Below are 72089 nucleotides of genomic sequence, written 5' to 3' on the forward strand. Positions count from 1 at the left end.
GAAGGAGACCGATTGTGAAGGAGATAATAAAGAATTTGAACTTTATCCTTGGCTATCCTCATGGTGATTACTCTACTGAAACGAAGGCTGGTTTCAAGACCTCCAGAAAGCTAACCAGAACATTACATTTAGGGGTTTTATTGGTTGCTTGTTTGGGTGTTTTTAACTTTTTTTCTAGAGACTTATCATTCTTAGATTGTCTCTGTACTTACTTTCTTTGAGATTAATACATTTTGTTTTCATGGAGAGTACATTTTATTTTTACTGTTATTGAGTTTTTTTGTTTTGTTTTGGTTTTGTTTTTTGCTTTTCTTCTTCCAGATTGTCTTTTACTTCTGTATATATTCTCAATCAGTTGTCTTCTTTTTTTGTTTCTTTGGTGAATAAGCCAATGATTCAGGTTTTTTGTTCTGTCAATTTTTTCTGTACAGACCATCAACTCTGCTCCCATGATTCTCATTTGTTTTTTTAAGTCCCTCAGAAAACTTGATTCCAAGCTTTCCTCAAGATCCACAGTGTCCTCTACCTTATCAAGTATTCAACTTTATAAAGTTGTCATGCTCCCTTCTGCTATTAATATCTTCCCTATTGGTTTATTTGTGCATATTCAAGTTCTTTGTTTTTTCTTTCTCTTGAAGCCTTTGTAGTAATTTCACTCTTTTGTTTTTTTATTTACTTCTATGGCTTACTTTCTGACTCTCTTCCTTCTGATGATGTCCAAGGGGGCTAGATTTCAAGACTCTGGCCTCTTCCCATGCTGAACAATTTATGTTCACCAGCTTAATTGTCTTCTAGAAATGACTTTTGGATGAGTAGAACTGGTCCCAGCTGAATGCTGTGCTCCTTTCCTTAGTGGCACTTCACATAATCACACACAACCATCTCTCTGGTCTAGTAATATAGAACATTGCTAAATTATGCCACTGTTATAACAGCCTGGATACATTTCTGCCAATTGGAGTTTGGACTTCCAAAGCACTGGGGAGGTAGGAGTGAGGATTTAGAGTTAAGTTCTGTTACAAGTCCCTACCCTGTTTCCTCTGTTTGTCCACTCCGGCAAAATCCTGTTGCAATATGGAATGTGTCCAAGGCATATCCTATGAAGGCCTCAGCAAATTTTCTGCAATTTGGAGTTTGGATCTCCACTGCACCAAAAGAGATGGGGTGAGGGTCAAGGTACAATGTTGTGTTTTTTTAAGACCATGGATAAGACCAATTAGTACAAGTTCTCTGCCAGGAATGGATGAACAATGTGTAAGAGATATGGAGGATGAGCATGAGATCACTGTTCATTCATACGATTTTTAATCATTTTTGTGTTCTTGATGACCTAGGCAATAGGAGCAAATGAAATTCATTTTATTTCTAGCACATCATTTCTACTTTGGAGAGAACCAAGAAGTTGTAAAGATCAGAGAAAATATCTCTATCTTATTGCTCATGTGACTAGAAAGTAATTCAAATTTTGTGTGTGTATGTATGTATGTGCATTTATAAATATCTAAATATCTATATCTAGATATGTCAACACTAAATCTGTGTTCTTATTACTTCAATGACTGATCCTAATTCTATAATTACAAGCAAAAGAAGTGTTGTTTTCCCTTTACTTTATGATTTTTTAAATCTCTAACAGTGGAAGTGAAGCCTGGATAGTTGAGTAAAGGCAGGGACTCACCGGAGTTCTCCCCCAAACCTTCCAAATACCTTTAAATAATATCTCTAATTAAATTTTAGAGCATCAAAACCCACAAAAAGATGGAGCAAAATAATTTTCCAAGACAACATAGAAAGTCAGTAGGAAAGAGCTGTTGCACCAGAGGGAGAATGGAGTCCAGTGCATCACAGGCTGTACCAGCACAGTCCTAACTGGCCTGAGCAAATTAGGAATAAGTCTCAGGGTGACTGAATGAGTAACAGTGGTGGTTTCCAGAGCTCTAGCCTATAGAGCCCAAAAACAACTTAAAAAGTCATTAGGAAAGGTTTGTCATAAGAATGGAGTACAATCTAGCACAGGCCATGTCAGCACAGCTTCAGGAAATCAAGAGGGGCTCTTGGGAGCCATTAAATCAGGTAGCAACAGTAACAGCTTCCTGAGTTCTTAGTCCACACATGGTAACGCGGTCAAACAACTGGACATGAGGATATTACAGATGTCTTTTTGTTAGGACTGAGGCAGGACTCTGTTGCTTTTCCCATACTTGGATCAAGGTTGCCGTCCTAGGTGACCATTCTAAGATGAGGAAGAGCACTAACACAGCATATTTTGCAGCCATGGTAGAGCAGGAACCCTCATTGCAGTTCCAGAACAGAAACAAATGCTTGTGATTGCTCATAGACCTGAGCACAGGCCAGGAGAATAGTAAACACACCTCTCCTTAGCTTATCCTTGGAAGAACTGAAAACATACAGGTCTCTGAAACAGCTGCATAAACCTCTAAAACATGGGACAGGAAAATCCTCCATTATGGGCTCCAAAAGGCTACTTTAATAAAGAGTTAAAAGTCTTGTAATAGGCTAGAGAAATAAACAAATAACAAAAAACAAACAAAATAAACTAAATAAACAAACTGGGGAAATTAAGATCAAAATATACACAAAAAAATTGCAAAGTCAAAGTCCCCAAGAAAAATATGAAGTGGTTACAAGCTATGGAAGATCTCAAAAGGGATTTTAAAAATAAAGTAAAGAAGTAGGAGGAAAATTGGGAAGAGAAATGAGTGATGAAGAAAATCATGAAAAATAACTCATCAGCTTGGTAAAGGAAACACAAAAAAGTACTGAGAGATGGCATTAAAAAAAATTAAACCAAATGGTAATGGAAGTTCAAAAAAAACCAATGAGGAGAAAAATGCTTTAAAAATCAGAATTGGCCAAACTAAAGAGGATGTACAAAAGCTCACTGAAGAAAATAATTCCTTAAAAATTAGAATTAAGTAAATGGAAGGAAGCTAATAACGTTATGATAAATCAAGAAACAATAAAACAACTATTAAAGAATGAAAAAAATAGAAGACAATATGAAATATCTCATTGGAAAAGCAACTGGTCTGGAAAATAGATCTAGAAGAGATAATTTTAAAATTATTGGACTCCCTGAAAACTATGATTAAAAAAATAAAAACAGACATCATCTTTCAAGGAATTGTCAAAGAAAACTGCTTTAAAATTCTAGAAGCGGGAATAGAAATCGAAAGAAACTACCAATCACTTCCTGAAAGAGATCCCAAAATGGAAACTCCCTGGCATACTATAGACAAATTCCAGAACTCCTAGGTCAATGAGAAAATATTCCAGAAAGAAATAATTCCAGTGTAGTGGAGCCATAGTCAGGATAACACAATAGCTGCTATATTAAAGGCCTAGAGGACTTGGTGTATGATATTCTAGAAAGCATAAATATAACATTGATGAAAAATGATATTTTTCCCCACAGAAAGGACTAATGATGTCTGAATGCAGATCAAAACTTACACTTTTAACTTTGTTTTGCTTAAAAGTGTTTTAGGTTTGTGGGGTTTTTTTTTAATTGAAGGGTGGTTGGCCTATATTTTCTTTCTGGTTGGCCTATATTTTCTTTCACAATAAGACCACCATGAAAATGTATTGCATGACCATAAATATATAATTGATATTGAAGTGCTTACATTCTCAATAAAGGTTGAGAAGGGTAAGAGGAAGGGAAAGAATCTAGAAAGTTTTAAAAACAAATGTTAAAAGTGATTTTTACATGTAAATGGGTAAAAATAAAATATTAAATTAAATTAAATTAAATTAATTAAATTAAATTAAATACATCCCTAATGGCATCAATAATAGATGACAGCTGAACTGAGAGATTCACAGGAAAGAGTAGAGGAAAGTATAGAAACAAAGTTCAGAATTTAGAAGATAAAAAAAGAAAATAATCAATCAACAAGGTCTCTATGAAGAATTCAAATGAGAGATTATTTTAGTCTGTCTTTGTGCTCTCTGATATATCCTGACTAAAGGGAATTTCCTACTATTAACTGACATTGCTAATTTGAGGATCACTTTTGCCTTCCATACAGAGAAAAAGCTCACTAGTCACCACACCTTTAGTAGATTTTGGGGGTCCAGGGAAGGGACAAGAATTTTATTAAATTCCTACTGTGTGTCAAGTACTGTGCTGAGCACTTAGAAATATTATCTTATTTGATGCTACTATTATTCCCATTTTACAGTTGAGGAAACTGAAGCAAACAGAAGTTAAATGTCTTGCTCAGTGTCACATAGCTAGTAAATGTCTGAGGCTAGATTGGAACTGAGATAGAAAATTGAATGGTACAAGGTTGTGATGATAATTGTATGCTCTGATACTATTGCCCAACTTCTCACTTTGACCAGCACCATAACACCTGCATGGCCCAGTTGCTAAGGACATTAATACCTTCAACTTTGGAACTGGCATCCTGAAGCTCAGCAGTCTTGTTTGATGACAAGATGAACACAGATGTTCTCATTAAATTCTACCTAGCTGGTTCCTAAGATGTACTTCATATGCCATCCACCCATCCCAATGTTCATTTGAGCTATCTTCTTATTTGCTCTGTCACCAATGTGCATCCCCTTTTCTCTTGCCTTAAGCTGAAGATCAAGCCAACACTGCCATTTCTTCCAGAAAAGGAACCTCTAGAAAAGCTTATACTTTTATCTCCAGATTTTTTTCTAATATATATTAAGTACATAACAAATTCTTCATTCATTCATTCATTCACCCAAACCCAGGCACCAATAATTTTTAAATAATATTTTCTTCTCCCCCAATTACATGTTGAAACAATTTCTAATATTCATTGAGGTTTTTTAAAGTTTTGAGTTGCAAATTCTTTCCCTCCATCCCTCCCTTGAGCCCCTCCCTGATACAGTAAGCAATCTGATATAGATTATACAAGCACAATCATGTAAAATAGTTTATATTAGTCATTCTGTACAGAAAGAATAGCCAAAAAAGAAAAGAAAGAAAAAAGTAGAAAATATTATGCTTCAGTCTGCTCTTTCATCAGTTCTTTCTCTGAAAGTAGACAGACATATGGGATTGTCTCATATTATTGCATTGCTGAGAATAACTAAATCATTCACATTGATCATCCTACAACATGCAAAATGTTGTCTTGGTTCCACTCATTTTACTGGGTGTCAGTTCAGAAGAAACATCCTTCCCAGTGGATAGTGGAGATAAATGAAAGACCTGGAACTACAGTATCCCTTGTGAATATATTTATCAGGTATTGAGTAATTTCCAGGTTCAATAAACAACAGAGAGCAGCAAAGATCAATGTTTAGTGGAGAGCTGAAGAAAACAGTCCCTGGTGAGTTTGGGAGACAAGCAAAAGAGCATAAAAAGGCCAAGCCTAAGACAAATGGAGACATTGCTAGGAGGGCTTTCCTCTCCTTCTGTTTAATGGATACAGGACTGAGTGGGAGAGAAGGGAAGGGGAAGAGCTGGGAGGAAGACCTAGAAGTTAGTGAAAGTAAATAAATTAGAAACTTGGGCTCTTTTATCTCTTACCCTTTCACCTAATAATACCCAACCCTGGGTCTCTTTTGGCCCTTTTCTTCAGCCACCGCCCTTACTCAGTCTCCACCCTGGCTCTGCTCCTTCCCTGTGGAGCTCTCTTAGTCTCTCTTATGAAGGTGGAGTCTGTGTGAAGTATAAAAACAGAGCATTCTCTCTGACTGTAGACTACAGTGAAGAACAAGTGGAATCCCAGCACAGCTGAAGTGTGAGCCTGAGCTACCAGAGCTACATTCCTCAGAGACAAAGATAAACAGAGACTCAGAGACACCAGGTATTGCCTAAAAAAAAGATTGAGATCAAAGATTGGGGCTGGAGGGGGAAATCTCTCTAAGCTGTAGGGGGCAAAGTGAAATAAGAGATTGGTGATGGGCATAGGTACAAGAAATTCAAGAGAACTGTTGGAACTTGGAATGTTTTGGGAGGCACTAAAGAAGTGGAAATTAGAGAGAACCAGGGGATGCAAGGAGAATTGAGGTTGGAAAAAATCTGAGCACAGGAAATTTTCCTTATAAAAAGGTTAACTGACCTGGGTGTGAAGTCAATTCAAAAAAGGGAGAGATAAAGACAGGTCAGGCTGAGAATGTTGTGGTTTGCCAGCTAGAAAACAAATTGTCCATCAGAAAGAAGGAGCAGAGTCCTACAGGGGAAGCAAGGATCACAGCCCTGGGAATGGGGTTTTTTCAGGATTATCCAAGGAGGAGGCTTGAAAATTCTTTGAGTTCTGTGAAGAAAAAGAAAGAAACTGAGGCTGGTTGTCTCCAAATCTTACCATGATTGGAATGCTCCCTCTCTTCCATTATTATTCTTTATAAATAATCATCTGTTGATCCCCCAATTCCAATTCTTTATTTTCCTTCTTTTGTACTTTTTGTCTCATCACTCCTAGATAATATTTACCATCATTGTCTATGTCAAAGTTTACCAGGTCACAAAACTTACTCATGGGCATTATTTTTTTTAATTTTAATCAAAAGAAAGTATTATTCTTAAAGTAGTAAAAAATAAATAAATAAATAAATAAAGCTGAAATACATGAATCAGCAACTATTAGTCCCAAAGAAATAGGTAAAGCCCTAAACTTATTTATGATTTTGAGTGCAAGGACCTCTCTAGTCCTAGGTTCTAGTTCTCAAGTTCTATCCTAGACCACTATTCTTCCTTGATTGTTCCTTAAAAATGGATTGGCATACCATTTTTGTCTTTTTATGGTTCCATTCATTCATAAAATTGTCTTAGACAAAAAAAAAAAAGAACAAAGTAAAGATCCCTGAGTACTTCCGTAAAACCATTGGAGTTCTAAAAACTACTCTTTAGATCCAATCATTCAGCTAGTTCTGAAAAATCCTGTTTTCTTCTCAACAATAATGTAATTACACTAAAACTTGGAACTCAAAATTTTATTTTAAAAATGAGTATGAAAAATTGTATTTACATGTATCTGGTAAAAAAAAATGATTGTTGCTTTCCTTCATAAAATTACATCAATCTTCACTTTCAAAATATGTTTGAAAATTTTGCCAGCAATCAAAGTCAAGCTCATTGGTCAATCATTAGAATTCTCCACCCTCCTCTTATTTTGTTTTTTTTGAAAGTCAGCTTTGGGGGCTAGAGCCAAGATGACAGAGTATAATTAGTAATTCAGATGAAGTCTCCCAATACTCCTAATGCAAACAAATTTCAAATAATGCCACAAATCAAATTTTCAGTGGCAGAGCTAACAAAAGGTAGGATGAGATCTTTTTCTTGCCAAAACAACTTAGGATATAAGCAGAAGAGGTCTATGACCTCAGAGTACATATCTCCCTGGATCTTACAGGGGATAGCACTAGTCGCAATCTTTAGAGGAGGCAGTGACTTTGGTAGTTCTCAATGCAGAGACAGTAAGGGGGGTGAGGAAACTTGTCAGAAAGAGATTACAAACTGTCTTTTGCTGGCACTATAATACAATGCAATTGGCACTGATTGGCAATTCAATTGCCCATAAGCAGTTCTGGATGAAATTTCAAAGTGGAGAAAAACACATGAGGGGAGCAAGAGACCTGGTCATAGTGCCAAGACAGAGAAGAGCCCTAGCATTTGTGGCTAAAGGGGAGCAGGGAACCTTCCTAGGTAAAGACAAGAGTACAGACCATGAGATACCCTTTCCCTAGGTTACACCATCTTGGAAGTATCTCAAACTTGCACAACCTCCAGAACTAGATCTAAAAATAGACACAGAAAAAAGCCTAAAGATTGGAACAATGCTCTCTCATCCCAAGTTGAGTAGAGTACAATTTTAACATAAAGTTCAAAATCAAAAACTAAAATGGGAAAATGAGCAAAAAAAGAGCAACAAAAAGAATTTGACTGTGAAAGGTAACTACAGTGGCGGGATGGACCAAGACACAAAATCAGAAGATTACAATGTGAAAACAGCTGCAGTCAAAGTCTCAAAGAAAAAAATGTTAATTTGATACAAACCCAAAATTAATTTCTAGAACTAAATTTTATATTCAAAAGCGAAAGTTATGAAAAGAAAATTGACAGCTTGCTTAAAGAGGCCAAAAAAAAAAAATCAAAGAAAATAACACCTTAAAAAAGCAAATTGGCCTAATGACAAAAGAAAGACAAAAATTAACTAAAAAAGAACTTTAAAAAAAAACAAAATAGGATAGCTGGAAAAGGAAGCATAAAAATTCACTAAAAATTAAAAATTCCTTAAAAAGCATAATTGGCCAAATGGGAAAAGATACAAAAGCTTACTGGAAAAAATTATTCCTTAAAAATAAGAATTGGATAACTGGAAGCTAATGACTCCATAAGACTTCAAGAAATAAAATCAAAAGAATGAAAAATAGAAGAAAATGTGAAATATCTGGTTTAAAATAACTGATCTAGAAAACTAATCAAGAAAAAGATCATTTAAGAATTATCAAATGCACTAAATGTCATGATTCAAAAAAAGAACAAGACATCACATTTCTAGAAGTTACACAAAAAAAGTTCTTTTTTCAAACTTGCGTTGTATTGTAAGAAATTATTAAAGAAATGGTTTCAGAAAAATTTGGGAAAATCTATATTAACTGGTGCAAAGTAAAGTGAGAAAAACCGGAATATTATTATATATAGTAACTACAATATTATAATGATGATCAATTGTAAAAGACAGCTACTCTGATCAATAAAATGATTCAAGACAATTATAAAGGAATCATAATGAAAAAATGCCATACTTCTCCAGAGAGAAAATTGATGAGTTTTCAGTGTAAATTGAAGTATAACCTAGCTTTATTGTTGCTTGAGAAATGGCTAATATGGAAATAAGCTTTGCATTATTTCACATGTGTAATTAATATCATTGTGCTTGCCTTCTCAATAAGTGAAGAAGGAATAAAAGGGAGGAGAGTATTTGGAACTTAAAATTTAAAAAAAAGAGAGAATATTAAAAATAAATAAATAATGATTTTTACAAATTTTTCATCTCCTCCAGCTTTTTACATTTCTCAAAATCCTTCAAATAATCCTTAGTAGTAACTTAATAATAAAACTTCAAGTGTTTTCAGACCTATGTGATATAATTTATCTTAACTTGATGATTTTAACTTATTGAAGGTAATTAGATTTTCTTATCTCATAGATTTCCATTCCCTCTTAACTATTTTTGCTTTATCCTTCCCAGTCCAATTAGTTTCTTTGAAATATAAAACAGAAACAACAACAAAAAAGGCTAAGTAGTTCATCTATCTTACCATTGTCCTCTGTTATCATCCCATAGGCCCTGAATAATGATTTTAGTCCTTCTTTGATCTTCCTATTGCCTCCAATATAACTAAAAATTCCCTTTTGATTATTTTTATCATCCAGCAAAAGTCTCGATTTATTCTGGGATTTATCACTCTTGACAGCATTTTGATAGTTTTCTGTCATACCTTTGTAACCTAACCTTATTTCCCTTTTCTACCTAAAGCTTTTAAAAATATAAATTGGTTGATATGCTCTCTATATGACTTCTCTTATTCTCTCATCAGAGAATTTCTATTTATATCTTCAGTATATAATTATTGAGAGCTTTCTCTTCCATTGCTAGCAAACTCTTAACCAAAAAAATTAGGTAATTGAATCTTACTGATGCTTTCTCTAAATCCTTTGCAATTCACCCTCTCAAAGTCTAGATTAGTGCTTCTTAAACTTTTTCACTGGCAAGCCCTTTTCACCCAAAAAAATTTTTATGTGACACCAGGTACATAGTTACATAAAATAGGCATACAAATCAAACATTTACTGACAATCAATCATAATTTCATAACTCTCAGAAAACTCCACAGTTTAAGAATCTTTGTTCTAGATTATGTAGCAGACTTCTACCTGCCTTACCTCTCCTTCCAGCATTGTGTAGTCACTTGTTCCCAAGGTTCCCATAATTGTTACTTCAACAACTATTTCTTCTTCATTTGCCAAAATCAGGCCCAGATAAGAAATTTACCTTGTCACTACCTCTACTTTTGAAGGTAACATTTATAACTAGAATTTATATATCACTTTAAGGCTTTCCAAAGGATTGTACAAATGCTATCTCATCTGAGTTTCACAACAATCATATGTCATAATTATCTTCATTTTTCTTTTTTTTTTTTTCAAGATTTTTTTTTTGCTGTAGCAATTGGGGTTAAGTGACTTGCCCAGAGTCATACAGCTAGGAAGTATTAAATGTCTGAGAACAGATTTGAACTCAGGTCCTTCTCCTGACTTCAGGGCTGGTGCTCTATCCACTGTGCCACATAGCTACCCCAAATATCTTCATATTTCAAATGAGGAAACAGAGGCATACAGAAATTGAATAACTTGCCCAGAATGACACAGCTGGCAGATAAGTGAAGTGAAACTTGAACTCAGGATTTCCTGACCCAAGCTCAAACACACTTATCCACCTGCCACCCAACTGTCTATTAATGTTGTAAGTAACAATTTATCAGCTACTCTGTTCTTGACAGATGCTAGATGCTTTAATTCCTCCATCATTATAATATCACACTTTCAGGACAGGTTTCTGATTTATTTCCAAATATATTCATAAATTTTTCTTTTTCTCTTGTTGCTCTGCCATGGTCATTGCCAAGATTTTGCTCTTATGGAAAAGTTATTTTGGATTTTTCTACTAATTATTATCCAAATTCTCTCCACTGTGTTTCCTCCCACTTTGGGTTCTTGGATTGACTAAAATGGACATTTTTAAAATAATCAAAACTAATTTTTATCTATTCTTTTTTCTTGAAAATTACACACCCTTTCAAAGCCAAATTCCTGTGACAATTTCTAATCCATGAAGTCTAAATAAAATTTGTTTTCTTGCTTTAGAAGTTCCTTTCTAAGCTGTTTATTGCTTACTTAGTTGTGAATTCACATATATAAATACAAGAAATTTATTGATAGCTTCCTTAGAATTGCTTCCTGTGGATTACTGGTCTCCTGCTCAACTACTATTTTCCCCATGTTGTATCAGATACTCTATGTAGATCCAGCTATGGAACTTTTCTTCCTTGTCTTTTTCACTTTTCACTTTAAAACCTTCTTCAAGTGCCATAAGTCTGAAATATATCCCATTGCTTATTATCAATGATTGTCAATTATCCCATGCCAATGTGATTTATTCCATTTATGATAAACTTCATATGGTCTAGTCTCTCTGTGATCCTTTCCGATGTCAGGATCCCTGCTTCATTTAAATCACAAATAAGTTTTGCCCTTTTTAAAAGAATCACTGGTTCATATATTCAAAGCTATGCTTTTTCCAGTGGCAATGTATGGCTATGAGAATTGAACTATAAGAAAAGAGGATCATTACAGAATTGACACTTTCAATTTGTGGTGCGGGAGAAGACTTTTGAAAGTTCCTTGGACAACAAAAAGATCAAATCGGTCTTTACTTAAAGAATTTAATTCAGACTATTTATTGGAAGGACAAATACCAAAGATGAAGTTTAAATACTTTGACCACATAAAAAGAAGACAGGATTCGCTGAAAAAGATCCTGATATTGGGAATGATTAAAGGCAAAAGAAAAAAGGGATGGTAGAGAATAAGATGGAAATATAATGTCATGGAAACAATGAATGTGAACTTAGATAGGCCTCTAGAGATAGTGGAGGCTAGAAAGACCTGGTAAGCTATAATTCATAAAATCACAAAGAGTCAAATATGAGTGAATAACAATAATAATAATAAAACTACTTCTGTACACAAATCAATATCCATGATATTTCTTTAGGGTCTATGATAGATTTAGAGTTGGTGGGGCTACAATTCCATCTCTTGTATCATTGACTATATAGCAGGCAATTCAGGGCATCCCAAACTCATGGCTCAGCCTATTGATTCATCTTAGTTCATTTTCTCAGGGTTCAATGGTCCACAATGAATTTTCTTAATCCCTAATTTTCCCTCTTTCATGATACTACTCTGGAGGAGATATAAATATTTTGAGATTCAGTAAAATAATAATGCCATTGTCTAGAAACTCCTTCTGGAACTTTTACAGATTAAAGAGAACAATTTTTAAGACCATTCTAGGAATGGTTGGGAGTCCAGGAGTTATGTATTTCTGCATTTCTCTGGGTATATTCCATTCATGCTATGAAAACCCTGACCAAGGGCTCAGTTTCATTCTCAGGTAACCTTTCACTTCTTCACACCCTAGGACATTTCTGGATTCACTAAGGCCATTGATGATTCAGTGAGCCAATCCATGATGTGCTGGATAGTAGAGAACCAATATGGAAATTTCAAGTCCTGCCTTCTATTCCCTTACAAGCTTCTGTGTGAATAGAATAAGTGGCCAGGGTATTCAGGTGCAAATACATTTTATCCTTCAGCTTACTGTTTTATAGTACTTAGTGAATAGGCTCAAGAGACCTGAGTTTATTCCAGTCATAGTAAACAGTTCAGAATTATCAACTGGGTCTAGGTACACTAAAGAAGAAGTACACATTTTTTCCTTCATACAATTCTCCCTTCACTAATTCCTAATGCTTGTCCCTCATCCTGTAGTTTCTAGTGAACCAGGAACTGGTACTCTTTGTTGATACAATGTACCCACACTGAGAAAAAGAGAATAGCAGACCTTCCTCGTGGGTTTTCCTAGTTTTCTAGGAACTTGTCTTCTTCATTCTTGAGTTTAGATTTCTCCCTGTATTCTACTCCATACCAGAGACTTATAATAGTTCTTATAATGAAGATTTTATTTTTAAAAGAGGGAGGGAATAAAAAAAACATTGATACATCAAAAATATTAATTTTAGATTTATGCTTTTACACAATGGATTTTTACCCCCTACCTATGGACTCTGACCTATACAAAGGAACAAAGGGTCCTAGTATCTTCTCTCTTTTAGCTGATTTTAAAATAACTTTACAATGTTTAGTCTTATTTTTTGTGGTGATTATTCTTTGTATTTATTTTGTTGTAGTTGTGTGTATGCTATTTCCTTGGTCATGCCCACATTATTCTGTATCAGTTCATGTTAGTTATCAATTCTTCTCTGTATTCATAATATTCAGTGTATCTCATAGCAGAATATTTCATCGCATTCATGTACCACCCTTTATTTAGCCAGTTCCCAAACAATGGACATCTATCTATTTTGTTTCCAGTTCTCTGCTACCACAGAAAGAAATATTACAAATATTTTAATAGGTATGGAGACTTTCTTTTTATCGAGTTACTTCCTTGGTGGTATATACATAGTAGTAAAATCTGTCAATGTTATGGGAATTTTAGTCATGTTGTTTACATAATTCCTAATTTTTTTCCAAAATGTTGAGACTAATTTTAAGTTCATCAAAATTGCATTTATGTTCTTCATACTCAGCTTCATCATTGAGGCAAAAAGAAAAAATGGAGGAGCAATTAGGCAGGGAGATCAATCAATCAGAAAGCATGTATTAACTATTTTCTATATGCCGGGCATTGTGCCAGATTCTTGGGATATGAAGAAAAGCAAAAACACCAAAAAAAAAAAGTTCTCACCCTCAAGAAATTCACATATTAATAGAGATAAGTAAATAAATACAATACAGAAAAGGTCTGTAATCTTAGATCATAAAAATCAAGACCACTAAGGGGTAGGAGGTACTCCCATCTACCAGGGGTATTGTTTCTTCCCAAGCCTTTGGCTGGTCTGAACCCATAACATCCACCTCGTGATTTATAATGTTCAACAGGGGTGTACTGAAGCCAAGACTCATATCATTTCCCAAGAAACTCCATAAACTCCTGTCTACATGATAGTGTATCAAACAGATTCAACAGGCCAAAAATGTGATATGGTAGTCAAAAAAAGCTAAGGTAGTCTTGGACTTCATGAAAATAGACATAGGGTGCAAGGATAGAAAAGTGATAATAAATATAGTCAGCCTGAGTCAGTCCGTAAGTTAAATATTATATTCCATTCTAGTACCCACTGTTTAGGAAAGTTATGATAAAGACAGGAGATTCTATAAAAGAACAATCAGGTTGCAGAAGGACCTTGAACTTGTGTCATATAAGGACTGATTGAAAGACCTTCAGATGAATAGCAGCCTCCTCCTCCTCCTCCTCCTCCTTCTTCTTCTTCTTCTTCCTAAAAGCAATGAATAGCGGGTACAAAGACTTGATGTCAGAAAAGACACAAAAGTGGATGGGTTCAATAAGGGAATTAGTAGGCTTCCCTAACTCAAGATCTTCAAATCAGGGTTGGATGACCAACTATCAGGTCTGTCAGAAAGGAAATTCAAATTGAGATTTTGTGTGAAGTGGCCTCAAGGTCTCTTTCAAATCCAAAATTCTATGTTTCCCTTATTACCAGAATTGCCTATTGAACCTTTAGTACTTGGCCAACTGACCAGTTTCTCCCCTTGAGTCCAATATTACATGATACCTAGTATTCATCCATCAAATCTCAAGGCTATTCTTGTATATATTACATACCAGGAGTGGCAATACAAAAGAATAGTGATGACTAACAAATGATGGGAATGATATTTGGGTCTTAGCTTCTGTGTGAAGAGCAGATGACTAAATTGTCAGACACTAAATATTTATTAGGTACCTACTAATAAGTATTACTACTAGCCAGGAGCTGTGTTTAATGTCAGGGATACAAAAAGAGGCAAAAGAGAGTTCTTGCCCTCAAAAATCTAGAAATCTAGCAGAAGACAAATAACAATTGTGTGCAAACTAAAGACAGAATAAGTAGGAGATAATTAACAGACAAAAGTAAGTACAATTAAGAGAGACTGGAATTTTACTTGGGACTTGAAGGAAGTCAAGAGAGGAAAAAGAGCATTCCAGCCATAGAGGACAGTCAAAGAAAATGCCCAGAACCAAGAGATGAATTGTTTTGTTTGTGAAATAACAAAGAGGCCAATGTCACTGGATTAAGGAATTTGTGGGGTATTAAAAAGACTAGAAAGGGAAGAGGAGAGGGGTAAATTATGAAGGACTTAGAGTGTTAAGCAAGGGATTTTGTATTTGATCCTGTAGGCAATAGGGAACCAATGGAGTTTATTGAGTAGGGGAGTCATATAGTCAGACTTGTGCTTTAGGAAAATCACAAGTGAGTAAATGGAAGATGAATTAGAGTAGGGAGAGATGTGATACAGGCAGACAATACCCTCACCACCCACAAAAGCTATTGCAATGAGTTAGTTGATAAAAGCCTACAGCAGAGTGAGGGTAGATAGTGTTAGAGAAGAAACCTTTTTTTTCGGGTATGTTTGAGAGCTACCAGAGAACTTGGATATGAATCCTATCCCAAAGTACTGTGTAATTCTTGGCCAGTAGAAAGTAGATTTATTTCTCCAAGGAATTTTCACCCACGTCTCGCAAATGTCATCACCCTTAGCCACCAGCACACCTGGCATATTTCATTTGGTCCGACATGCAGGAAATTAAAAAAAATTAATGGCAAAACATTTATTATCTAATCATAAAAGATATTTTATTCATCATACAAACTAAAGAAACTAAAACTTAATCATACAATTTTAAAATTAGAAATTAAATATTGCCCTAATAGAAAACACCAGAGAGAGAACTATGGAGATTGAATGCAGGTCAAAAGATAGTATTTTCACCCTTTTTTATTTCCTTTATTTCTTGTCAATTTTCCTTTTTGTTCTGATTTTTCTTTCACAGCTTGACTCATATGGAAATATGTTTAAAATGATTGTACATGTATATAACCTTTATCAGATTGCTTGCTATCTTGGCTAGGGGAGAGACAAAGAAGGGAGGGAGAAAAATAATTCTGAATTCAAAATCTTACACAAATGAATGTTGAAAACTATCTTTATGTGTATTTGGAAAATAAATAAAATACTATTGAAATTTTTTTAAAATACATTTTCCAAAAATACAAACTTTACAGATTTTTTAAACTTTCTACTTCCTTTGAAATATTTAACAAGCTTTTCAGTCTTATTTCCTTACTTAAGAAGGCATCGTTCCAACCAAACCCTGTTCCTTTCACTCCCTATTTCTTAATGAAGAGCTAGTAGTGAAGTTTAAGTTTTAGTAATAGAAGATTTTTCCTCATCTTAAATATTAACTTTCTTACTTTCCCTGTATATAGTGATCAAAATCCCAGGGTCAGGAACCACAAAGTGAGCCATCAGAACAAAACGGTTGTAGGAAGGGGTGAGAAGGGACGATTAATTTTTCAGCTGACTAGGATCCCTGGACAACAGCAAAGATTTCCTATATGAAAAGAGTAATGCATGTAGTCCACCTGAATTCAATAAGAACTGGGCTCTGCATAGCAAAATGTACCTTGGGAAAGGCTCAGAAAAGGGACTCAAGGAAGCAGAAGAAGTAAACAAAAGTAGTGATATCAGTGACTTTAGCAAATAGGATCCCAAGGACTGGGAAAGCTGCACCCAACCCACAGAAATTTTAGCATCCTTGGCAGCCTCTCTGAAAGGGTTTTGTTTTTTTTTTTTTTTTTAAACATAAGGACATACCTCGTTATTCAGAACATTCTCTATGCACATTCATCCCTCTCTTGATTCTTCTCTTCTTTCCCTATTCAGACCTTGAGAATTGGGATAAAACCTTCCAAAGCCTAGATGAGACTAGGCCATCACACAATCCCCACGTTTTGCAAAAGGCCTTTCCTGGCCTCATTCTTTAATCATTCAATGATGTTCTGTTCTATATTCTATCATCTATCTCTTCTTCTTCTGCCTCTTCCCCTCCCCATATTTCTTCCCATTTGGCTTCCTTCATGTCTCACTTTATGTCAGTTATATTTAAGGATGTTCTGGGAAATATTTTATAACTGGTTTTCTGGTGGGGAGGGAACCCACAAATGGCAAACTTTTAAGTTTAATCTGCATCGTTAACATTTTTCCATCACTTTCTGAAGTCTAGACAACAAACAAAACAATAAATAATGTCTTTATTTGTTTAGTTTGACAATTTCCAAGATGTTAATGTCCACTCTGAAAATTTAACAATTGATTCAAGAGCTATTTCATCTGGCTTTAGTATAGCTGACCTCCCCTCCTGTTTCTCCCCGACTAAGTCTTCATTTTTTTGTCTCTCTCTCTGCAGGATGTTGCCAGGTTCTGAGTGGCTATCTCACCATCTGGGTTTGGAAGGGTTGAGGCCTGGAATTTCTTCAGGCCTGCTTCTGTTCTTCTTGGCACTTAGCACATGGATCCTGGCTCAGGTCTTGTCCTCTGCTTACAGATACTACAACATCTGCCAATATTTTAGGTGCTTTCCCCAACCAGCCCTTAAGAACTGGTTCGTTGGTCACCTGGGGATGGTAAGTGGAAACACCTGGATAAAGAGCTGGTGAACTCAATGAGTAAATGAGTTAGAAAGTTGAATAGACTAAATATTTGAGGGTATGGGGCAGGGGAGATGAGGTGTCTGAGCAGCTGAGAAATTGCAATGGGAAATGAAAAAGACTAAGCAGATCCTCACAGGAAAAAGGCAATCTGGGCATCCTGTGTTCCAGAATACAGTGAATCTGGGTGATACAAACAGAAAAAGAATCCCTTCAGAATTATTCATATTCTGAAATTAGAGAGATACAAAGAAGTTGGCTGATTTCTCAGCAAGATATGAAGACACAAGGAAGGTAAGAGCTCAGTTCAAATACATACCCAAAATTGAACACAATGCTTGCTATAGGATTCCAATATCCTCCCCCAGAGATAGAGGACAACAGAGCTCTTACTTCCCTTGCTATAGATAGCATGCATCTATTTATGTCCTCTTAGGGCACATTGGCTTTTTTTTGCCACTATGACATAATGTGGGTCCTGGTGAGCATGGATAAAAAATTCTCAGATATTTCTAAAATAAACAAGTTTTAAATGCATCTAACTATACTATAATCTGCTCTACATAGTTCAGAAGAGACATATCAAATATGCAGTTAGCATTCCTGGATACAATTGTCATCAGATTAAAATACAATTGGGAAATATTTAATGAAATTGATAGAAATATAATAGAACATGAATAATGTTAATAAGCAAATTTCTAAGTTAACATGCTACCCTTAGGGAACCTTGTATATCAGTAGGCCAGAGAATTTAGAGTTGGAAAGGACACTAAAAATCATTCATCCAAAAATAAAAGAAAAAGAAGTTAAAGGAATTATAATAGGTAATGAAGAAATAAGAACTGCTCTTTGCAGAAGTTATGATGGTATAAAAAAGTACTTAAAATAATTAACAACTTTAGCAAAATTGTAGGACATAAGATAAATCTACATAAATCATCAATGATATTTTTATGATCTACTAAGTTCAATATCAAGAAATAAAAATAGAAATTCCATTTAAAATAATAGTAAACAATATAAAATACTTGGGAGTCTTCTTACCAAGAGAAACCCAGAAATTATATGAATACAATTATAAAACACTTTTCACACAAATAAAGTCAAATCTAAACAATTGGGGAAATACCATAGATAAATCTAGCCAATATAATAATTACAATTCTGCCTATACCATATACCAAGGAAAGGTAAAAATGGATGCATGATTTAGATATGGAGGGTGACACCATAAGCAAAATAGAAAAGCAAGAAATAATTCACCTGTCAGATCTGTAAGGAAGAGAAGAATTTATGACAAAACAAGAAATAAAGAGTATTATAAAATATAAAACAGATAATTTTATTATATCAAATTAAAAAGCTTTTGTACAAACACAATCAATGCAATCAATATTAGAAGAAAAGCAGCAAACTGGGGAAATTTTTTTATAATCAGTGTTTCTGATAAAGGCCTCATTTCTCAAATATATAAAGAATTGAGTTAAATAGTCAAATGATATGAACAGGAAATTTTCAGGGGAAGAAATCAAATCAATCTATAAGCATATGAAGATGTGCTCTAAATCACTTTTGGTTAAAGAAATGAAAATTAAAACAACTCCCAGGTACCACCTTACACTTATCAGTTTGGCTAATTGACAAAAAAAAAAATTAATAAAATAAATAATGTTGGAGATGATGTGGGAAAATTGGAGCACTAATTCATTGTTGGTAGATTTGTGAACTGATACAACCATTCTGAAGAGTAATTTGAAGAGATGGTATAAAAGGGCTATAAAACTGTGCATATTCTTCAATCCAGTAAGATCACTATTGGGTCTGTATTACAAAGAGATCATAAAAAGGTGGAAAGGACCAACATGTGCAAAAACATTTATAGCAACTTTTTTATGGTAGTAAAATATAAAATCTGAAGGAATATCCAGCAATTGGGGAATGGCTAAACAAGTTGTGGTATATGAATGCAAAAGTATATTATTATGCAGTAAGAAATCATGAACAGGTAGATTTTTTAAAAATCTGAAAAGACTTCTATGAACTGATGCAAAGTAAAATGAGCAAATCCAGAACAACGAATGCAGTAACAACAATGTGTGATGCTTGTGTGATGAATGAGTCCTTCTCAGCAACATAGTGATCCAAGACAAACACAAAGGAAAATACTGTCCATATCCAGATAAAAAAATGATTGATTCAATGCTGTTGAAGCACATTTTTTTCATTTATTTTATTCTTTTGTGTGTGCATGTGTGTCTTTGGTTTTTTCCTTTTAGTCAGTTTCTTCTTTTTAAATTAGCACTTCCTCCCAATTACATGTAAAGACAATTTTTAGCATTTTCACAAGATTTTGAATAATTGTTTTCTCCTTCCTTCTTCCCTTTTTCCTCTTTCCAAAAGTGGCAGGCAATTTAATGTAAGTTATATGCTAATTTAAAAAGTCACCTATCCAAACTTCTCATCATTATGTATATGAGGAAACAAAGTCCTAGAGAAATTAGATTACTTGCTCAGGGTCGTGGAAGAAGCAAAACCATTTGCTCTGTTTTTCCACTAGAGCATACTGTCCCCAAGAATATCACAAGAGTCCTTAACTAATTCCTCATTGAAATCCAGATATATCATAAATCACAGCAATATCTCACAAAGATCATATTATTACCAAGTGGTATTTATAACAGGAATGTAGGGATAGTTCAATATTAGGAAAACTATCAGCATAATTGACTATATTAATAACAAAACCAATATAAACCCATGTGATTATATCAATAAAAGCATAAAAAGATTCTGAGATATAATACATATTTCTATTAAAAACACTAGAAAGCATGGAAGTCAGTAGAATCCTTCTTAAGCTAATAATTTTAAGTAGTATCCATCTAAAATCATGAGCAGACATCTATAATAGGAATAAACTTGAAGTCTTCCAAATTAGATCAGGAGTGAAGCAAATATGTTCATTATCAACATTATTATGCAATATTGTACTAAAAGTGCTAGCCTTAGCAATAAGACATGAAAAGAAATTGAAAGAATAAAAATAGATAATGAGGAAATAAAACTGTCACTCTTTGCAGATGATATGATATATTTACAGCATCCTTAAGAATCAACTAAAAACTTTATTGAAATGATTAATTTCACCAAATTGCAGGATATAAAATATATCCAAGTAAATCTTAAACATTTTATATTCTACCAACAAAACCTTGCAGCATGAGCTAAAAAGAAACATTTCATTTAAAATATATACATACCATATAAAATATGTGAGTCTATCTGCCAGAAGAAGCTAAGAGATTATATGAACACCATTACAAAATGCTTTTAATACACATACACACACCCCTAAACAATTAGAGAACTATTAATTGTTTATGGGTAGGCTAACCCAGAGGGCAGCTAGTTGGTATAGTGGATAGAGAACCAGACTTGGATCAAAAAGATTTGAATTCAAATTTAGCTTCTGACATTAGATGTATGATCTCAACAAGTCACTTAACTCCTATTTGTTTCAGTTTCTCTTCTGAATAGGAAATGGCACACTAGAGAAGGAAATTGAAAACCACTCTAGTATCTTTGACAATAAAACCCCGTGAACAAAGTCCATGGGTTGATGTAGAATTGAACATGACTAAGTAACTGAACAAAAGCCAAGCCAATATAATAAAAATTACAATTCTAATTGAATTAATTTGCTTATTCAGTGTTATGCCAAACTATGAAAGAATTCTTTTATAGAGCTAAAAATAGTAACAAAATTCATCTGGAAGAACACAAGATCAAAAATTTCAAGGGAATCAGTGAAAAAAAATTGTTTAAAAGGGAAACTGAGATTTCCAACTAAGTTACAAAATGGTAATCATCAAAACAATCTGATACTCATTAAGAATTAAAGCAATGGATCAATAGACTAGATTAAGTACACATTATAAAATAGTAAATGACCATAGTATTCTTGTCTTTGATAAACCCAAAGATCTAAGTTTTGGCAGTAGGAACTTAACATTTGGCTAAAAAAATTAATTTCTGGGAAAACTGGAAAGCAGTTTGGTAAAAACTGGGCATAGATCAACATCTCACATTGAATAAGAAGAAAATGTCAAAATGGATAAATGATTGTATCTTAAAGGATGCTATCATAGTAAATTAGGGGAGAATAGAAAAATGCACATGTCAGATCTATGGATAAGAGAGAATTTATGCCCAAAAAAGAGATAAAGAGGATTATGGAAAGTAAAAATGGTAACTTTAATTATATGAAATTAGAAAAATTTTGCACAAACAAAACCAATGCAGCTAAAATTGAAAGTAAAAGAGGAAACTAGAAAAATAATTTTACAGCAAGATTTTCTACTAAAGTTCTAATTTTACAGATATATAGGAAACTGAGCTAAATTTTTATTAAAAAGCAATTCCTCAATTTACAAAGGGTCAAAAGATACTAACATGCAGTTTTCAGAAGAAATCAAATCTCTCAATAATCACATGAAAAATTCTCTAAGTCACTATTGATTAGAGAAATACACATTAAAATAAGTCTTCAATACTATCTATCACATTGGCTAACATGACAGAAAAGGAAAATGATTAATTCTAGAGGGGATATTGAAAATTGGAACCCTAATGCACTGTTTGTGGAATTGTGAACTAGTCCAATGATTTTGAAGAATAATTTTGAATTATGCCAAAAGAGCTATAAAATTTAACATACTTTTTTGCCCAGAAAAACTATTAGTAATTTCCAGAGAAATCAAAGAAAGTGGGAAAGGACTTATTTGTACCAGATATTTAGAGTATCTCATGACAAAGAATTGAAAATTTAGGGGATGTCCCATCAAATGGGCAATAGCTGAAATAGTTGTGGTTAAATGATTCTGATGAAATGACAAGCAGGATAGTTTCAGAAAAACCTAAGAAGATTTATATGAATTCATACAAAATGAAATGAACAGAAATAATAGCAATATTGTAAGGATGATCAACTGTGAAAAATGTAGCTATTCAAGATAATGATCGAAGATAATTGCAAAGGACACATGATGAAAATGCTATCCATCTCCAGAGAAAGAACTGATAAACTCTGATTGCAAATTGAATCATACTTTTCTTAAACTTTCTTTATTTTTACTGCTTCATTTTGTTTGTCTGGTTTTTCTGCAACATGGATAATATGGAAATGCACTTTGCATGACTTCACATGTATAGTGAATATCAAATTGCTTACCTTCCCAAAGAGTAAGAAATAAAAAGGAGAGAGAAAATTTAGAATTAAAAATTTTGAAAATAATTGTTTACACTTTTACATGTGATTAGAAAATTACAAAATAAGTAAAAAGAATTTTTTAAAAAAAGAAATCTAGGTATATCCTTATTATGGCATTCCTTACCTTTACTCACCTTGTAATTCTTTCCACAAAGAAAATCAAATAAGTTTGGCATGGCATATATCTTGTTGGTTTTTAATCATCACTGCTCCCCTTCCTTCATGAAAAATCTTCACTGTAATTATGTCATAGATAATTTTACCAGTACAGATGTCAAGCTCCCTGGCCTTTAGTTTGTAAAATCTACTCCCTTGCCATTTTAGAAGAGTAGGGCACTTGATTAATTCTGGTTATAAGTTATTTATCCCATTCTTCAAAACTTTTCACACCTGTCAGCTCCAAGTTTTTCTAAGTCTGGTAACTAAGTGAGTATTTTGGATTTCAGCTTCCCAAATTGCCATTTTCATTGCATCCTTCCAAGTCTAAATATTTTTCTCCCCATCCATCCCCCCGGAAAAAAAAAAAAAGAAATTAACAAGACCTCAGGAGCTCTGCCTCTCTCCTTTATCTGTATCATTTCAACTATAGTAAGTGGAGGACTTTATCTTTCCAGAAATTTAATCATAGATAATGGGGTATGACAGAAACCATGTTCAATTTGTTATGAGAGGAGTCTAGTTTAAATTTTGGCTTTACTACTGAAGTAAGTCACTTCAATTTTCTCAGAGTTATTTTCCTTTGCAAAATTAGATATTTTACATTTGAATCAATGAATAATTAAATGAAATTGCTTTGATAGAGTATATACTATGTGCCAAGAACTGGACATGCAACTATAAACAAGATTAGCCTTGTCTTCAAAGGCTATGTCTTTTCTCATAGGAAAAGACAACACATAGAAGATAGTAGTGGCCAAAGAAGAGTGTTTCTTTCAGACAGGAAATTAAGAGGATTAGTGTTTGGAGTCATACAAAAAGTAATTGATGGCTGTTTTCTTGGAATTGTAGTGTTAATTTGATTACTGTCATTCTAATAGGTAATTCCTAAGGTACTTATGATTTCAGATCTAAATTTAATATCCTATGATCTCTTCTTTTTTCTCTTCTTCACCATCACACCTATGAACTTTAGCTAAAGTCCTCTGAGCTGCCTTTGTTTCAGCATCTACAGCATCTTCCATTTTGTGGGAGCCTTCTACTGGCCACTAAGTTCTTTGTTTTATCATTTAGCTGGTGCTTCTGGATCTCCCTTTCATCAGTGAAAAAAAAAAACTATCATAAACTTTCCTTCTAACTTTTTTCTTTTTACAGACAAAAGTATACTAGTAAGAAATAAAAAGGGGCTAGATCTTCCAGAAAAATGTCAAGAAGGGAAAATTTTTCAATGAGCCACAAAAGAATGCAGCCGGGTGATATGGTGGGTTGAGTGTTAATTCTGGAATCAGGAACATCAGAGTTCAAATTTAGCCACAAACACTTATTAGTTGAGTGACTCTTAACCTCAGTTAACCTCAAACTGACTTAATTTTCTCATTTGCAATATGTAGATAATAACAATTCCTATGTCCCAAGACTTTTAAAAAGAATGAAATTAAGTATTTGAACATCTTAAAGTTCTATATAAATACTAGCTAGCAGCAGCAGCCCTTTCAAAATGATATTGTTCATTGAATCTAATCAGTATGACAGTCTTTATTGTCATTTTGTTTATATTTGCATATATTATTATCTTTCTTTGTTCTGAATCACTTTGGGAGCTCTGAAATCTTCCTTTTTATCATTTATTTTGGTGAATATTCTATTATATTCCTCAACAATGATTTATTCAATTGGTTTTCACTCAATTACAACCCATTTTGTTTCTAGATTTTGCTGTCAAAAGAGCTGTGTGACTAATAGTGGATCTTTCTTTAAACCATTAACTTCTTTGGGGTCCTTGTCCAGTAGAGAACCATTGGGTCAAATGGCTATGAAAAATTTTGTGAACCCACAATTTAAAAAGCTTTATTCTACACTAATGCACTGATGGAGTTGCTTCTGGAAAGCAATTTGGAGTGATGTCCAAAGAGTTATAAAGCTGTGCATACTCTTTGATCCAGCAATGCTACTACTAGGTCTTTATCCCAAATAAATTATGAAAGGTGGGAAATGACCCAAATGTACAAAAAAATGTTTGTAGGAGCTCTTTTTGTGGTGACAACAGATTGGAAAATGAGTGTATGCCCATCAAGTAGGGAATGGCTGAATAAGTTATAGTATATAAAAACAATGAAATACGATCTTTCTATAAAAAATGCTGAATAGGCTGGTTTTAGAAAGGCCTGGAAAGATTTATATGAACTGATGCTGGGAGAAATAAGCAGAACCAAGAAAACATTGTACAGAGTAACAGCAAGATTGTGTAATGATCGATTATGACAAACTTGGTTCTTCTCAGAGGTGAAGCTATCCAAGGTAATTCAATAAACTTTGGATAGAAAATGCTATCTACATCTAGAGAGAAAACTATGGAGACTGAATGTAAATCAGCACATGCTATGTTCATTTTTTTTTCTGTTTCTTCTAGGATTTTTTTTTTCTTTTGTGTGATTTTTGTTTTCATTTTGTTCTGATTTTTCTCTCACAACACGATTCATAAGGAAATATGAAAAAAAATGGTACATATATAACCAAGGAAAAAGTTGGTTTTTTTACATGAAACTGAGGAATTTTTTTGCAAAAAGGAACCTTTGTTCTAGAGCACTGAGATAATAAGTAACCAGTCCAGGGTCACATAGCCAGGATATATCTGAAGCAGGACTTGAACTCAGGTCCTCCTGATTTCAAAGTCAGCTCTTCTCAAATTTTATACATTTATATTAATTCCCTATAAACCTTGGATAATAGACCATTCCCTAAAGATATTTGATTCAAAGAACTTTCTTTGTTTCAGTCTGGAAAAGAGAAAACTTAGTGGGAAATGATGACTATGTTCAAGCATTTGTAGAGCTGTCAGGAAGATGGGTCCCATCTGCTTCATTTAACCCCAGAGCTAAGATCAGAGTAGAAGTTGGAATGAGGTCAAAATACTCTTGGTTATCAGATAAACTCCAAAACCAGATTGGGCTCTTTCAGAAGTTGATGGGCTCCCTCTGCACAGTAGGTCTTCAACAAGAGGCTAGAGAACCACTTGGGTCTGTTATCAAAAAGAATTTTTGTCTGGGTATGGGTAAAACCAAAAGATTTCCCAGCCATCTCCACCCCAACCAAATCTAAGAATTTTTAATTATTTAGTAACCTAGTGGTCTTTCTATGATGCTACAGTTCATTTCATAATGATTTCATTTTTTAAAAAATGCCTCCAGAAAAAAACACATATCTCTGAACCACTTAAATTTCTCTTCCCCTTTTCCCATGATGGAAGGAGGTGGTATTTATTTGTAGTCTTTAAAGGCTATTTGGAAGTGATGACTCTGATCTCTGTTTTGTTTGTAGGTAGACTTCACAGAGGAAAATTTGACACGTTTTCTCAGTTTTGTGACCACATTTAGGGAGACCTTTCTACTCTGGGTAGGACCTTTCCTCCCAGTAATTACACTCTGCCACCCTGACTACATCCGGCCTCTTACTTCTGCATCAGGTATGAAAATTCTAAAGGTCAAAGTTACTTTGGCAACATCTGTCCAAGGGCCTTCTCACATTATTCAGGCCTTCTTAACCATCTTACACTCTTCTAGTCTTCTATACTGTCATATTAACTCCTCACATGCTCCCATTTTATCAAGATCCTGGGACCTCCAGAATCAGAAGTTCTATTCTCAACATCCTAGCTTCCTTCTCTTTCTTTGGCTCAATAAACCAATTAAATAATTTTTTACTAAGTACCTCATGTAAGCACCTGTATTTCTCTATAAAGTCTTTCTCTCTAACTGTTGATCTGTTTTTTTTAATAGTCCTCTCTTATTTCCTCTTTATTATTCTGTGGCCTCCCTGCCTTCATCAATTATTCTAGGGTTTCTTGTTCTTTCTGCCTTACTTCTTCCTTTCCCCCTTTTCCATTTTCTATTACCATCTCATATTTACTATTTTTCCTAACACTGAATGACCAGTAAGTCACACCTTGGTTTGTGGAGGCTAAGAAAAGTGATGACTAAAGAAAAAGGAAAGAGCATTTTCTTCTGTTGGGGACAAGTTTGGAACTGTTTCCAGTGTGTCTGTCTCCCCCGATGTGAGAGAAGGATATTTAAAGCTACTTTCTGGCCAATAGCAGAGGAGACTGAACTATATGGATTGGGGGCAGCTAAGGATGTTAGAAACTACAATGGCCTTGAAGATTCTTTTTCATCAAAGCATTTTTCATGATGGAAGAGAGAACTTAATGATATATGGAAGGAGAGAGTTCTATGTTATTAGGAGTATTAATAGAGGAGAAGAGGAGAGGTAATAGCAAAGGTCAGGACAGAAGGAGGGGGAAATGGAATGATTATTTCTTTTGGGCAGAGTTCATTGGTTTGTGGGCAGAAAGACCTGCAAACAAGGCCAGACATTGAGGATTTATCCTCAGGATTATGATGTTAGCATCAAAGATCTGAGAGATGTATGTCAGGAACTCTGTTGCAGAGAGGTGGGGCTCAATCTTACTTAGTATCTCCCTGTGTAATACAGTGAAATAGCATTGGGTTTGAGACCATGGATTGGGATAGGATGGCCATTTATTGGCTTTATAGTACTGGATAAGTCATGCTGCCTTCTCTAGATCTGTTTTCCTCTCTTAAAACAAAGAAACTGGACTACAGTTTACAGAATCCATATTGTTTCCAAACTCTAACATTCAGTGGTTTTCTGGCATATTTATTTGTGAGAGCTAGAAGATATCAATCTGCTTTAAATTATTTTAAGAGCTTATTATGTGCCAGGTACTGTGCCAAGTGCTAAAAATACAAAGAAAGGCAAGCATAGACACTGCCTTCAAGGTGCACATATCCTGAGGAGAAGGACACCACCTGGAACTAACTATATGGAGGCAGTAAATGCAGATCTCAGCAGTAAAGAATCCTGCAAGGGTTGCCATAGATGGTAGGATCTTAACTGAAATTTGGAGGAATTCCAGGTATCTAAGAGGTGATGAATGAAAATAGCACATGATCTCAGTCCTCACAACAAACAAGTTAGATACTATTATTACTCCCATTTTATAGAAGAGGAAACTGAAACTGAGACAGTATAAGAGACTTAATTAGGTCACCAAGCTGTCTGAGTATCTGAGATAAAATTTGAATTGAAGTCTTTCTGATTCCAAGTCCAGCATTCTGTCCACAGAGTATGAGGAAGGAGAGCGTTTTAGGCTTCAATGACATGCAATAGAAAGGCATGGAGATGGGCAGGATAGATGGTCCTCGAGAAGATAGCTCAGTAATTACCCTGCAAATTCAATTAAATTCAATATCCATTTTAAATACTCCTACTATGTACAAGTACTGGATATGGAATGCAGATGTTGTAAATTATTTCTTGTAGTTTATTTGAAATTTGCTCCTATTTTAAAGGAGTTTTTAATGCCTTTTTATTTTTACATCCCAGTCATTACATCCCAATCCCTGCACCCTATCCTCTACCCTAAAAGTCTTTGCTTTCCATATTCAGAGACTGTAAGGCACAATTCTCACCCAAAAAGCAGAAAGTATGGATGAAAAGCCCATGACATCACTTTTAGTAGGATTGTATCTATGCACTAGACATGCCATATTGACTCCAATGAGATTTATTAATGAACTCTAGAATTTCTGATTTGTACATTAATATGAGACTAAAATACTCCTGTGCTTCTTGGGGAATAGGGGAACCATGCTATACTTCTGGATGCTACTAAAGTCTCTGCCTTGGACAAAATGCTTGAGGAGAAGCAAGAAGGCTCAGTCTCACTAAATCATAAACCACATGGATGGGAGTAAGAACAGCATCTCTGATGCTGTAATTCTATGATCTATCTGGGACCATCGCTGAGTGCAGCAGTTGTAGACTAGAGACCATGTTGAATGTGATCTTTCCAGCATGCTTCTTTGGGTCATGTCTCTAGGTTTATGGTGCTGTGTCCTGCCAACAAATTAGGGTCTGTTTCAAGAATCATATCTAGAGTTGTATAAGACCAGGCTGATGTGAGTCTAGAATGATCATCTGATTTTTTTATCTAGGTCTACGTATCTAGAACCACATCCTGGAAATAGCTGGTGCCATGGTGCTAAACATGCACAATCTGAGGCCATTGGTGGTATGGTGGATAAAGATTTGGGCCTGGAATCAGGAAGATTTGAGTTCAGATATTACATCAATAGATAACCAGCTGTGTGATCATGAGGAATCATTTAATCTTTATTTGACTCAGTTACTTAATTTATAAAATGAGGACAATCATTGCACATACCTTATAGGGTTGTACTTGGTGGGCAATCATAAGCATTTATAAATGCTTTTCCTCTTTTCTTCCTTTTCCTTCCTTCCTAATATATGAGATATTTCTTGAACCATATAGGACCATACCTGCAGTATATTGGAATCCATTTCTGAAACCATCTAAAGGGTCAAGTCTGGAAAATGCTTAAGCTTTCTGAGCTAGATTGGTTCCATGTTTGGAATCTGCCGAGGTTATATCAGTAGTCATGTCCAAGAAGATGCAGCATGGGCTCTGGCTGGAACTGTCGTTAAAGTTCTGTCTAGAGTGGTTTGGAATTGTGCACAGAATAATGTCTAAGAGTGCTTCAGTTGAAATTAGAAGGAAATGAATAAACTGTTGTGTGAACTCATGTCTGGTGCACATATGGAAGCGTTCAAGCTATGTATGGCCAGGGACTTGTCATCTTCTAGGGTATAAAGCATCTTAGCTGTATCTTAGTGACTTATCTGGGCCTTGACTAAATGGTAGGTGCACTCTCTGAAGGGTATCTGAATGATGTCCAAGTTTGGTATTGCCCATGTCCAAGAATATCTGAGCATGTCTATGAAAGGGAGAGTTCAAAATCATATGTGGTTAGTGTATGGGGCTTGGGAGCAATGTCTCAGGGTTAACTATAGCCCTTTCTTACATTTGTGAAGGTTGAAATCTGAGGTATTATTTTCAACATGTTTAGAGCAATGTTTGGGTGATGTCTGAAGATTTTGCTTGGGTCCATGTCTGGATCACGCCTAAGGAATATAAATCCATGTCTGAGTTGTTTCATGCTGGTTCATGCCTGGGTCATAGTTAGGTGGACCAAGGTGCTTAGGGTCATTTCAAAAGTCTTCTCTGACTCAAATCCATCTAATCTATCTGTATTTATCTGGTTGTTCTACTTTCATTTTCCTGTTCCTGTTCTGCTCACTCTTCCAGCTTTAGGCTGCCCCATTCCTCTATGATACTTTGTTGTCCTCTTGTTCTTTGTCCCATCTGAGCATGAATAATCTGATGAAACTCCAGCCCTTGACCTTTCAGCATGAAGCCTTCAGCTTGACCCCAGTCCAAGGCTCAGTATACCTCTCTTTGACTGTCTTTGGGGGACATATCTTATGGCATATTCCTTACCCCATTTCTTCACTAAATAGGGATATATACATATATATTATACATTATATCTTTGTAGATGTACAAATACATATTTAGTATATACATAAGGTAACTATGCATATATATATTTACAGATAAACATATTTGTATATATACATTTATACACATATATATTCACTCCTTTTAAAAATTTATCACTTAACAGCCCAGATTGCACCCAAAGATCAGTTCATCTATGGATTCTTGGAGCCCTGGTTGGGTAAGTAATAATTGTGGTCACACTAGAAAGTAGGGATAAGGCCTTGGAGAAAAGTACCCAATTACCCTTAGACTAGAGGGCTGGCAATCCTGGCAGAGAAAGGTTTGTAGACAAGGAGATGGAGATTTGGTGGGTTAGTAGATGGAGAACTAAAGAACTTAAGACTCAAGACTAAGTAAATGGGGAAATAATGGACAGGGGATACTATTGGGTCTGGGGCTCTCCATGTCAGCCTAAAATGGGGCAAAGAATTGAAGGGCTGAACCTGGGTTTCTTTCACCTCCTACCCCCCACAGGGGATGGGCTGCTCCTAAGCGGAGGAGAAAAATGGAGCCGGCACCGGCGCCTGCTTACCCCAGCCTTTCACTTTGACATCCTCAAGCCGTATGTGAAGTTATTTAACCAGAGTGCAGACATCATGCATGTGAGCCTGGAGTGGTTACAAGTGGGCTGGGGGAGAAATACCAACCACATCTAGAGCCTACTTTGAGTACCTTCCTTCCCAGACCAACTTGGTGGGATAGTGAACCCAGAAAACCTGTAACTAGGACAAGATGACAAGAGTTTTGCCCAAGGGCAACAAACTTAGAAGGTTCCAAATATAGAAACTGCAGTGAAACAACAACGACTTAGGATCCGCTTAGCAAGAATAATCACTTCCAATTTAAAAAAAAAAAAAAAACTACCAGCTGGCAGCAGAGTCAGCTCTTTCCCTGCTTCAGGTTATCTAATCCCCATCCAGCTGAGCAATGACCTTACACTCCAATCATAGACTCTCTCTTTCCTCCCCTGCTAAAGGGAGAGTCACTGCCATATTTGTCAGGCTTGCTTGGTAGCACTTACCCAGACACTAAAATGTCTAGCAATGTATGGCCCTGAGACATCACACCATCCACTATCTCTTGCCAAATGTAGCCTGGCTTGAGAAGAGAGGCAGAACTCATAAGCAGCAGCATCCTCTGGCACCTCTCACATGGTCCATAAGTTTTGAATCCCCAAGACACCTTTAAGGACATACAGGAAATCAGGAACAGAGCAGGAGAAAGCTCATTTCTAGTTCTGGCTCTTTTTGTTCCCATGACCATTCTCAGGGTGGCCCAAAACCTCACTGCACTCTCCATGACCAAGGTTTGCCTCTTGCCCTCTCTGTGTGTCTGGGATCATCAACTCAGATCCTGGGAGAAGGCCTGTCCCATACTTTCTCTCTCTTGAGCAGAAAAAGTGGAGGCGTCTGTGTGCTGAGGGTAAAAATCACCTGGACATGTTTGAACACATCAGCCTCATGACCTTGGACAGCCTGCAGAAATGCATCTTCAGTCATGATAGCAACTGTCAAGAGTGAGTGCCCTCCTGGGTCTTGGTTGTGGGGGCTCAGGAACTGGAGACAATAGAGCCCCATGTGAACATGGGAAAGTAGAACTCCAGTCTGGGAGTGTGCAGTGCCAAGGATGAGATCTGCAACAGTCAAGAAGGAGGGGCGCTGGGCTTAATCCTGTAACTAGAATTCCCATAGATGAGTAGCTGCTATTCATGACTTTAATGTTGCAATTCCTGCCCCACTTTCTTAAGATTCACACTGCCTTTGACACTTCCCCAGACCAATCTTTTAAAGGGAAGGCACTAGAGAACTTTTCAATACTGACTTTTTGCAAGTCAGGCAATTCGAAGACAAGTTGAGCATAAAAGACATATTTAGTAACTATGGCACTGCTGTGCATTATTGATTGAAGTCCCCAGTGACAAGTCTTGAGCTCATAATTAGGGGTCATTTCTTTTTGCTTCTTCATGAAATTCTGGGTCTCCAGTTTTCATTTTCTTTCAGTATTAAACATCTTCTCCCTTCTAATTCTCATCCTGGTTCTTTTGTTGAGTTCCACTTCTCCTGATGAGGATATCTTCTTGAGAGGCAGGTGACTAGATAACTTAAGAGAAGAGACATATATGTCAAAGAGGATTGTTGACTGGGGAAGGGCAATAAAAGGAAATACAGAAAGGAAGACAGTTGGCCCCATGTGATCTGATATGAAGAAACAGAATAATGTGTTAGCAGATAGGTAGGGAGGGTACATTATCAAAGGTTTAGTGACCACAGATTCCACCAAAGAGATTACCTGATAATAGTAAAGCTCAACAAAATATGCAATATACAAATATACAAAGACACACACACACACACACACACACACACACACACACACACACACACACACAAATAATTAGGTGGCACATCAGATAGAGGGCTGAGAGCCTGGAATCAGGAAACCTCTTCTTCCTGAGTTCAAATCTAACCTCAGACATTTACTTATTGGGTGACCCTAGACAAGTCAATTAACTCTTTTTGCCTCATTTTCCTCATATGTAAAATGAGCAGGAGAAGGAAATGGAAAATCACTTCAGTATTTTTGTCAAGTAAACCTCAATTGGGGTCATGAAGAGTCAGACATAACTGAAATGACTGAACAATAATAATAACATATGTCTATGCATGTATATATAACAAGATAAGATATTTTATAGTAACAATCCATATAGAATGAAAATTTACCCTTCTTTCTATTTGAATCATAACAGGATCATTTTCTGTCTGCTAAAAAGGAAAAAATACTGTCTTCTAAAATTTGTTCTTACTTTCTTGCCATGTTGATATAATGATCAATAGATAATAGATATACATTTGCAATAATGCATGAATCTTTTTTTCTAATTTAGGTTCACACTTTTAATTTCTTTTTCTAGGTCTGCATACCCAGGGCTAATCCTGAATTAAGAACAACACTTTATCTTTGACTGGATTTCAACCACCAAATCCCCAAACTTGTTGATTCATTTTGATCATGTCTGTTGCTTGGTGACCCCATTTAGGATTTCCTTGCCAATTAATTCCTTCTCCAGCTCATTTTACAAAGAAGGAACTAAAGCAAACAGGATTAAGTGATTTGCCCAAGACTAGAAACTAGAGATAGCTAGAGATACAAAGATAGTTGGAGAAAAACTTCTGCCTTCAGAGATTAAATTTTCAAGGTAGAGCTGGGGCACTAAGAACAGCATATATGAAGATAGGTCCATTCAAATACTAAATAATTTCAAAGGGGAATAGAAGTACTAGTAACTCAAGAGAATGAGGAAAATCTCCCATAGGAAATGGCATTGGATTTAAATCTAGAATTCTAATCCTGGGATTCTAAGAAATAGAAGGAAGAGCCTTCTTAGACATAAGGGACAGCCTATGCAAAGACATAGAAATGAAAGATGGCATATCATAACATATGTGAAGAACATAACAAGTGACTGGATTAGAGCATTTTAGGAGAAGAATGTGTAATAGATATAGAAATATAGGTTGAAGTCAGATCCTTCTGACAGAGGGGTTTGTATTTTATCCTAAAGATACCATATATTATTCTGAAGCTCCTTGAGCAGAGAAGTGACCTGATAAGACCCGAATTTTAAAAATATCAGCTTGGCAGCTATGAATAATTATTGGAGGGGGGAAGTGAATGTGGGGGAACCAATTAGAAAGTTATTTAAATGGTTCAGGGAAGAGGTAATCAGGGTATAGACTAAAGTGGTTGTGGTGTAGGAGTGATGGGAACAGATATGAGAAATATTCAGGATATATAATTGACAAGACTTGGCAACTGATTTGGCTATGTGAGTGAAGTGACAGGAATTGAAGATGATACAGGTGGAAAATGTGGGTACCTGGAAGGATGGTGATGTTACCAGTACTATCAGAAAAGTTAGAAGAGTTTAAGATAGAGAATGAGAACCATTTTGAATACATTGAGTTTGAGATGCTTTTGAAACACCCAGTTAGTGACAGAGTAATGAAATTTAGCAGAGATTGTATATGTCAAACAGATATAATTAAACTATTGACTCCCACAATCTGATGAAATCACTAAGATTCAGAAAAAGTCCCAGGAATATTTTAGGAATGCATAAACAGATAATAGAAAGAACAGAAAAGCAGACTGAGAAGTAACTATCAGAGAGATGAAGAGAAAAATAAAGAGAAAGTGGAGTCATGAAAAACTCAAGAGACCAGAATATCCAAGAGAAAGAGATGTTCAATAGTATTTGTAAAATTTGTCAGAAAAGTAAAAGTATAAGTAAGGGTGGGAGAAATGTAGAACAATAGCTTAATGCATTTGGCTAGGTCAGCTGCTGATTTTTTTAAAAATGAGAGAATTTTTCACATTGCACATTTGCAGTTGTTGGATAAGACCAGATGAGAGAGAGACAGAGAAAAAGAGACAGAAACAGAAAAACAGACAGAGAGACAGAAAGAGATGTAGACAAAGACAGAGATAGATTGAGACACAGAGACAGAGACAAGAAAGAAAGAGACAAAGAAGAGATGCAGAGAGACAGAGAGGGAAAAAGAGAGAGACAAAGAGAGAGATAGAGAGACAGACAGAAAGACAGACAGAGAAACAGAGAAGGAGGCAAGAAGGGAAAGAGTCAGGAAGAGAGGGAGGGAAGGAGAGAGAAAAAGAACCTGGATCTCTGAAGTTCAAGGTATTAAAACTTCAAGCTCCTCTATAACATTGCAGAACAAAGTATCAGGAAATTCAGAGACCATAATCTGGTTGCCTATTCTATCCTAATCTGAGTATTGTGGTGCCATATTAGTTACTGCTATTCCTGGTGACTCCTAAGGTCCCTACTGTTTTCCCAACTATCATAGGAAGTTCTCATGAGAACCCTGTGCTCTCACTTTCTCTAGATACAGAATCTTACAGGTTATAGAAATATAAAGACCATCTCTGATGTGCTGAAAGGCTATTAGCTTTTTTATTTGTGCTGATGCTGGCTTGACTTACAAGCCCGCTTTTTAAGATCATTCATAGGATTCTGTCTGAATTTTTGGCAAATCTTGGGTGGAAGAAACCACTTCCTATATTTTTTCATTGAATTCCTTGATCATTATTCACTTGTATATGAATTTCAAGTGTTTGACAGAGTAAGAAGGTGGGAGCTGAATGTTCTGCACCTGTTTAAACTAGAAATCTTTACCTCTTTGTTAGACATGCCTATACCAGAGGTCACAAGACTGGAAGAGTCACAGACCATTGTAAAAATAATTTAGGCCAATAGTTGTATGTTTGGAGAGGAAAGTATGTAATTGCCTTGGTCTACAGCTCTATCCAGACTATTTCTCTATCTAGAGCAGTGTTAAATTTTGGTCTTCACTTTTTTATGAAAAAAAAAAAAAGCTGTTAATTGTAATATGTTCAGAAAAGGGCAGCTAGGTTAATGAAGAAACTACAGATAATTCCATTAGAACATCAACTAAAGAAGTAAATAAAAGAATAAATAGCTCTCTTCAAGTAATGAAAGGGATAACAAGTGAAGAGGAATTAGACTTGTTTTGAGTAGGAGAGCATGAGCAGAAGTGTCAGGAACCTTCCCCAACCTTTCCTAGTCCTTGCTTGGGAAGGAATCCTTGTCTCAACATTTGCTCCGTGACAATAGAATTGGGGCTACACATGATAATGCCCATTTGAGATAAAATATCTCTACCCCAAAGGTTGATGGGGAGGTTAGGAACTATAAAGGGGCGTACTATGCCCTTGTTTCCTTCTGCATCCTCCCATATCAGCATTTGTGTAGATTCCATAGTCTCCTGAGTCTGTCCTATGCCTTGGAGATGTGTGAGAGATGGTTGCAGGGGCCAAGAGTTGGGCCATTGGGAGGCAGAAATGATTGTGGCATCAGCCCCTGAGTCAATTAGTCCCGTAAAGGATTTGCCTTGTAGTTTTAGTTTTAAGGTGGGCCTCTCTTGTGATAAGGACTGTACCCAATATATGTCAGATGACCCAGGGTTAGATATTCCTCTCTTATATTTGAAAGCTGGGAAGCTAGTGTCTAAAGGGAGTGGCAGTGCTTGAGCCAAACGTTGTTTCGGGGGAATTGTAATAGTGCGGTGGGGGGAAGAAGCGATGACCTTAATTTCTCCCTCATAGTCATTGTCAACCAAGGTGGGGTGAATAATTATCCCTTGAAGGGTACATGAGGCACGGCCTATAATGAGGAAAAAAGACCCAGGTGGCGGAGGTCCAAAAGAGCCAGTAGGCAAGGCTTTTGGGCCGTCCTCAGGTTTTAATACTGTGGTGGTGGAGGTACACAAGTCCACCCCTGCGCTCCCTGGGGTTGCCCTGTGGAGCTGGGGAGGAATTGGGGCCCCGTGGCTGTGTGAACAGGTCCTTGAGGGGCCCGGGGGGGGCCCCGTCTGCCGTTTCCCGGAAGGGGAGGCAGAGGAGGCAGAGGTCTTCCTTCAATATCATGTGTGGATTTGCAAGTGTTGCCCCAGTGATAGCCTTTTTTACATCTAGGGCACACAGAGGCTGGCAGCGCTCGTCTATTTTGAGCCGTATTGCCAGGAAATCCCTGAAAGTTAGAGGGGCATTGTCGGGCAAAATGTCCTTCCAAGCCACATTTAAAGCAAGTTTTCTGGTGCCCAACAGTCTGTCCTGTATTAACTGCTGCCCCTATAGTGAGTACTGCCTCTGACATGTTTTTCATGGGATCTTGCAGGGCCAATACTGCTTGAGACATTTTTTCTAGTTTGCTCATAGTAGTGTCCTGAACATCTCTGCAGAGTTTGATCATCTCATTAAGGGATTTATCCTGCCACTGGCCATTAAGGACAGCGCGGCATGAACTATTGGCATTTTCATAAGCTAATCTTTTTATAATAGGGTCATCAGCCGCAGCATTCCCTAAAGTACGTTCGGCAGTCTCTAGAAGTCTGCTTATGAATTCAGAATATTCCTCATCCTTTTTCTGGCTGATTCTGTTTAAGGGCATAAAAGGAGAGCCAGTAACAGGGAGGGCCCGCCATGCCTTATGGGCAGCGTGATCAATTTGTTCTAAGAGTCCTGTAGGAAATTTTTTCTGTTTTTTCTCTAGGGCGTATGGTCCTCTGCCTGTTAATTTCTCATAAGTCCAATCTTTATTTTTGGTTTTAAGGTTTCTTTTCTCTATAATCCTACACTGGTGGTCAAATTCAGATTGCCAGTTTATGAACTGTCCTTTAGTCAATACCGATTGAGCAACTTTCACCCATTCGGTAGGGGTCAGTAGACCACCTCTTTTAGCAGCTTCTAAGGCCGACAAGGTAAAGGGAGCATTAGGGCCATAATTTTTAACAGCTGAAAGAAGATCTTTCAAATTTTTAAATCGGGGTTTGACAAAGTCTGTTTCTTCCTCAGAATCCGTCCCTCCCTCATTTTCTTCTGTTTTTTCCTCATTTTCTTCCTCATCTGTCCCTTCATCAGTATTGTCTGCTTCTTCCTCCTCACTCCCCTCTTGCGCCGCATCGGCGCCATGAGTGGCTTTTTTCTTTCTAGTAATGACGGGAAAATTAAAGGAGCTACGTTGTTTAGCTTTTGTAGGGTTATTCCTAGGATCCTTTTTAGGGCTAGAGTTGTGTTTGGCTAAAGTCTGGGAAGGCGGGGCCAGATTTTCAAGATTGAGCAAGGGGGAGGTTTGAAGGGAGGCTTGTAAAGCCGAAAATTCCTTTGTCATTTCAAGATATTGTTTCTGTAAATCTAAGGTTTTCCGCAAGGCAGACATGCGTTTGGTAATATCCTCCTGGACTAGACTAAGATCTGGAGTAACAAAGGGGTGAGAAAGGGAATTCTTAAGGATAGGAGGGGCCGAAGGATGTTGTGAGACATGCACCCCACAGGGATCGTAAGCAGCGGCTTCCTCTTCTAACTCTGCTACTTCTTCTGTGAGACTCTCACTGTCTTTTCTATTTCTTGGCTGGTTTTGTTTATAGGGAAAAACAGGAAAGGCCAGGAGGGAACCTTCCAAAGGGGGCAGGGGGGATGATGAGATGGGCGGATATATGGATTTAGGTTGGTAGGGGGGCATTTCAATAATCACAGAGGGAGCCTTTTTAGGGACAGATTCTGGTGGAATAGAGCTATGTGACACGGCATGAGACAAAGGACGCAGGCAAGACTCTGCTTCTATAAGTAATTGTCTAATTTTGCCGCTATTGTTTGAATCTTCTACAATGTCATTAATTAATTTCCAAAGGGTTAAAACCTTCTGGGGGACGCTTTCTCCTCCCTGGATTTCTTTTTTAATGAGTTCGTTTAGGTCTTGTCCTACCTTTTGCCATTTTCCTGGATGAATGTCAGGACCGTTTATTATAAACCAGGGGCAAACTTTATCAATATAGATAAAAAAATTTATAAGTTCCTTCTTTTTAACTTTAATACCTCTCTCTTTAAAATTTTCTTTAAGCTCTCTAACAAAATTTTCTTCCTTACTCAACTTAGATCCCATGATATCGACAGACGCGAACACTTACCTCTTTTTACTTTCGTTTCACGGAGCTCCGTAACGCCAGCAGCCTGGGGGAGCGAAATCGTCTCTGGGGGTCCGGACGGGCGGGGGGAGCGTTCTGTCGGGTCAAAGTCCCTATTTTTGAGCCTTCACGTTGGGCGCCAGTTTGACCTGTCCAGCAGGTCTTCAACGTGGGTCAAAAAAAGAAGGACATAGACCGAAATTAAGGCAAAAGCCTGCGGGGGCTAAGACAGCCCGGGAACAGGATCTAGAGAGAGAGAGAGGGGAGACTACTCAAAGCAATGGTCAAGCATGTCTCGTTTATTGGCTTACAGTTACAGAATTTATAGGCAGAAAACCGCAATGCCATGTATGCATAAGGATTGGGTAGCATGATAGATGAGTCAAATATTTTTGTAACATTTACCAGGTGCAGATTATGAGACGGTTAGGGGCCCAAGGACGGGGTGGAACAACGTAGTTTTGTCTATTCCATATCAGTTCTGGGAACTGTGGTCTTGACATTCCTCAGAAATCATCAGCCTCAGGGCCGTGGTGACCTGGGTTTGTTCAAGAGGGGGGAAGAGCAAGGGGAAAGGTTGGGGAAGGTTCCTGACACAGAAGTAATAAGTGGAAATTGCAAAAGGTAGATGTGAATTTTCTGTTAAAAGAAAAGATTTCATAATAGACTGATAAAATGGAGGAAGGATTCACAAATTCAGAAAATGATAAATTTCCCCTCATTTGAGGTAAACAAGAAAAGGGTGATATTGTAGCACTGATTCCTGTCCAACTAAGGGTTATTCTATTCTAATCTTTAAAAAGCCACAAGGGACCTTTCCAACTCTGAGATGCTGTCATTCTGCTAATAGACAGATGAGGGGACTAAGTGGTTTGAGACTGGAGAAAGGTGGTGACAGTGATTGGGACAGGCCAGGTGGGATGGAATTAATTTGGAAGGACATTAAAGAGCTTGATCTGAGCTATGTGGATTCTCTTCCTGCCTCGCCTGACCCTGACCCTTCTACTTTGGACAGGAAACCAAGTCCCTACATCTCTACCATCCTCGAGCTGAGTGCCCTTTCAACAAAACGTCTCAACCATGTTTTTCTACACTGGGATAGACTGTACTTCTTCACCTCAGAGGGGAGACGCTATTCCCAGGCCTGCCGCCAGGTACATGACTTCACAGACGCTGTTATCCAGGCCAGGAAAAAAGTTCTTGCTGAGCAGGGTACAGAAGCCTTTCTCAAGAACAAGGGTAAAGGCAAAACCACAGACTTCATAGATGTGCTGCTGCTAGCCAAGGTGAGTGTATGTGTATGAGTAGCTGAGTGAGAGGATGAAATCTAGCAGACTTGGGGAAGGGAAAGTAGGTGTTCAGGTGTATCCAAAGGGCTTCTCTGGGGAGAGAACATCATTATCCTGTAATATAACACTAGGAGATCAGTATAGGTGGGTGGGTAACTTGGACCTTCAGTAAAACCACACATGACTTTTACTATCTCCTTCAAAAAAATTTTTTTTCTCCTCAGAGGCCCTAGCCTTTACACAATCATATTAAAAAGTGCTTGTGTGAGGAAGGGAAAGGAGAAATCTCTCTTTTTTCCCCTCCTATTGGTATGGAATTGCTCTCCTGGTTATTGTCAAGAAGTTTACTATAATAGCTAAGAATAACAGCTAATGTTTATATACTCTTTACAAGTGCTAAGTGCATTACAAGTCTTATGTCATTTGATCCTCGCAATAATCCCTGGAGGTAGATGCTATTATAATTCCAAATTTACCTGTGAGCAAACTGAAGCAAAAACAGATTAATTAATTTGCCCAGTCACGGAGTTATTAATGTCTAAAACTGGATTTAAATTCAGGTCTTCCTGACTCAAGAACCAGGATCTCTTCATTGATACCTAGCTGCCCGTGACATATCCAGGGATATCTTTAGGACTGGTTAGGACATCTTTGCAGTTCTAAAGATAAGGAAACTCCAGCTCTGAATAGATGGGATTCATGTAATCAGTAAAATCTCTTTTCAAATCCAGGATTCTTTGGTTCTAAGTGCTACACAAACCTTCTGGAAGTCTGATTCTAAATGGACCTGTATGGTTTCTGGAAATCTCCAAGGCATAAAAACCTCAAAGTTTTATAACAGCTGCACAAGTCCAGAGGATAACTTTGGGTATATCCAATGTTTCTGGGCTTGGTGACAAGTTCATAGAATCAATTAAATAAGTTCTAGGGAAATTTACTGACTCTAGGTAGGTGTCAGACTTGAAATGTATGAATATAGCAGAGGTATTGTAAACAGGTCCCAGGAGTAGAGTCATACATAGTAAAATACAAATCCCCAAACCCCAAAATGTGGAACTATTCCAGGATGAAGATGGGAAGTCTTTGTCAGACAAGGACATCCGAGCAGAAGCTGACACCTTCATGTTTGAAGGTAAGAGGACAGATGGAGATGGAAGGACAAGAGTTCCTGTGATTGGAATGGGGTCCTGATTAGCCCTTCTTACCTCTTCTTTGATCAGGATTGGCCTAGCCATATGTGCATGTTTTCTCTCCTGCCTCAGGCTAGCGAGGAATGTTTCTAATTTCCCCACCACCTCTCTGGGTTTGTTTTCTTCTCCCTCTGTTTTAGGGCATGATACAACTGCAAGTGGCATCTCTTGGGCCCTCTACAACCTGGCCCACCATCAAGAACATCAGGACCACTGCCGCCAGGAGATTGAAGAACTCCTGAAAGATCGTCAACTAGAGGAGATTGAATGGTCAATGCACACTGAGGCTGGGGTTGGAACCATGGGGCCAGGGTTAGAGTTTCCTGACGGTGGGTTTAATCAGTGGCTAAACCTCTACCTTCCGGTCCACAGCCAAGGACATTCCCAAATGAACCAAGCCCAAATTATAGCAAAAACTAGCATTTGTATAGCTCTTTAATGTTACCAAAAATTTTACAGATGCTTCCTCCCTTGATTCTCACAGCAATCCTGGAAAGTAGATGCTATTATTAACTCTTGTAATCCCTATTTTATAGATAAAGAAACTGAGGGACACAGAGATTGTTACATACTTAGCAAGAGACTGAGGAAGGATCAAGTTCCCATCTTCTTAACTTTGTAACACTATCACCCAATTGCCTCCAGTCCCCATCCCAACTTGGATAAAACTAATCCTTACAAATTGATGACTTCCATTTACTGAAATAGCTTCCCACATATTAAGAGAGAGAGATAGTTAAGGTCCTCAAACCATGGCTGTTTTCAGTTTAACTTAACATAGCTACTGTCCAGGTTAAAACATAGGGAGATCTTCTATGTTAAATCTCCCTTCCTACATCCTAGCCGCTATTGTTCATCCATACTTTTGTTAATATCTTCCAATTTCTGATGACAAAAGTCCCAACTTCTAATAAGTCCCTTCAAGGTAATAACTTCCTTCCTCTCCCCCTTGCTTCTTACCCAAGAATTGAAGGGGTATGTCCTCCCCTTCCATCTATGGGGGTGAGCTGACAGTTGTTCTGTTCTCAGGGATGACCTATCCCAGATGCCCTTCCTGACCATGTGTATCAAGGAGAGCCTGAGGCTGCACCCACCAGTTCCTGCTGTGTTACGCCGATGCACCAAGGACATCAAACTACCTGATAGCCGAATTATTCCCAAAGGTGCCTTGACCCATTCCACATAGCGATAGGAGGCAGAGTCAAAGAATAGGAGTGGGGAAAAATGGAGAAAAGGAAGACAAAAGATGGCAGTTGGTGGGTTTTACCATAGGAAGGTAACACTACACTAAAGAGGCTAAAGGGTCATGTCCACAATTGTTCATATAGAATTTAGGGACTATCTTATTCCTTCTCTCTCCTTTACCTATTAGGAAATGTATGCTTCATCAGCATCTATGGAACTCACCACAACCCAACTGTGTGGCCCAACCCTGAGGTACAAACACCAACCCTTACACAATGACTAATACAAGCCAGGGATTAGGAATACTGCTATGAGATGGAAATGAGCCCAGAAAGATCAAAAAAAGTAAGAACACCCCAGGCAAACCTTTCATGGAAGGTCTGAGGAGAACAGGAGTAATAGCTATTTATCCTGATGAAGATTCTGTCTAATCTAACTGTGGTCCCACTCTGAGAGAAGCCTGGTACTCCTTGGGTGGGTGTGATCTTGAGATAAACCCTACCAGCCTCTACAACCATGTCTCTGTATCTCCAGGTTTATGATCCATACCGCTTTGATCCTCAAAATACCCAAAAGATGTCACCCCTGGCATTTATGCCCTTCTCAGCTGGACCCAGGTAAGGCGAGAACATCTACCTGCCTATCTAAATCTTTGAGAGATATCCTCATCCCTCTAGATCAATATGGGCAGGCACCCAACTCCAAGAGACCCCACCTCTTTGGGTTATGGAGATCCCATCACCCGTGGGGTGGGGAAGAGGGTGAAACTTCTCAGAAGCAGATTTATTTCAAGGTTCTTCCACTTTGAGCAGGAACTGCATTGGCCAGAACTTCGCCATGTCTGAGATGAAGATTGTGGTGGCCCTCACTTTGCTACGATTTCGAATCCTCCCTCATCAGAGTATCCCCCGAAGAAAGGCAGACCTCATCCTCAGAGCAGAGGATGGGCTGTGGCTGACGGTGGAGCCTCTGCAGCATTCTTCCAGTTCTGAGACACACGTCCAGAAGGACCCTCAGAATTAATGTATGGGCATTGTCTCTGGACTTGGGTAGGCATGAAAACATGATGGCTGCCTTCCTTTCCAATCATCCCTCTCATTATTGTTATTCTTCTAAATAAGAAATACTTCTGTACCTCCTATGTTGACATTCATCATGAGTCCCTATGCCAAGAAGGCAATGGTGGGAGCAAGAGATAGAAGCCACAGATCAGTCTTTTCAAATGGTGGGAGCAAGAGATAGAAGCCACAGATCAGTCTTTTCAAACCTAGTCTCTGGGAAGAGACAAGAAAGAGCTAAAAGATCTATGTACTCTAGGACCTCAGCCTTTGGAACTCTTATTCCCTAACCTAGGCACAATAGTCATAGTGACAAATCTATCTGTATTAATTATGAATAATTGGATTAGTTGGCCTACAAGGTTCTTCCAATTCTACAATTATTAAATTTTCTGAATAATCATAGTAATTAGCTGGAGAGCTAGTTCCATAGTTCTACAATTATTTCTCTCTTCAAATAATCATAGTGATTAACTTGAGAGATAGATTGGAATTAGGCTGGCAGATTCCAGAGTGGGAGATAATATCAAAGGGCATCCCATACCCAAATAAGAAACTGATTCATCAGCCCTGACAAATGTTCCAAGCTTCTTAAACTGTGATTTAAGACATAAATTGTATGTATTCTTGTAACTTAATGTGGAGGTTTCAAATATATGATTTATTATCAGCAAGTGTTTGACTTGTATACTTATTTTATATACCCATATATCCAGATCTTCTTGATTAGGCTATTCTGGTGTCTTCATAAATCATTGATAATTGAGCTTAATTGGAAAAGATTTTAGAGATTATGGACCCTAAGATGTACCTGAAGAATAAATCTCAATAGCATCTTCTTTCTTTTTTAATTTTAATAGTATTTCATATGTCCAAACACGTGCAAAGATAATTTTCTTTTTTTTTTCTTTTTTTTCTGAGGCAATTGGGGTTAAGTGACTTCCTCAGGGTCACACAGATAGGAAGTGTTAAGTATCTGACACCAAATTTGAACTCAGGTCCTCCTGATTTCAGGGCTGGTGCTCTATTCACTGTGCCACCTAGCTGCCCCTAGCCTTTTCTTTCTAAAGAAATCCTTCCTTCCTTTTGTTGGACACTTCTAATAGTTTAGTTTTGGTTGGTTTTTAAATTACATCAACCCCAATCTTTCCCTACCTGACCTTAATTCTGTTCTCCAAATCCGAGCAAAACAAAAATCCTTCTCTTATCTCTTCCTCATCCTACAATTTATGAATTATAATAATAATAAGTGAAAGTTGAATTGAGTCTCAGCAGAGACAGTAAATGACAGTTCAGTTCAATCCTGAGAGGTTCTGAATTCAGCAGTTAATAGAAAGTTTGGAAAAAAGAAAAGTAGTTAATGAAAGAATTCTAAGTGGAATCCAATTGAAATTCTTGTCCTTATCCTAGGCTTCCGTATCTTCTGCTTCAGAGGAGATGAGGAGAGAGCTCCATAACTTAGCTCTGAAGACTAATTGAAAGGATTGAAACAAATTTCATATTTACTATCAAAGAAAGCTGGCTTCTCCCCCTGTTGGGGAGAAGTGTATTCATCCAACACCTCTAGCAGATGAAAGATTGAATTGTAAGCAGCCCTGAAGTTAGAAACTTAGTTCAGATACAAGATGTTGTAAGAAGAAACTTAGTAACAGACTAAAAGAGCTATACTGTAATCTCTATCAAAAACAGTTTTATTAACTGCAACATCTTGGCTCCAGAATGGATGGTGGAGGTAGCTAAAAGATCTGTTGAAAGAGCTGTGACCACAGAATACTATTGAATATGTTTTTGTATATGTGTGTTTGCAAAACAAACACACTGTAAAACAGTGGCCTTCTTTAGTATGGGGTGGGGATAGAGGGAAAGATATAGCTTAGAACTTAAAATGTAACAAAATAAATATAAAAATAAGACATTTTATACTTTCTACTACACCCTTTTTAAAACACAGATATTTGCCATCATAGTCAATAAGTTACATATCCCATTCAAGTTTCTCCAGAAAAATACAGGTGCTTTTCTGAGAAAATTTCTTGCTGGTCCTATGATTTCTCTATAATATAGGAGATATAGAATCAGCATCATGCATGAATGAAATTGTTTTTCCTGATTGAAGCAAGCCTTTGACCTTTACTGACATGTCTTCTCTGCCCTTTAAGGTCTCTACTTGTTAAATCAGCTTCACTTACCTATCACAAGACAGTTGTAAACCACCCCCCATGCAGCTTCAATATTGTGTCATCATTATGATAAGACAAAGAACAGCAGGCTCAGTAACATTGAGCAAGGCCATTCAGTGATTTAGCAATAGCAGTCTATTCCTAACAAATCAAGGCTAATAACTGTCCAATTCTAAAAAATATTTTCTTAAAAGTTCTTTTGGTCATGGCCAAATCAGGAGCACCTTTATGTTCTCTGTGTGAGTGCGTACCTCTCCCTGAGATATGACCTACAGACTTGACAAGAAATTCAACAAAACTGACAATTGCTCATGAAAAACTTTAGGCCATTTTCTTTTAGACACTCCAGAGTCAGTGATGTCTTCAGGATATTCTGATATTTAGTTCATCTATCCAACTATTTTCTCCATTAGTCTCTAGAAACTGGCACATTTCCTGGACATTCTTTGTACATAAAATAAAACCAGTAAACATGCACCCGAGCATATGAAAGCAATTCCCTTGTCTTTTGCTGCCTTAGGACTCTGGTAGTAGCCACTGTGAAAATCTGGTAACTTAGAACCATTGACTATCTGATAGAAAACCCAATATATCTTGAACTTTTATGATGACATACTGGTTGTCTCGGCTCCTTTATTCAAAGTGGTCAATACAAAATCATATTTTTCCATTCTTCAGTAATAACACCACAATTCATATTGACTGTTGGATGATGATGTGGTAATTCTACTAATCATCAATTTCTTGAGATGGCTTCTGAGATTTTCCATCCCAGAAAACAGAATTTCCCTGAATGATAAGAAATCAATGAACTAGATCCTCTTTTAATGTAAGAACACATCTAGCTTCCTAAAGAACTACCTCAATAACTTCTTTTAGTCTTCTGTCATGAGGGAAGCTCCAAAGTCCAATTTCTCTAGAGTCACTTCAGAAAAAAGAAGCTAGTGTTCTTGTATTTTTCTTGTTTCTACTTGATTCAGTCCTCTTGTATGCTTCTGCACAGGCCTCGTAGAGAAAGCCCTGAAGTACTGGGACCTAACTTGCTCTTTGTAGTATTCTCTTCATATCTGGAATACGTGGTGAGTCTGGATGCATCAGCACCAAAGTACCTATTACCTCAATTTCATCAGCAATTCTTTGGGGAAATTTTGAGGGTTTTTTCAATGTATTCCAAGTATAGATGGACAAGTCATTACAGAGGCTATAACTGTATTTTCTTCAAAATGACCAGAACCTTATCATTCCTAAGCCTCCATTGTCAAGAACAATGATATAGTGCACATGTTTCAGCTTTACTGTCACTTCTATATGAGTTCTGTGGGCTCTGGATTCCTAATCCTTCTAGGGAAAGCTTCTAATGTGTTCTAGAAGCACATTTGGGACTAGCATTTCCCTAAGAAAAAGGAAATCATATTCATCTAAATCTATGATGACTTAATGGGTAAATATCCCTTTTCATTTTCATTCCCAATTAAACACATCACTCTCCAGAGAATCACAAAATGTTAGAACTTAAACCCTATAGATATATATGCATGTTCATATATCACACAAATATGAATATACACAGCATATACATGCATTTCTGTGTATGTATAAATAAAATGTCCATTTTTTAAAAAATGTTATATTACTTTCTTTTCCCAATCTTTCTCAACTTACCCCATTTCTGGTAAAACGAATTGATACAAAAGATGGCTTTATCCTGAGATAAGCTTATCCTGAGTTAAGCATGATGTTGGCAAAAAACAGAGGAGCTATTAAGAGATGAAGGACTGCACCACTTGCTATACCTAAGAAGGGAACACTTTCACTAATATAAAAATAGTCGATTAAAACAGAAAAAAGGGATAATTGAATACTAATGATAGATTAAGAAAGGAATCCGTCTTCTGCTTGGAATAAATGAAAAGTTGGTCATAAATAATGCACACAAAACAGCATCACTTATTTCTTATTTTTTTTCTCCAACAAGAATAATGATCATCAGAATATCCTCTATATGACAGTCACTGTGTTAAGCTCTTCATAATTATTGTTTCATTTTATCCTCACAAATATACTGGGAGGTGAGTATTATTATTATTATCCTCATTTTATGGAAGAAAATTGAGGCAAACAGATGTTAAATGTCACACCGCTCTTGTCACACAGCTAGTAAATATGTAAGGCCGTGAACTCAGGACTTTTCTAACTCCAGGCCAAGTACCCTATCTATTGCATCACTTAGCTTCCTCAAAAGAAACCATTAGTAAGCAATGATCTAGCAAGAGAGGACTAAATCACTCTCAAGAAATCCAAGCCATCAAACCTCAAAGTACATAATCCTGAACTGAAAAATTAATAAATATGAGTATGGTCTTCATAAGGCTTTCAGTGATCTTTGGCCTCCTGTGAGAACAGAAGATACACTGTAAAACAGAGATGAACAAGTGTTGTTCCCAATTTCCAAAGAGAAAAAAAGAAAACAAAATTTTTAAACCAGAGGTCAGTGATACTGATTTTGATTTATAAGGAAAATACTGGAAAGATTTATTAAAGGTGTAGTACAACCCAAGGCTTTAAGCCCTCTAAATTCCAGTTTGTACAAATTAAGTTTGATTTTAATAGTAGCCCCAAGATATAATTTTTTGATGTGTTAGAGCTGCACTTAGTGTTTACTTTGGGAAATCTGAGAATATATTTTGTGTTCAGTTTCCTACAAATATGACTAAGCAGGATGCCCAGCTACCAAATAACAATGTAAATATTGCATAAGTAGCAGATTTTATTCTGCCCCATGTAAAATACAGAAAATGAAAATTATTTATAAGATCCCATAAACTGGTAAAGTTAAACTCAAATAGAAACTGTGGCTTACATAAGGATCCCTTTGGGCCATACGTTGACTAGAAAAGCATATATTTTCCCACAGTATTTTCCTACAATAAAATATTTTTTCCTATCACTTGTAAAGATAATTTTCAGCATTCACTTTTATAAGAGTTTTAGTGCCAATTTTTACTCCCTTCTTTCTCCCCCTTCCCCAAAACAGCAAGCATGTTGTACATGTACAATCATATTAAATATATTTCCACATTAGTCATGCTGTGAAAGAAGAATCAGAGCAAAAGGGAAAAGCCACAAGAAAGAAAAAAGTGAACATAATATACTCTGATCTGCGTTCAGATTCCATAGTTCTTTTTGGATAGTATTTTCCATCATGAGTATTTTGAAAGTGTCTTAGATTATCATATTTCTGAGAAAAGATAATTCTATCAATTTTGATCATCTCACAATGTTGCTGTTACTTTGTACAATGTTCTCCTGGTTCTGCTCACTTCACTAAGAATCAGTTTATGTAAGTCTTTCCAAGTTTTTCTGAAATCCAGGTGCTTATCCTTTCCTATAGTACAATAGTATTTTATTATATTTATATACCATAATTATTAAACCATTCTCCAATTAATGGGCATCCTCTCCATTTCAATTTTTTGCCACCACAAAAAGAGTTGTTATAAATATTTTTGTACCTGCGGGTCTTTTTTCCTTTTTTAAGATCATTTTGGAATACAGACCTAGTAATGATGTTGCTGGATCAAAGGCTTAGAGTCCTTTGAATATAGCTCCAAATTGCTCTCCAGAATGATTGGATCAGTTTAAAGCTCAACCAATAATGCATTAGTGTTCCAATATTCCCACATCTTCTCCAAGATTTATAATTTTCCTTTTCTGTTATATTAGTCAAGTTGATAGGTGTGAGTTGTGGTACCTTGGAGTTGTTTTAATTTGCATTTTTCTAATCAATAATGATTTAGAACATTTTTTGATTAAACATAGCTTTAATTTCTTTTTTTTTAACTTTTTTTGTGAATTGCCTATTCATATTCTTGAACCATTTATTGATTAGGAAATTACTTGTAATCTTATAAATTTGACTTAGTTCTCTATGTGTTTTAAAAATGAACCTTTATCAGAAACAATGGAAATAAAAGTTGTTTCCCACTTTTCTGTTTTTCTTCCAATTTTGGTTACATTGTCTTTGTACAAAAACATTTTAATTTAATGTAATCAAAATTATCCACTTTGACAAACAATACTAATGCAAACAAGATTAGAAGGGAAGTAACAAATTGGGAAAATATTTTTAAAAGTAAAGGTTCTGACAAAGGTCTCATTTCCAAAATATATAGAGAACTGACCCTGATTTATAGGAAACCAAACCATTCTCCAATTGATAAATGGTCAAGGGATATGAACAGACAATTCTCAGATGATGAAATTGAAACTATTTCCACTCATATGAAAAAGTGTTCCAAATCACTACTGATCAGAGAAATGCAAATTAAGACAACTCTGAGATACCACTACATACCTGTCAGATTGGCTAAAATGACAGGAACAAATAATGATGAATGTTGGAGGGAATGTGGGAAAACTGGGACACTGATACATTGTTGGTGGAGTTGTGAAAGAATCCAGCCATTCTGGAGAGCAATTTGGAACTATGCCCAAAAAGTTGTCAAACTGTGCATACCCTTTGACCCAGCATTGCTGTTATTGGGATTATATCCCAAAGAAATACTAAAGAGTCGAAAGGGACCTGTATGTGCCAAAATGTTTGTGGCAGCTCTTTTTGTTGTAGCTAGAAACTGGAAGTTGAATGGATGTCCATCAGTTGTAGAATGGTTGGGTAAATTATGGTATATGAAGGTTATAGAATATTATTGCTCTGTAAGAAATGACCAGCAGGAGGAATACAGAGAGGCTTGGAGAGACTTAAATCAACTGTTGCTGAGTGAAATGAGCAGAACCAGAAGATCGCTGTACACTTCAACAACAACACTGTTTGAGGATGTATTCTGATGGATGTGGAAATCTTCAACATAAAGAAGATCCAACTCACTTCCAGTTGATCAATGATGGACAGAAATAGCTATACCCAGAAAAGGAACACTGGGAAGCGAATGTAAATTGTTAGCACTACTGTCTACCTACCCAGGTTACTTATACCTTCGGAAGCTAATACTTAATGTGCAACAAGAAAATGGTATTTACACACATATATTGTATCTAGGTTATATTGTAACACATGTAAAATGTATGGGATTACCTGCCATCCAGGGGGAGGGAGTGGAGGGAGGGAGGGGATAATTTGGAAAAATGAATAAAAAATATATATATATATATATATATATAAAATTATCCACTTTGTATTTCAGAATGTTTTCTATCTTCTATTTGGTGACAAATTCTTCCTTTCTCCATAGATCTGATAGGTAAACTATTTCTTGATCTCCTAATTTATTTATGTTATCTCCTTTATGTCGAAATCATGTACCTGGTATAAGATGCTTATCTATGCCTATTTTCTGCCATATTATTTTCTAGTTTAGAAAACTATATATTAACATTACTGATATTTTGTTGTAATTTTATTTATTTTTAATATTTTTCCATTACAATTTAATCTAGCTCAAGCAGTTCTAACAATGTTGTGCCCTAATGCTGCCCAGAGACCTCCTGTTTGATATGTCTGGAATAAGCAAATTTTTTAAAACACACACACACAGAAGACCAACAATCCATAAACCAAGAATGCAATTCTCTTCTCTCTAGAAAACCCTTCTTCTCAACAGGGAAGTTTTCTGGCCTCAATACCACCCTCTTTCCAAGAAGATTCAATCAGACTCCCATGGTCATAGTGCCACCTTGTGGCTTGATATCATCTCCAGAAGAAAATTAATTTAGTACTGATAGTCCACATTCTAACAATCCACGAAATCCCTCTTTTCCCTCATAAAGACTCAAAAAGGCATCCAGCTTTATGGTACAAGTCTAAAAGACTTGGTTTCCCCTGCAAGAGGTATGTACACACAGCACACTCAACAAGTAATCCTCCTTCTACTCAGAATTATGCCATTTAAATACCTCACTCTTACATTGTATGCCAAGTCTAGATCTTTTAATCTTCTATATCCTGGCTTTTATTCCTTCCAGAAAACACCAGGGAACATAGGCACAATCTCTTATTCTCACCAAAAGGCATAATGATCAGGAAATTCCCTGGTTGCAATGGAAAAATCAAGTTTTCAAATTCTAAAATTTACTTTCAATGAAGCCCCAGAAATGGGCACTGCCCAAGAAATTTCCATTACTGTGTTGAGGCTGTGTATGTAACATATCTAGGCTACCCTTTATCATATTTGTGGGAAATAATTACTCTGCCAAGTTCTTCTTCCCCAAAACAGACATTTATAGCTCTTGGAAAGGAGACATCACCACCTCACCATTGTCTCCCTCATTTCTATTACCATCAACACTATTGCTACCATCTCTACCACCTCTTCTGCTCTTAGAATCTCACAGGAAATAAAGGTGAAAAAAGTTTGTTACTATCCTACTTTAAATAAAAGTAAATGGTTAATTACTTCCACAGCCTTTCACAAGAACACATACTAACATTATTAATAAAATTATTAAATATCCAGAAATTATATCTCGTGAACTTTTTTAAACATCATATTATGTCAATTGTAGGATGGCATACTCTCTGAGAGAATACTGAGATACCTAAGGAAAAAGGGCTCATACCAGCCTGGTTATTAATAGGTTTTACTAGGGTTAATTAGGGGAGCATACTCACAAGAGACCAGTCATCCAGGGTGGCAGCAGGACAAAGTAATAGCAGGAACCTTCACACCAACACTAAGTCAAGTCAGGTATTATATAGAAACAGAACAAAGAAACCAACAATAGCTCAAGATAGCCAAGGATCACATGCAAATTTTCCCGTTGGATAGTGGAACTTCTTTTTCTGATTACAATTTCTCTAGACAGTTTACATTTTCTTGTGGAGTCGTAGGTCACATTCCCACCTGATTTCATACACACAGCATTTCTATACATACACTCTATAAAGAAGATGCAATCAAAGCAAATCAATGCAATCAAAATACTGTGAGATCATCTTGTTTTTCAAGAAACTCTTTTGATCAACCTCCTAGACAAAGGGAAAATGTGAACACTAGAAGCTAACAGAGGTTTTTAACAAATAATATGTCCAATGAAAGTAATCAATGTTAGAGGGATTTCTGTTTCCCAAAACCTTTCTAAGGAAATCATTGTAAGAAATTGGCAAAAAATTTTAAAAAGACTCAGTCAGTATTAGGAGGTATTAGAAACATAGGCAAACTATTGCAGTTATGAATTATTATAATCCATTGTTAACCTAAATAGAAGGTTCTTGTGGGCTGTCAGGTGACCCTGTTCATGATCTAAACCTTGTTTTTGGAAACATATCTATTAGCAACACAGACATAAAGACCTTATTTACCACATTCCCAAAATGCTGGCCATTCAGGTGTTCCCTGTTTGTAAGGAAAAGACAGAGAGCCTAAAATGGCCTGAAAATTCCATGCTTCTACTTCCCAATGTTCCCCCTAACCTAGTTCTCTATGATTCCCTTGACCACTTCCTGAAGAATGCTTTAACATCTTTTCTCTGTCCTCTCTCACACTGCACCCCCAGCATCAACCCCTGCATGCCTTGCCCTTCTCTGTTATACTATTCCTTGTGAAAATCACCTTTATGGATGATATACATATTGGACACTTGACTATCCTTGGTGCCATAAGAAAAACTGAAGGCTCTTCTTGATAAGTCATTGTCAAGAAAGGTAACTGGGTTAAGTTATCCCTGCAGAGAGCAAGCCTCTTGTTCCCAGAGTGAGACCTGCTCAAGCCCAGGACTTAAAGAAGGAAGGAAAATTGACCATAATTGGTAAGACCAAGACATTCTGGTCTGGTATCTCTCATGGTCCAAAGCTGGGAGACATTGACAGAGCATAGGTGAAGAGAAAATGAGAGAGGACTGAATGTAAGGTGTAGTCTTAGGCACAAAAATCTCCTGACCTTTTAACTCTGAATGGTAGCTATAGAAAGTTGAACAAAGAGCCATAAGAAACCTCCTGACTTGGGGCTGTATTCAAATCTGTCTGAGAGAGTTGCTTTGCCAAGCAGAGATAGTCATCTTCAGAGGCAGATCTCCAATCAAGGTAAGGTAGGATTTGGGAGTTGTTCTTTTTAAAATGTCCTCATTTTTGAAGGACAGTCAGTCATCTAAATAGTCAACAAGCATTTAAGTGTTTGCTGTTTCAGATACTGTGCTAATACTAAGGATCCAAGGAAAAACAAAAAACCCACAGGCCATTGGAAACGACATGCAAACAGCTATGTAAAAACAAGGACAAATTGCAGATAATCTTATAGAGAGGGCATTAAGAGGATTGTGAAAGAAAAAGAACAAATATCCATAGCAGCCCTTTTCATGGTAGCAAAATATTGGAATTGAAGGGATGCCCATCAATTGGGGAATGGCTGAACAAGCTATGGTAAATGAATGTAATGGAATAATATTGTGCAATAAGAAATGATGAACTCACAAATTTCAGAAAAAGCTAGAAAAACTCGTACAAGTCTTTCACAAAGTGAAATAAGTGATCATTAACCATGAATGACTCAGCTCTTCTCAGCATCACAACGATCCAAAACAAGTACAAAGGACTCACAAAAAATTTTACTCTACAGTTATATTATACAGTTTAAAAAAAGTGATGATCTCTGAACACAAATCAAAGCCTATTTTTTTCAATTACATTATTCTTTTTCATGGTTCTTATTCTCTTGACTATTTCTTCTTTCACAACTGTGATTAACATGGAAATATGTTTTACACAAAAGTACATGTATAACCTATGTAAAATTGCCTACCATTTTTGAAAGTGGAGAGGGAGGAAGAAAAATTTGGAACTCAAAATTTTGTGAATTCTACAGTGTCTTAAATGGGTTTGTACCCTCAAAGAGATCATAAGAAAAGGGAAAATGACCTATGTGTGTAGAAATGTTTGTAGCATCCTTTTCATAGTGGCAAGAAACTGGAGACTGAGTAGATGCCCATAAATTGGGAAATGGCTTAATAAGTTAAAGTCTATGAATGTAATGGAATATTATTGTTCTATCAGAAACGATCAGCAGGATGATTTCAGAGAGACCTGGAGAGACTTACATGAACTGATGCTGAGAGAAGTGAGTAGAATCAGAAGAACATTTTACACAGCAACAGTGAAATTATTCAATGATCAATTCTGATAAATGTGGGTTCTTTTTAACAATGAGGTGGGTGAACCATGATAATTCCAATAGATTGTGATGGAGAGAGCCATCTGCATCCAAAAAGGGAACTATGGGGACTGAATGTGGATCACAGCATAGTATTTTCACCTTTTTGTTGTTGTTTGCTTGCTTCTTATTTTCTTTCTCTTTATTTATAGCTGTTGAGTTTTTTCTTGTGTTGGGCTTAAATCTACTTCTTTGAAATTTTTACTCACTGACTCAAGTTCTGTCCTCTGAAACCAATCGTAATAAGTCTATTTTTTTCCTTCTACCAGTCCTTCAAAAACCTAAAGACACCTATCATCCCATTCCCTCTCTACCATGTAATAATATCTTCTCAAGAAAGAAGCATCTCCTTTTCCTTCAATACCTCAATCTATAATAGAGTATCCTGAGCCCTCACCACTATCACTGTTACCCTTCTGTGTGCAGAGTCCAGCTTGTCAATATTCCTCCTAAAATGTCCCATTCAGACATGAATATAATATTTCAACAGCTGTCTATCCAGTGTACATATGTGTTGCCTCAGAGCTATTGTTATAATCCATTATAAGGACTTATTGTCTCTGAGGACCCTTGTCCTAGCATAAATGTGCCCAAGAAAATAGAAAATGGCTCAGAAAGCATTTTTATCGGAACCATCCTTTACTATGTGACGCCATTGTTTCTCGTCATCCATTTGTGTTTGTCATGTCATCACTTCTCCATTAACCTGGCATATATATAAGGCTGCCTTAGGCATTCCTCAGTATCATATATGACAAAGGGAAATACTAACCCCAAAATAAAATAAAAACTACTCAGGTAACCTGGTCTCTCTGTATTATTTCATTGAATTTAGAAAAAATCCTTGACTTCTGGATCTGGCTGAGCCATGCCTTTGAAAATTGTTCATCCAACTCACTCACTATCTTATTACTAGACTATGTCAATCACCTCTTAATTAATTTATTTATTTCCTGCCTCCAGCTCAAAGATTTTTGTAAGAACAAAGATCTTGATGACAATTAATTCTCAGAAATAATTCTTTGCTATAGTCCCAACATGGAAATGGCATAACTCTCCCTTGACCAGAGGATTATTATTATAAACATTTTATGTTTCTCTCATTTATTTTACATAACATGTTGTTTACCATAGCCTTTCAATCTTATTTAATATGAAGTAGCTCTCTTCCTTGCCAAATTCCAAACTAAACTCTGCTTCTAATATGTATCTCAGAATGTGTGCCTTCTTCTAAATATGTCCACCTTTTAGACATTTCAGCTTGAAATTTCAGTCATCTTTGGCTTCTCTTTCTCCCCATATTAAATTAGTTGCCAGCCCCTATAAATTCATTCTCTGAGTCTCTCATATCTGTTTTCTCTCTGCTCACAATGTCAACATCCTAGTTAAAGCCTGATCATATGTGAACTAGACTACTACGCTATACTTTTTTTTTCCTGAGGCAATTACAGTTAAGTGACTTGCCCAGGGTCACAAAGCTAGGAAATGTTAAGGATCTGAGGTCATATTTGAACTCAGGTCCTCATGCTCTATCTACTGCACCACCTAGCTGCCCCTTGCAATAGCCTTTTAACTGCTCTTGATCCTTAAAGACTCAATCTCTAATTCCTATATCACATTCCCCCCCAAAAAAAATCTTTCAATTTTTAAATGGTTCTTTATTCCTTAGAGAACAAAATAATAGAAAATCCTTAGTCTGGAAGTGAAAGTCTCCACAAGTGAGTTTCCATTTACCTTTTCAACCTGATTTTTTTAAAGTATTCACTCAAAACTTAAAAAACAAAATATAAAAAGAAAAAATTTGCCATGTGCACAGCAGAACATAAAAAACCTTTCAAAATATAAAGTAATAAATTTCAAGAAAACTTATATAACACACCCTACATGTTGTGTGAAGAGCTGTCCATCTTTTCTTAACTTCCTCCAATCTGATTTTATACCTCCCTCCCACCTTTACATACTCGATATTGAAGCCAGATTAGATGACTAGGTCTTTTCCTGCACACCCTGGTCTGAATAATGTTATCTCTGACTTCCCATGTTTCTCATCTCCCTTTAAGGCACAGCTAAGTAGCACTTCCTTCATGAAGCTTTCTTTGACCATGCACTTTGAAGTGATTCCTGCATTCTCATTCCTGTGTTGATTATTTATTTTCTTCTATCACATTGCATAGTATTATAACAATTTGTCTACATGTCATACCCAACCCCTTTCAGTGCTTTTCACTACACTAAAAATAAACAACTCTGAAAGTTCGAAGAACCATGATCAATACCATGACTACTCACCTTTTATCCAAGGACATCCACTTTACCACGCTCTTGCATTGTCTGTTATAGTTTGTTTCTCCTTCAATAGTGATATCAGGTAGAAGGGATGTTAGTCTAAAAGATGTTTCAAAATAATTGTGGTTCCCTTTCCTTACCCCCACATTTCTATTTTCCTAATATTTATTTCTGGAACTCAGAAGTAGGGATTTTTATCTCCTCTCACCAACCTCTACCTTATACTATAAAGGTAAAAAGAAAGACCAATTTACAATGTGTAAAAGTGCTTTTATTCAGAAGATTCACAGCTAAGACAAAGGAAACTGAAGGGGCAGCCGATCTCTAAGCCTCCATATCCCACCTGAGGAAATGCCCATCCATCAGTCTTAGGGGGGGCTTCTGGGAGATGTATCTCAGTGGTAAAGAAGGCTACAGTGGCTCCACTTTCAACCATAGTCCACCCTCTGCCCTGAGGATAACTTCTGGCTTCCTTTGGGCCGGCTGTTCATCAGGGAGGATTCGGAATCGCAGGAGGGTGAGGGCCAGAACAACTTTCATTTCAGACATGGCAAAGTTCTGACCAATGCAGTTCCTGTTCAAGAGAGAGCATCTGCTAATCCCCAGCCTTATTCTGTCCTCCCCCCCAACACCACTCATGTGGATATGTATATGCATATGTGCATACACACACACACACACACACACACACACACACACACATACACACACACCACACACACTCGCTTCTGTATCTCCTAGGAACAGGGTTCCAGTCTCTCTCAGAGGTTTGGAGATAACCACAATGACCCAGAAAGGTGAGGACATTCCCTCAGGACTTCAAGAAGGGAAATGGGAAAGCAAGTACGATAGTCTCACCTGGGTCCAGCTGAGAAGGGCATAAATGCCAATGGTGATATCTTTTGGGAGTTATCGAAGTCAAAACGGTATGGGTCATAGACCTGAAAGAGAGAAACAGAACCAGGATGGTGGGAATACCTCAGGGCCATCCTTTGCAAACAGACTTCTACCAGGGAGACAGGAGACTACCTTTAAGGCAGCAGGCCATCCCCTGTGAGGAGATAAATGTAATCTCTTGTCTTCCTCTCTCTGCTCCCTAGAGGTAAATCTGGGCTTCTCCTGTGTTTGTTCTCAACAATGACTCAACCCTTGGCCATGAGTCTCCCTGACCCCTAAGTCTGGCCAGACAATGCAAAGAGTGGGTACCTCAGGATTGGGCCACACAGTTGGATTGTGGTGAACTCCAAAAATGCTGATCACACAAGTGTTCCCTGTTAATAAAGAAGAGACAAAGAGCCCAATGTGACTTGCAAATTCCATGTATTCACTTGTCAATGTTTCCCCTCAACTCCACTCCTCCCTCACCAACTTTCTAATATTATTCCTCAGCCACTTCTTGAAGAAAACCTGATATCTACTTTCTACTTTCTCCCACATTGCACTCCCAGATGCGGCCCCCGTCTTGCCTTCCCTTTACTGGGCCATACATCCTGGGTAAAGGATACCTTTGGGGATGATGCGCCCATCAGGTAGTTGAATGTCCTTGGTACACCGGCGACTAATAGCAATAACTGGTGGGTGCAGCCTCAGGCTCTCCTTGATGCACATAGTCAGAAAAGGCATCTGAGACAGGTCATCCCTGGAGAGAGCAGACCTGTCAGCTTTGGGGGAAAGTATCAGACACCACAGAGAGAAGGCAATGACAGGATCATTGGTATGGAAGCGCCAGAGTTGGGGATCAAGAGGAAGTTGGCAAGTCTGATAGAGATGCAATCAAAGAAGAAAGAGTAAGGAAGGCCAGGATGTGGGATGGAGTCTCTGGCACAGAAATCTCCCTCCCTTTTAGCCCCAGGTTGTATCTGGGAAGAGCTATCCAGAAAACCATTAAGTGGTAAGGAAGCCTTCCTGTCCATGCTAAGGGAGAGCTGTTTTAAAGGCAAGGGCTGTCATTTACAGAGACATAGGTCTAGCCAAGTCACTGTAGGCTTGGAGATGTTTCTTTTAACTGTAGCCAGAGTAGCCTAGGGGATGAGCTTCTCATCACCTCTCCTATAGGAGTCCTCCCAGTCTCACTCCCTCCACACTGACCATTCAATCTCCTCTGGCTGACGACCCTTCAGAAGCTCCTGTATTTCCTGACGACAGCGGTTCTGGTGTTCTTGGTGCTGGGCCAGATTATAAAGGGCCCAAGAGAGGCCACTTGCAGTTGTGTCATGCCCTGGAAAAAGGGAGAAAATTCCAGACAGGTGGTATGGAGGTAAGGGAGTGTCTATCAATGAACTATGGCTTGAGGAAGAACCTCACCACTGTAATGTCCTGTTGATCTCTCAATTATAATCCTTCTCTTCATTCTTAAATAAACACAGACTCTGAGGGGACAATTCCTTCTAGACTAATCATAGTCAAAACAGGAATTGCCAAAGCTGAGATCAGCAATAAGATATAGATGGACTTCTTAAGGGGAAATTCCCCCATCTAAATCCTCAGAACCCTTAAGTTCCAGACCCTCCCACTCCATCTACCCTTTTACCCTCAAACATGAAGGTGTCAGCTTCTGCCCGGATGTCCTTGTCTGATAGAGTATTCCCATCTTCATCCTGGAATAGCGCATATCTGTGGGTTCTTGGCTTTCTTTCCTCCCCATCAGTAGCTCTACTCAGGGGCCCCTAGTCAGCATCCCACTATCCCTAGGCACAACCAATAGTGTCACGTATCATACCTGGAATCCTTGAGACCTATCCCAGCTAAGCATAACATACCCCCATAGCCTTCTAAAGCACCCGAAACTGTCCTCCAGACTCCCACTGCACTTGTAGAACCACACCATGGGGTCACCTAATATGTGCAAAACCCTTAAACATAAAGGTTAGAGACTATTCTAAGGACTCAAATCAAATACTGCTGGAAGATACATCTAGAGAGTAGAAACTTTGAATTAGAAGGTACCTCTATCCAAAGCATGAATCCTTTCTGAAAACAAAGACTTATACCTAGTTATGGTATTCCCTGGAGATATCAGGATTCTTTGATAGGCATTCTTCTTCTTAATAAGTCTTGTCCCTTTCTCCTTAACACTCTTAATTCTCTCTCTCTCTCTCTCTCTCTCTCTCTCTCTCTCTCTCTCTCTCTCTCTCTCTCTCTCTCTCTCTCTCCCTCTTTCCCTCTCTCTCTGATTCTCTTTCTTTTCCTCTCTCTCTTCCTCTCTTTTTCTCTCTCTCATTCTCTCTTTTCCTCTTTCCCTCTCTCTCTCTCTCTTTGTCTCTCTGACTCTCCCTCTCTCTCTCTCTCTTTCTCTCTCTCTTTGTCTCTCTGACTCTCCCTCTCTCTCTCTCTCTCTTTCTCTCTCTCTTTGTCTCTCTGACTCTCCCTCTCTCTTTCTTTCTCTCTCTTTTCCTCTTTTTCTCTTTCTCTCTCTCTGACTCTCTCTCTTTCTCTCTCTTTTTTCCTCTCTCTGACTCTTTTTCTCTCTCTCTTTTCCTCTTTCTGTCTCTCATACATACACACACACACACACACACACAATTATCTTAGAAATCCTAGATATTTCCAGCATACCTAGACTCTCTTTTCATATACCTAAAAGTAGTCTTAATAGTACCCCTAGATAAATCTACAATGTAGGGAATTACCTTTGATATACCTAGAACCATAAAAATATTTATGAATATATCTAGAATCTTACTGATTACCCTGGTGTACCTAGAAATAACCCAAGGAATTACCTGGCTATACTTAGATCCTAGATTACTGCTTTCATGTACCTGAAACAGACTTAAGGTAACTATTTCACCCCACCCATGTGAGAGAAATAAAGGGATAATTCCCCAATAATCACTATTCTATGTAATTCGAGAAAACCTTGCATCTCTCAAGGATGCCTCTTCAGGAAGATAGCAAACATCAGGTCAGCCTCTGTTGAAACCTGCTCCATACCATGGAACCATAAATTTGTCTTTGGCAACCAATCCCTTTGTCTTCCCTTGACCATCCTCCCCCACCTCCCTATAGTCCCTCAGGACTTCAGAAGGTTCTCTCCCTTCCCCTTCTCCCTGTAACTCTGATATTCACCTTGGTCAGAAGCAGAACATCTATGAAATCCATGGTCTTTCCTTTGCCCTTATCCTTGAGGAAGGCCTCAGAACCTTGTTCAGCAAGGATTTGGCGCCGGTTCTGGATGACAGCATCTGTGAAGCTGTGCACCATGTGACAGGCCTTGGAGAAACACCTCCCCTGGCTGGTGAAGTAATATAAGCCATCCCAATAGAGGAGGGGCTGCAAGTTGCGTTTTGCCACAAGGGCACTTAACTCCAGGATGGCGGAGATATAGGCACTTGGCTTCCTGTACAAGGTATGGGAGCAGGGTCAGGTCTCAGGAAAGGAAAGAACCCTGAGAGAGCCCTGTACTTTCAGACTACACAGGATCAAACTAAGCTCCTTAATGTCACTCCTAAACAGCCCCTTCCCAACTTGCCTGACATGACCTCTTCCCAGTCTGTCACCCAGGCTCAAAACCTCCCTTGGCCACAGATCCTATCTGTTCTTTCTTTATAATATATACTCACAGAATCTCAGATGTCATGATTACTAACCTGTACCTAAATAAGAATATTCTCTACAATAATCTTAATGCTCCCCAGCATCTATTTGAAGACTTTCAGTGATGAAAAATGTGCCTCTTTCCAAAGAAGCAAATTCAATTTTTTGACAGTTCAAATTATTGGGAAGTGTTCTTTTTTTCTCTTATATCAAACCTTAAACAGCCTCATTATACCTTCCACTAATTAGCTCTAGTTTAGGCCTGTAAAGTAAATAATGATAAATCTAATCTTTCCTAAGATGGTTCAAATTGTGAACTCTGTAGGGTATGGTACCAGCATGATGTGGCACTCATATTTCCTTTCCCTCTGTAGCTGGGCTGGCTCCTTCACTGTAACCAGCACTCATATTGGTGGTCTTGGGATGGGAAGGAGGAAGATGGGAGGCAAGTCAAGGATGAGGGTAGGGGGAACTCAGTCCCAGAAGTACACCTGGCCATGGTCAACCATGCTGTTGCATTCACTCTGAGTTTCTTACCCATGTTTCCTATATATATAGTAACTCTAAAACATGAAACACTTACTAGCTGCAAAGACAAAAACAAAAAACAATCATAGCATTATTCAATAGAAAACAAGAATAATCAGAACACAAGAGTCTACCCATAATTCTGGCTCACACTCTCTTACTGGTTTACAAGGATGGGGAGACTGGACACAAATCTATAGAAACCTATCAGTGAGGTTTTCTATCAGTGAGAAAAGAGCAGGGAGACTCACGTCCAGGTATTAATGTCCTTTTTAAAGAATGATCTGTATTGCTGCCACCAGCTGGACAAAACTACTTCTATTATAGTCTTCTAGACTCTCCTGTGTGAATGAAGTCACTTCTCTGAAATTCCTGAGCCATGGAAGCAGCATTAAGCTTTTTCAATAAATAGCCCTGTTAATATTCTTTCCATGGTAAGTAGTTCCTACAAGTCTGGAATCTGTAGAGATTTAACGATCTATTCTATGGGCTATGGCAAGTTTCTATCTCCCCATATAGAAAGATCAGTATGGGGCAATGCAGTTGTGTTCCTAAGAGGTTTTCCCTGTCTCAAGCCAAAGATGGCATACCATAACAAGACAAGCCCAACAGATCTTTAAGCCATAGAGGATCCTCAAGTTTATAAATGAGGATAATGGCAGTGTCTTGTGCAAAGGGTTATTTCTGAGGATCTAATGAAATTATCTTAGTGAAATGCTTAGCACAGTGTCTGACACATAGTAATCACTTTATTCATGCTTATTCCCTTCTCAGGCCCATTACTCCTTCATGACTGAACTATGGCAGGTGCCTTCTAACAACTCTATTTCTAATTCATCCTGCACATCTCCTGTTCTCAAATTAATCTTTATAAAGAGCTTCTTCCCACGTATCAACCCCCTACACCAAGAGTTAGGATAATTCCCCACTAACTACAGGATAATTATTTAAATGATCTTTTTCTATAATGGAATTTACATGTTTTATTAAAAAAATTTAAAAATAGAAATTCAGACCTCTCTACAGCTTTCCTATTTCACAGGAGGAGCTGACTCTCCTTCATGCCAAATTCTAAAATTGAGCTCCACATCTTCTACATATGTCAGAGTCTGTTCCCCCTTTTAAATGTTTTTAATCCCTGCTCCCTCCCCTCCCCAAGTGCCCAGGCTTGAAAATTCAGGATTTTAATTCCTTCTTCTCCCTTACCCACATTATATTCATTCATCAAGTCCACCTGATTCTGCTTCCTCATTTCTTATCCCTGTCCCCTCACATTCTCAATACCCTAATTAAATTCTAATCTTTTTTTTCAACTGAATTACTGGATTATTAATTGGTCTTCTTCCTTCTAGGCTCTTATGTCTACTTCTTATGTTGAGATATAAATCTTTCCAATTCACAGGTATGACTATATTATTCCATCATTACAAAATCTCCAGAGGTGCCTCATTGCCTACAGAATATAATGCAAAATCTAGCCTGGAATTCTAGGACCTCCACAGTCTGCTTTAAACCTATCTATCCATTCTGGTTTCACATTCTCCCTTTGATATAACTAAGCTATTATTAACTAGTCTTAGATTTTGCACTCTCTTTCTGGACTGGAAATGGCTTTTCACGGACTTTCCAAGCTCACCATCTCAATTGAATTTTAATCTTTCCTTCAGGATTTCCTGTCAAAATGGTTACCTAAATGGGAGAAATACCACCCTGCTCCCAAATATCTACTGCAGGAATATCCTGAAGTTTACATCAAACCAAATAATAGTCAAGAAATCCAATGAGAAATTTTTTGACCATCAGGCTATATGAATAGTCATCCAGAAGCCTGTGGGTAATAGGAAAGGAAGCTCTTCCACCAAAGCAACTGCCAATGTGACCAAAGATAGGGCATATGTAGCCTATAAGATTCTATATCTAAAGGCAATGAAAGAAAGCCCTTTTTTCTCTGAACTCAAATAAATCCTCATCTAAAGCATATAACCTAGTCTTTTACTTCAGTTCAACTCTCACCAGATTGGCAGTTCTTCAAAATGCAATTTCTTCTTGCATCTATACCTAATATAACCTAGAGTGGAAACCTGAGCAAAAATATTTTGTTTTTTGATTGAGTACATTCATAGCTCAGGAGAGTAAAAAAAAAGACCTCCATAAGGCCTGATTGATCTTGCTACCTAGAGAAAATTGAGGAGAATCTAACTTCTGGGATTGTGAACCAAGTGGTATAAACCAGGACTTCTGAAAAAAAATTTCCACTTGAGACTCTTTTTCACCCCAAAAAATTTTACATGACCCTGGGCATGTAGACAAATAAAATAATATACAAATCAAATATTTATTGATAGAAATCATAATATTGTGAATCTACCTTAAATTATGAGACCTCATATGGGACCACAGTTTAAGAAACTGGAGAATAAACAGTATAATCCTAGTTCAGCAGGTGTGAGAATTGGAAAATAATTACTGTGGACCCTGCTCTGAGGGTGTAACTGGAATAAACATGCCTGTTGGAGATATTGTGGATTCAATTCTAGATGGCCTCAATAAAGCAAGCCATATTATTATTTTTTTTTTTGTTTCCCAATGCCTCAACACTGATGATTACTAACTGATCAAGGTGCTGGTTACTGGAGGTTGGGATAGTTCTGGCAATTTCTTACCAAAAGTGAAATTTGTTGCCTCAATCGATTCCTCCTTTCACTTGAACATTTGGAGGCCATGGTAGAATTATTAATTGACCACATTTCGATATGATTATGTCTCAAAATAGGAATACCCAAAGTAAGGGAGAGAGACGGCAGAATGACCAACTGGAGCAGTCAGAACACACATTTATTGAGTGAGTTCAGCATCTTATATGGATGGCAGTTTATGATGTTCCAAAATAATTTAATAGTAACATCAAAGATCACTGATCTCAGATCATTATAACGGATAAAATAATGAAAGTATTTGAAATATTGTGAAAATTGGCAGGATCTGATACAGAAACAATATGAGCACATGATGTTGGGGAAAATAGCTCTGGTAGACTTGTCTGATACAGGGTTGCCACAAACTTTCCATTTCTTTTAAAAATCAATATCTGCTAATAGAGCATAGTGCAATAAAACAAGGTATGCTTGTGATAGCTAAAGAAGCAGGTCATTCACTGCTGACATTTGAAAGCTGGTCAAATCATACTACCTAAACAGAGTTGACAAGTGCTTAGGGAGAACAGGAGATAGGTAGGACCTCAGAAAAGAGCAGCCCTACCACTGAAGTCATTCCTGTGTCCCTAAGTATCTCTTCTTTTGTATTGTTATGTATCCCAATTACACTTGCTTGTTCCCCAGGGATTAAGGGAATATTGTGTGCTGGACTAAACTGCCAAACTCCCAGGGTCTTGAGCTCAGAGGGCTTTCTAATACATCAGAACTTTCTTCTATGCTTCAAGGTCAGTATCCTCCTGCAGGATCTCCCACATTCTCCTATTCTTCCTCTTTCTAAGTCGTTCCCTCCCCCTCTGCATGGTGCAGGTGGGGCAGACGTTGGAGGATTGAGCCAGAAACCTCACAGTTTAGCTCCCTGCTCTGCCTCTCTCTTGCCTCTGTTTGACTTGGATGCACTTGTGCCCATTTCTGATAATTGGGTTCTTATCTTTTCCAAATGTCTGAATCATTAGTTTGGCTTCCTATCTAGGACAAAATTTTAACAACAATCATAATAATTATACATTTCTAAGGCACTATGAACTTCACAACACTCACAATAAACCTGTAATTCAGGTAAGGTATTCATTACTAGCTTCCTTTTACACATGAGGTGGTGAATAGTGGATAGATTGTGGGGCTTGGAGCCAAGGAGACCTGAGTTCAAATACAGCCCCAGACACTTTCTAGCTGGGTGACCCCAGGCAAGTCACTTAGCTCTGTTTGCCTCAGTTTCCTTCTTATCAAATAAGATGGAAAAGGAAATGGCAAATCACTCCAGTATCTTTGCCAAGAAAGTCCCAAATGGGACGACAAAGATGTGACTGAAAAATGACTGAGCTGATTTTCTTAAAACCTGGATTTGAATTCAGGATGCTTGATACCATCTGTACTTTCCAGGACCCCTGGGATGTAACTCGCCTCTGAGCCTATGGTGTTATCTTGTCTCTTTCCATTTCCTCCAGGATCTGCTCTCCTGACCCTGACCCACATCCCCTCTTAGGAAGTCCTCACCACTTGATGCTGAGAAAGTATACCAGGAATGAGGCTGGTGGGGTTTAGAATATTAAATATATACACAGATAGTCAGTTATAGGGCCTCCAGTTTCTGTGTTAGTTTTGATCTGCTCTTCTTCCTCTACCATTCTAAGTCTCATTCCTAACAGTAAACATTCTCTCTTAATAGAGTCCTCTCTTCCCCTGTACCCTGTGGCTATGTGCTTCTAGTTCCTGAGGCCTCAAAGTCAAGTGCTGAGCTGAGACTCACTCCTGACAGTGGCTGTTATGGCTGAAGACACATTTCTGCAAGCTGTCCAGGGTCATGAGGCTGATGTGCTCAAACACGTTCAAGCGGATGCTGCTCCCAACACATAAGTGCCGCCATTTCATCTGCCCAAGAAAAAAAAAATAAGTGTGAGTCTGGACTCCTCCCAGGAGCTAAACCTACATCCTGAGCCCCTGCAAAATGTCAGAAAAAGCAAGAGAAGGACCCGTTTTTGTCATGAGGGACCAAGTGGGGGCTACAGATCACATTTCACAGTTCTTCTTAGGATTAAAGGGAATCATTGACTAGCAGTCAGGAGAACTGAGATCCAATCTGAACTATGCTACTGGGTAAACTACTTTGTGTCATCTTATCCAATGACTTTATTTCTCTGGGTCTCAACTTCCTTCCTCATCTATACAAATAAGTATGATTAAAACTGACCTCTCTGCCTCATAGGATGTGGAGAGAAGATGAGGTCTTGGTTTAGAGACTGAGTTGATAAGTGAAGTGAGCAAAACCAAAAGAACATTGTACACAGTAACAACAAAATTATGTGATGATCAACTGGGATGGACTTGTCTCTTCTCAACAATGAGATAATTCAAGGCAATTCCAAAATATATAGGATGGAAAATGTCATCTGCATGCAAAGAGAGAACTATGGAGACTAAATATGGATCAAAGCATATTATTTTCATTTTTTTGTTAGTTTGCTTTTTCTTTCTCATTTTTTTGGTCTGATTTTTCTTGCACAACATGACTAATAAGAAATTATGTTTAAAAGGATTGCATATGTTCAACCTATATCAGATTGCTATATCAGATTGCTTATTGTCTTGGGGAGGGGGGATGTAAGTGGGGAGGAAGAAAATTTTGGAACACAAAACCTAACAAAAATGAATGTTGGAAAAGTTTCTCTCTGTGTATTTGGAAAAATAAAATACTGTTGAGGAAAAAAACTGAGTTGAAAGGGTAAGTACTGGAGAAGATTTATGATGATCATGGGCCCTGTAATCTCTCAGGTTAAATTCAGGGAAAGAGAATTGAGAAACATAACTAGCCATTTTTGCACCTGTAATATAAACCATAAATGATGCTTGAGGCAAGATGGACTAATTGTACCAATATCTGGGGCTTAGGAAAGATAAGGTGTATCTTGGGAGTGAGAGCATGGAGCAGGGTACAGCCAGACCTTACCCAAGCCTATCCTCATTGGTCTCCTTCTTTGACTGATTATTCTTGCTAACCAGGTCCTAAGCTCATTTCCTCTCTATAGAAACATAGCAGCAACCTCTCATTTCTTTTTTCTCCAGGAAAAAACCCTTGGTCACCTTGCTTTTGCCATAACCACCATCACACCTATTAAAGCACTATAACAGAGAATTCACTCCATCCAAGCTCCTGGCCTCCTGGGAGCTACTCTTCCCATCTACCCACAGCTTTTCCAGTCTTACATGCATGATGTCTGTGGACTTGTTGAAGATCTTTATGTAGGGTTTGAGGATGTCAAAGTGAAAAGCTGGGGTCAGCAAGCGCCGGTGTCGGTTCCATTTGTCTCCTTGGCTCAGAAGCAGCCCATCCCCTGGAAGAGAGATGGTAGGAGAAGCCATGTCCGGTCCAAAATAACAACTGCTCAGGGCTGTGATCCTGTACACAAATCTCACAGCATGCCCCTCCCCATCTAGGCCCCGGATCAATCCTTTACTTATCCCTATCCCTAAATCCCTTACCCACAACTACTAGCCCTCAAACACCATTCTATCCCCCCCTTGATCTATTAAATCTCAATCCTTTAGTTCAATGAGGTCCTTGGTGAGAAGAATCTTGAGCATTTTCCCTTCCCCTAGTGCTTCTGCCCCTGACTATCACTCACCCAACCAAGGCTCGAAGAATCCATAGAAAAGCTTGTCCTTGGGTGAGATGTTGGCTGTTGAGACATAAGTGTTATTTCAAGGTGTGGTGTAAAGACCATAGGGCGAAGGCAGGGAGAGCATGTGCCACAAAATAGCCAAGAGGGACGCCAAAGAAGGGGAACTCGGTCTCAGGCTGGTATGTTCGGGTCTGGAGCTTCCTTTCCTTTGCAATTACTCATTCCCAACACTAAAACAAATTCCTCTTAAGCTCAACAGAGAAAGGATAGAGAATGTGCGAGGAGAGCAGCAGAGATAAGACTGAAAAGTAAAGTAAGATTAGGTGAGAACAAGAGGAGGAATCTTGTTGTGAAGAATAACCATTCATAGCTTGATGTTCTATCTACCTGGACAAAACCCAAAGAAGGTCCCAAGCCCAATCTAAATAGTCAAGACGTAACCCATATCTGGCTTTTTTTTTTCTTAGACACCACCCAGATATAGGCCTGGGCATGGCCTCACAGATAATCAGAAAGTAAAGCTTATTCTGCAATATTTCCCATATTTCTGCATGTCTGTCTGAAGAACTCCTGATTATTCTCCCAATTACGTTTGACTTCTCCACTGTGCTTCTCATGCTGCAACCTCCCTTACCCCCTGTGACTTTCCCATTTTCTAATATCCTTCCACTTTCTCCCATGAATCTGGAGTCTCCATTTTGAAGAGGAACCTAGGCCTGTCATCCTTCAGTCCTCTCCTGGCTTGGCTTCTGAATCTCCCCTCCCTCATCTTTCTCTACCCTTTTCCCCCATTAAAATGTCATCTCCTTAAAGGCACGAATGATGTTTTTGGGGTCATTGGGGGGTTTTGCTTGTATTTTTATCTTCTCTTAGTATATTTGTTGTCATAGAGTATGGAGGAGCAATTTGTTAGACCCTCGCTGTGATGGGCACTAAGGATACAAATATAAAAACAAAATGTTTCTTGAACTTGCAATACTTAAATCTTATTGGGAGGCAGGGAGTGGAGGCAGAGATTAGATCGTGAGAGCCATATGTACAAAATTATACATACATATGTATAACATACATATATGCATATACATATGGGGATATTTGATTATGATGTTCTATGATTCATGGCCACATGGCATCACCAGTATAATATTGTTAGAGAGAGAGACAGAGAGAGAGACAGAGAGAGAGACAGAGAGAGAGAGAGAGAGAGAGAGAGAGAGAGAGAGAGAGAGACAGAGAGAGACAGAGAGAGACAGAGAGAGACAGAGAGAGACAGAGAGAGGCAGAGAGAGACAGAGAGAGACAGAGAGAGACAGAGAGAGACAGAGAGAAAGAGAGAGACAGAGAGAGACAGAGAGAGACAGAGAGAGAGACAGAGAGAGACAGAGAGAGACAGAGAGAGACAGAGAGAGACAGAGAGAGAGACAGAGAGAGAGAGACAGAGAGAGACAGAGAGAGACAGAGAGAGACAGAGAGAAAGAGAGAGACAGAGAGACAGAGAGACAGAGACAGAGACAGAGACAGAGAGAGAGAGAGAGAGACAGAGAGGAAGAAGAGAGAGAGAGACAGAGACAGAGAGAGAAAGAGAGGAAGAGAGGAAGAAGAGAGAGAGAAAGAGAGAGAGAGAAGAGAGGAAGAAGAGAGAGAGAGACAGAGAGAAAGAGAGAGAGACAGAGACAGAGAGAGAGACAGAGAGAGATAGAGAGAGACAGAGAGACAGAGAGAGAGAGAGACAGAGAGAAAGAGAGGAAGAGAGTAAGAAGAGAGAGAGAAAGAGAGAGAGACAGAGAGAGAGAGAGAAAGAGAGGAAGAGAAAAAGAGAGAAGAGAGGAAAAAGAGAGAGAGAAAGAGAGAGAGACACAGAGAGAGAGAAAGAGAGGAAGAGAAAAGAGAGGAAGAGAGGAAGGAGAGAGAGAGAGAGAGAGAGAGAGAGAGAGAGAGAGAAAGAGAGAGAGAGAGAGAGAGAGAGAGACAGAGAGAGAGAGACAGAGAGAGAGAGAGCGAGACAGAGACAGACAGACAGGAGACAGAGAGAGAGAGAGACAGAGAGAGAGAGACAGAGAGAGAGAGAGACAGAGAGAGAGAGAGAGAGAGAAAGAGAGAGAGAGAGAGAGAGAGAAAGAGAGAGAGAGAGAGAGAGAGAGAGAGAGAGAGAGAGAGAGAGAGAGAGAGAGAGAGAGAGAGAGAGAGAGAGAGATGAGTTTTGGTTTCAGGGGGAAATCTGGAATCTTTGAAAACTCTTCACAATTTACCAAAAGTAATGCAAATTTCTCTTTTGCTTTTTTTTTAATTATATTGACTTCCCATTCACAACTTAAACTCCCAGAGAAGCTAAACCAGGCTATCGGGATGACTGTGTTTGGTGCCTAGTCCAGGGGTTAGGAACCAAAGATCAGGGAGGAACACTCAAGGCTCTGAACTATAAAACTGTCTGTCTGGTATTCAAAGCCCTTCCCAATCTGTCCTCCATCACCTTGTGTTTGCTTTTTCCTGACTCTTGTCCTTGTAACCTGCAGTTCATTGACATTGGTCTTCTTGCTATTCTTTGGACAAGACACTCCATCTCTTAATTTCAGACCTTTACTTTGGCTAATAACCCATCTCTGAGATGCTCTCCCTCTCATTTCACTTTGGGGCTTCACTGGCTTTCTCCCAAGTCTCAGATCAATTCTTACCTTCTACAGGAAGTCTTTCCCAAGCCATTTAATTCTAGTGCTTTCCCTGGCTCATTGGTTCAGTTATTATAGATTTTAGATACATCTATAAGTAGAGATAGACATAGAGATGGATATAGATAAGGATATAAATAGATATAGAAAGAGATGGATATAGATATAAATATGGATCTAGATAGAGGTATAGATAGAGATAGATACAGATGCAGATATATATAGATATGGATGTAGATATGAATATAGAGATAGAAATAAATATAGATAAAGATATATCTATGGATATAGAGAGATATAGGACATTGGTATAAATAGCGATATGTATGTAGATAATTAGAGATGTGAATATGAAATGAACATAGCTATAGGGATGGATATGAATATAGATAGATGTAGATACAGAGATTGATATGGATATAGATACGGAGATGGATATACATAGATATAGATATAGATGTGGGTATAAATAGAGATATAGACATAGATACGGACATGGACATAGACATAGACATAAATATATAACAGGAACTGTCTTTCACTTTTCTTTATGACCTCAATACATAGTACACTGCCTGGCACATAGTAGGTGCTTGATAAATGTTACTGATTCCTGACTTTCTTCTGCATCTTGGTCATTCCTAACATTGATTTCCTCATCACTGTTTTCCTTCCTCCTTTCAACTTTTCTCTCACTTCTAACTCTTAACTTCAGTTTTTCTTTTCTGTTCACTCCCTCCTTCTTTGTCCCTCCTTTATTTCTCCTACCATTCTCTTCCTTTTCTTCTATTCCATCATATTTCCATTCCTCAATCCTTTCCTATTCTTTTGACATTTCATAACTTTTATTGCACCCTATCCCAAGAAGAAAGTAAGTCCTTGAAGGCAACAACTATTAATTTTTTCATTGTACAATATATTCTATAGTATATATATATATATATATATATATACATATAT

At 37.6% G+C, this 72089-nt stretch overlaps 2 protein-coding genes across 9 annotated transcripts in view; one reads left to right on the forward strand and one right to left on the reverse strand.

Moving 5' to 3' along the window:
* The first annotated feature begins 5337 nt into the window (after nt 1-5337).
* Nucleotides 5338-44118, forward strand: LOC141564172 (cytochrome P450 4F2-like). 4 transcript variants are annotated; one of them, XM_074306323.1, is made up of 14 exons: nt 5338-5485; nt 5707-5813; nt 17109-17325; nt 26096-26240; nt 30343-30396; nt 30693-30820; nt 31613-31734; nt 39738-40008; nt 41077-41143; nt 41342-41471; nt 42231-42364; nt 42574-42638; nt 42921-43003; nt 43199-44118. In XM_074306323.1, exons 3-14 carry the CDS (start codon nt 17110-17112, stop codon nt 43407-43409), a joined length of 1626 nt encoding a protein of 541 aa, XP_074162424.1. In that variant the 5' UTR covers nt 5338-5485; nt 5707-5813; nt 17109; the 3' UTR covers nt 43410-44118. The 4 variants fall into 4 exon arrangements, with proteins under 4 accessions (XP_074162424.1, XP_074162443.1, XP_074162451.1 ...); XM_074306342.1 differs by having other exon boundaries at nt 5352-5485; nt 17109-17329; nt 26100-26240; XM_074306350.1 differs by lacking the exon at nt 5338-5485 and having other exon boundaries at nt 5601-5813; nt 17109-17329; nt 26100-26240.
* A 13199-nt stretch (nt 44119-57317) lies between these two features.
* Nucleotides 57318-72089, reverse strand: part of LOC141564193 (cytochrome P450 4F11-like) — a 60945-nt gene continuing 46173 nt past the window's right edge. For all 5 annotated transcript variants that reach the window (XM_074306369.1, XM_074306378.1, XM_074306387.1 and 2 more), the window contains 10 exons: nt 68467-68520; nt 68048-68175; nt 66594-66715; nt 61137-61407; nt 59599-59665; nt 59157-59286; nt 58574-58707; nt 58275-58339; nt 57927-58009; nt 57318-57642 (listed from right to left, as the gene is read on the reverse strand). In XM_074306369.1, coding sequence (XP_074162470.1) covers nt 57480-57642; nt 57927-58009; nt 58275-58339; nt 58574-58707; nt 59157-59286; nt 59599-59665; nt 61137-61407; nt 66594-66715; nt 68048-68175; nt 68467-68520 — 1217 coding nt within the window. In that variant the 3' untranslated portion in view covers nt 57318-57479. The remainder of the gene's footprint in view (nt 57643-57926; nt 58010-58274; nt 58340-58573; nt 58708-59156; nt 59287-59598; nt 59666-61136; nt 61408-66593; nt 66716-68047; nt 68176-68466; nt 68521-72089) is intronic.

Source organism: Sminthopsis crassicaudata, chromosome 1, assembly GCF_048593235.1.
Source record: "Sminthopsis crassicaudata isolate SCR6 chromosome 1, ASM4859323v1, whole genome shotgun sequence".
Classification (NCBI taxonomy): domain Eukaryota; kingdom Metazoa; phylum Chordata; class Mammalia; order Dasyuromorphia; family Dasyuridae; genus Sminthopsis; species Sminthopsis crassicaudata.

Excerpts from the sequence above, each read along its gene's own strand:
- LOC141564172 (XM_074306323.1), top strand. The coding sequence starts at position 17,110 with ATGTTGCCAGGTTCTGAGTGGCTATCTCACCATCTGGGTTTGGAAGGG. Across the intron at positions 26,241-30,342 it reads GCCTCTTACTTCTGCATCAG|CCCAGATTGCACCCAAAGAT; the intron begins GTATGAAAATTC and ends ATCACTTAACAG. Across the intron at positions 31,735-39,737 it reads CATGATAGCAACTGTCAAGA|GAAACCAAGTCCCTACATCT; the intron begins GTGAGTGCCCTC and ends TACTTTGGACAG.